This window comes from Leptinotarsa decemlineata, unplaced genomic scaffold (genome assembly GCF_025532065.1).
Source record: "Leptinotarsa decemlineata unplaced genomic scaffold, Ldec_3_MD MMD2_tig00026307_RagTag_RagTag, whole genome shotgun sequence".
Taxonomy (NCBI): Eukaryota; Metazoa; Arthropoda; class Insecta; order Coleoptera; family Chrysomelidae; genus Leptinotarsa; species Leptinotarsa decemlineata.
Genome location: NW_027412681.1, coordinates 7,976,977 through 8,049,065, shown reverse-complemented (window position 1 = coordinate 8,049,065; position 72,089 = coordinate 7,976,977). Strand labels below are relative to the sequence as shown.

Sequence of the window (72,089 nt, the reverse complement as noted above, 5' to 3'; positions counted from 1 at the left end):
ATTCCAATAAATAAGATCATTTCCATTTATAAATATTTACGTAATTTAAACATTTTTTTATATCTTTGTTAGTACCGTTTTATCATGTTACTTTGTTTAATTCTATTGTTGTGATTCCGAATGATCTGCTGAATTGTTTTTTGTTGTTTGCAAGGTAGAACCAGTGGAGATTTTCAACTTCAAGAATAAGAGCCACTCTAATCTACACCACTTACCCAAAATATTGAAATTGAAAAAACTCTCGTCCATCCTGATTGTACTACTCAGCAAGTAGTCTGCAGACCCCTCCATATCCCCATCGGAAATTGACATTTCTCCAGGACTCAGCGAGTAGTAAGAAGAAGGCATTGTGAAACAAGACCACGAAATTAAAAAACACTCTTCACCAACATTCGTATCAAAACTGAAAGCTAACCCTCAGCTTAGCCTGAGGGCTTCAGATAATTAGATAAGACCTAGATCTGAAGAGATACTAGGTACTTTCCAAGCTGTTAACCAAATTGTAATGACAGCGTCTCAAATCGTGTTGAAATGGATCTTGGAGGGGACTTGGATATTTATGTAAGAATCACTTATCAGCGAGATAACGGAGGCAAATTAACGATTTATTGTTGATTCGGGTTTCAATTTTTACCAGTGTTTTTGAAAATTAAAATCACGTTCTTGTTTCTGGTCTTTGAAGTTTTCACAAAAATGTACGGGGGTCAATGAAGTTTAAGAGCGAATCATTATGTCTGCAAAATACAGTGATTGAAATAACACAGATATATTTTTAGAAAGTGATATTAAATGAAAGAGGACTAAGCAATTTCTTGCGTAACAGTTATTTACAAGTTTTGTTTAAAAATTTACCATGGCAACGGTTAAACATTGTTCAATTTTTTTCTCTGTTAGAATAAAATATCTAATGAATAATATTTTGAAAAACTGAAAAACACGGTTCAATAGCAACACAAACTGAAGAATAAAAATAATTCGAAACTAATTCAAGGTTGTGTTCAACATCGATAATAAGTCCTACGACTGGATGTAACTAATGACTATGTCATACATCCAGTTTGAAATCAAAATGAATCTATTTACGAAAAAATCAATTTTGTTGTGAAAAAGCGTGGGATGCTTAAATTATTCATGAAGTATTCATAAAAATGGATATTTAGCACCCCACGATTTTTTATAACGAAATTGATTTTTTTGTAAATAGATTTATTCTGATTTCAGACCTATTGAAAGTCATTAGTTTTGAATAATTTTTTATTTTCTAGTTTGTGTTGCTATTAAAGCGTGTTTTTTCAGTTTTTTAACCCTCAAATGCATATTGTTGCTTTTCGGCGACACACTCTCTATTGTACCATTCAAACTCACGTTAGGGCAAATATCAATTTGCTGCATGATGTATCCGTTCGACAACGTACTACTTTGAAAAGGCTACACACTTTTGTGGGTAGATGGCGGTCAGTCTGCAGACTGACATTTCTCAGTCTGCAGACAAGAGATAGTTAATTAATCGAGACATACTACGTCCCCGGACGAAGCGACTATTGCTTAACATCCGTTATGCAATAGGAAAAGACTTACTGCGCCGAAGGGAAGCAAAGACCATAAAAAAAGAGAAGAAGAAGAAGAGCAACGTGCTAATATCGATTTTTTTATTGACTATAGCACAGATTAAATACAGATGCGAAAGCTTTGACGCCGCCTTTGATATTCGATGGCTCAAAATTCGTAACCTTGAATATGATGTGTATACCACCTCGATATACACGGAGAAAAAGGTTTGGTTGATTTCAACGATTTCCTCTTAATGTACACTGAAAAAACATGCTTTCGCTATTCACAGAAAAATTGATGATATTTGTGTAGTACATTATAATGAAATAAAGAAATTCGCATGTTGACAAAATTGATTACAGAGATAAGTAGATATCATCGATTAAGTTCAATAGTGAAATTTTATAAAAAAAATAGGAATATTTTTAATCATTTTATATATTTTTTTATTAGTCAGTGGACTATGATTGAAGACTGGCAGTAGACAAATCTAAAGAAATGAACTTGAAACGTTCAAGCCAGTCTCGAATATACCTACACAGTAGGTTGAATGAACTGACGCCTATGAGAAAATACTCCCCTGGCTAATACCACGAAGGGCATTGGATTATATCCGACAGACGTCAGTGCAGGAATCTTCACAGTTGGTTAGTACCTCGTCCACTAGATGGACTATAGTTTGGTTCACAGAAGAGTTTCGTTTCAGAAAAAAAATATTTTTACGTCTGAAAGGTATGTATTTTCCAATAGATTACGTAATATTATATACTAGTATACGATTTTTGAAAACTTAGAATTTTTCTTTTGTTGCCGATTGCCGTTCGAGGAATCGATCGTTGTCTTGATTCTGTGTCATTTTCGAAAGTGAGAAGATATTATCGAAAGGAAAAAAAGTAGTCCACTAGATGGACTATAGTTTGGTTCACAGAAGAGTTTCGTTTCAGAAAAAAAATATTTTTACGTCTGAAAGGTATGTATTTTCCAATAGATTACGTAATATTATATATTAGTATACGATTTTTGAAAACTTAGAATTTTTCTTTTGTTGCCGATTGCCGTTCGAGGAATCGATCGTTGTCTTGATTCTGTGTCATTTTCGAAAGTGAGAAGATATTATCGAAAGGAAAAAAAGTAATAGAAATTGATTATCCATATATTATCACCGAATACAACAACCATATGGGAGGCGTGGATCTGTTGGATATCTTCATGGGAAGATATAAAATATGTATAAAGAGCCGTAAATGGTACATCAGGATATTCTACCACCTTTTAGACTTGAGTTGACCTGGCATTGGCCAGTTTCATGATATTGAAAATGATACTGGTTTGCTTATAGACTGATCGAGTTAGGGGTATATTATACTTATCAAGCCTAATCGATCCCAGTACCTCTTTATATTTGAAGAAAAAAGAAAAATTTGAGAGGCAAGAGTTTAAATTGGCCGCGCGTCTGTTGACCAATAAAATTGATCGTGTCCACAGCGGTGTTGCCAAGTGCCAATTATTTTAACAAAAATACGAAGCTATGAAACATTAGAAAGAGTACATTGTCTCATACATTCGAAAGAAATAGCTGACTGGGTGGCAATATGTCTGATTTATGACGAGGAATTTCTTATTTTTGCTGTGTGGAATGAATGCATAACTGATTTATTTTATTAGGGTTCATGAGCCTTCGAGAACCATTTAAAAATAAAGCTCGATAAATTCTATTTAGAACCATGGTTTTCGAGGTCATTTTATTTCATATATGTAGAATTTGTTCATGAATTTGAACCTTAACGGGTTCATATACACTCCCATTATTAAAATTTCTGTGATACCAACATGAAAATGTCTACTGCCGGAGATATTTCAAAAATAACGTTTTTATTACGTTTTGTGTTATTTGGGGATCCCATGTATAATTAATTCTCCCTTCCAATGCATTTCTTCCTAAATTTAGTTGTCGGAAGTGAGTGTGATTTTACTTTGAATCACCAATAAATCAGAAACTGTTTATACGCTCTGTGAATTTTACAATTTGACAATGTTCATTATTTGTATTGTTCCTATTGGTCAATCAAACAAGAAGCGGCACTAGGCCCGTGACGTCACGAGCCTAGGAAATCCGATTTTCAATAATCAATTACGGGAAAACAACGCTATTTAGAGAGCTGAAACAAAGTGTACTATTTTTCAATTTGAAATTACTACTAAATGAACTGTAAACCAAAAATCATGAAACAGCCCATTATTGAAGATGAGAAAATAGCAAGCTACCCAACTGCAAAGGATTCACCAATACTAAGTGTTGTGTAGAACTGTGTCTCAATAAACATGATAATGGTTACAAAAAATTTCACATTTAATTTTTTATCATAATATACACGCAATGCAAGATGTTGCCATTTGGATACAAACTTTTTCTCAAAATGTTGAAAATGGAATATAATTTATTTTCAATCATCGAAATTTTAATTTTTTTTATTCAACAAAAAAATAATGTATTTAAGGGTTAAACTATTTTCAACACTAACTCATTTATCTCTGTTTCTCCGTAATGGTGAGTCCTAGGAAGCTAAAATTTGGTATATAGGTGTTTCTCAGGTCTTAGATGCGCATTGAGAAAGGATTTTCAAATACTCCAACTGGGACTCCTCCCGTAGGGGTAAACGGAGCGCGTTTATGAGTGTACAGATATAATACATTTGTCAGCGTTTTCTCTAATCCTTGAAGCAGTTCTGACGTAGTCGCAGGGGCCAAATCTGGTGAATACGGTGGCAGAAGCATGATTACGGTGTTGTTTTCTGCCAAAAAATTAGGAATAAGCAATGACGACTGATCAGGCGCATTATCGTAATGCGAAAGCCATCACAAGATGAGGGGCTCCCAATGGGATCGCCACTTTCACCCGTCATAGCCAACATATATATGAAGTGGTTTGAAACTCTGGCCATTGAAGAAGCCCACAAGAAATCCCGTGTCTTGTTGAGATACGTTGACGACACCTTGACAATATGGAACCATGGGAATACACATCAACAGCAAAAGACCTTCCGTCATTTTCACAATGGAGAAGGAATTTGTATGCAAAATACTCTTCCAAACTGTAGAAGCACTTTCCCAAAATGAGGTTATTTACTGATTTTCTAAATTTTTTAAGTTGATTAATTGATATACTATGGTTTGGTAGATGATTATATATTTTTTTCACTACTAATCTGAGAAATTGCTATTATTTACTCCATTCCCCTAACGAGAATTAATATTTCTCACCCTTGATAAATAATGATAATAAAAAAACACCTAGGTAAATAATGAGAACAATTCTATAATTTTAAAGATATTCACAGAAACTTTTGTTAACTTAATTATCAACTAGAAGTAGGAAATTGAACATTGGAAATACGCTTGGAAATCATTTGAAATTAAAATTAATTGTACAATTGTGACAAATCAGGCGAGGTACACATCATCTCTAAATCATCGTCACTTGAATTTTCACCCATTTTCAATTAATTATATTGACGTTTTACTTGTATAGATATATCTGTATTTATACAGATAGAGATATCTGTATTTATACAGATAGAGATATCTGTATTTATATCCTGGACCCGGATGTCACGCAGGTAACTATAGCTGCCTACGTGGTCATGTTAGATCTAGCCTAGGAATTCTAGGTCTTCTAACTGGAACCACAAATGTGCGGTTGGATTCTGTTGTTGACTCCGTGCGTATGTGTTGTTTCCTGCTTTCGGCAAACAAGTGTTGCCCATCTTTACACTTGGCTGCACCGCGCTGATGAGGCCAATAGCCAGAAACACGTGTCCGCGGTTTGCCCCTATTTTTTGAGTGTTGTGTCCACGAATTATTTCATTCATATATATACATACATATATATATATTTATATATATATATATATATATATATATATATATATATATATATATATTTTATTTGTGAAGTTAACGGTCTCTAGAATGAATGTTTCAAGTATTATTGATCACGCACGAAAATTTACAAAAAAAATGGATTAACATGTGGCAACCGATATGCCGACATTCTCAACAACTCCTCTTATAGTGAACCAACGATTCTTCATAACAATTTTTTTGCCTTTTTCAACATTTTCATCGATTGTTGAGGTGCTAGGGCGCTCAGTGCGAGCGTCGCCATTCACAATTTCTTGATCTTCTATGAAAAGCTTATATCGCTTTTAAACATTGTTCTAACTCAGAGTACAATCACCGTATGCCACTGTCAACACTTCACAATTATTGTGAAGGATTGACAACGAACTGAACATGCTGAACAGCTTTAACTGTGAACATATGAACAACTAGGCTAACAAGAACTATATTCATTGGCGCGGCTAGCATTTCATTGCCAAGGCAAAGCCAACGGTTTTCAATTAACACTTAGACCTTATATTCTATATCAGCAGTATTCGGTCAGCTCCGGCAGATATGAAAGTTTGATGTTCTAGGCATGTGTTCCATCCTCTCAGAAACGTTAGGATGAATATCTGTATAATTTTTTGATTCCCTTTTTTGATAGGCAAAATTATCGAATACAATAAGTTACTGATAAACCGAACATTGTTATTTGTGAAAAATACTTTTAATTCACGTATAAACATTTCTGCATAACGATTTACGATAATAACAAAGAAGGTAACAATGTTGCACTGAAATCAGCCTTTAGATTGGTGGCTTTTGAGGAGAATAAACAATTTAATGTCATGGAGTAATCTGAAAATAGATCATAAACAAGATGTGCTCATTTGTGGATGCAAACTAATGAATTTCACTATTTTTTTTGAGCTCCTACAATTTATCATGATGGAAACTCATTAGAAATTTTCGAATAACAAGATAATTGCTCGTTGGAAAATTTTATGATTTTTCAGATATAGTCAAGGATTAAGTGGAGTATTTGTAAACACACAAATGCGATAACCCATTTTATACATTTCTTCCAAAACCTGTGTAGATTTTTCAAAGACGGAACTTATCTTGACTATATTGACCTCTTTGATGATTTGTACACAAAATGAATCTTCACAGTGAAAGGAAAATGGGAATATTATCTTAAATTGAAAAGTGGATATTTTTAGAAGAAAGTCGAAAAAGACAAAGAGGATGAGAAAAGTCTTCAAAAAAACTATAGTCGTAAACTAAAGTCGTAAATCAACACATCCTCAAATATTAGGAAGGCTTCAACATCTTGAGCGATCATCAGAAACAGAGATCAACAGGCGACCTTCTATAGTATGTCACCCATATTTGGAATAACGCAATCGAGAAACATGGAGAATCAAGAGCTGTTGCGCTTGATATTTCTAAGGCCTTTATCCGTGTGTGGTATGAGGGTTTGCTGGCCAAACTTCGATGCTATGGCTTGTCAGTCATTTTTGTGTATGGCTCTTCAGCTTCCTGAAAGAACGTTCCCTGCAAGTGGCCGTCGATGGATATCCCTCGAATACTCTCATCATCAACGCTGGTGTTCACCAGAGATCCATATTATCTACAACCCTCTTTTTATTGTATATCAACAATAAACCAAGAATCCAATATATAACTTTGCTGACTACAACACACTCGTCTCGTTATTCCATTTGGATTCCAGGACTTCGGCTACGGAGGCATATCTTCACCGGTAACGGGAGGTTGTGAGGTTGTATATCTTACGCTAATTGCACACACACACCGATTTTGGACGGCCGACTTTGTACCGGTCGTCCAAATTCCAATAGTGAACCACATGTGGGAACGGGACCTGACACACACGCCGACCGGTGATCGTCGCCGGTAAAATACCGGTGAGAAGCCGTCCTCTGCCACTGTATCGCCGGCAGTACCGGGAAGTAGTGGCGTACATGACTAAATACACTCTTGCATACTCACCGGTGTTTTACCGACCATTCCAGTCCCGAATGCTCGCTGAAATTGTAGTTACTACGCATTAACTTCGTTCTGGTAGTGCGTGCTAATTACGACAACAAAGCAACTGATTGTTTGACCGATAAGAATCCGGTGAGTGTGCAAGCACCCGCTATCAATAAAATATCGGCCGATTTTATACTGGCCGTCCAAAATCGGTGTGTGTGCAACTAGCGTAACGGCTTGGCCACGGGAATCGGCGGTGCGAACGATGAAACGGGGAGCGACGCGACCATTCGCGTTACACCGTTTGCAGGCCACGGGCAGTCACGTTCGCCGTCGCGACCAATAGTCCGACAGCGAAATGTCGAAAATGCCGTTGCGCGTGGCTTCATAAGTATATTGCTATGCGTTTGTTTCAGTTGCTACTGCTAGAGGCTTCGCCGTTCGCATCGCGCGAATATTCGCATCGACGAGTGTCCCGTGGCCAGGCTGTTAATGAGGATCATGTGTCGAGGTGTTAAAATAACGGTTTGGAGTAGGGATTAAAACTCTAGTAATATTTATTCCTACACCAAAGGTTCCGAACAGTGTATCACAAGTATATGAAACAAAGTCACAAAATTCTATTGGCTAGACAATTCAATACTTAACAATAGCTGGAACCTTTTTCATCCTTTTGATTCACTTGATTTGTCACAGTGAATTGAACAATTTGCCTTTTCTAAACTTCTATGAAGTTCTTCATTACAATTTTCATTTTTTCAGATTGTTTAGGGTGAAAATAATCAAAGAAATGTTGATACAAAACTCTGATTTCCTTCACAAAAATGACTTACGTTCAATATCTAATGTACCGTTGTTATGTAACATCGTATACGAAAAATTCTTTCAAAAAATGCCATGCAAATCTGATTTTTTCATGTGAATATCATACATATTGTTTATGTCGTTGCTTCAAGCAATTTATGATTTCAAATGATATAAAAAAAGCTACGATAACACCGAATTCGTAGCTGTTTCGAAGAACTTCCATAAGGATGATAAAATTTTTGCAAGCTACTTGTTCTTTTTAATTTTCATTTGTAATGTTTGATAATGATGACAGAAATATGTAATATTCAAAAAACACTTTTTTGTGAGATTTTCATTAAACAGTTTTACAAAAACACAACACATGTTTCGCTATACAATGGCTTCTTCGGGCGTGTCTTTAATAACTATATTCTACATTTTCAATGCTTATTGATATACCTTATTTTACAATTTGAAGTACCTTCATTTCAAGTACCTGAGTTATTTATCTCAGTTGTGATGAATTCAATTACCTAAGCTTATGTCCTTCTACCCACATTTGAAAAAATTTTTAGTAACGGGAAGTTATTCAATTCTAATTGATCATTCAGTAAATTACCGGAATTCTTGAGTGTATTGATTTCCAAAACATTCTAGAAGATGTAATACGTCGTATTCATGATTAAACTCATGTCCTTTTACTAAAAGGTGGTTTGTAAATGTGAAGTTGTTTTTTTTTATTTACGAAACTACTTCTATTATCTTTAATTCTTTGGGACAACGTTCTCCCCGTTTGGCCAATATACGTGGCAAGAGACACAAGTCGGTTTGATCATGAACACGACGTATTACATTTAGAAGAGACAGATTTGAAACTTAATCTTCTAGAATGTTTAGAAATCAATTGATTCAAGAATTCGGGTAATTTACTGAATGATCAATTAGCTCGTACTGAAACCAGTGTGAAGGTGTCCATGTGTTTTCATCCATGTGTTTGGTGGAAGAGAGGCGAGCGCACTATTCCGCCATAGGTCGTTTCACCGCAATTATTCACATGGATAGCCATGGAAATTTTTACATTGATAGACTCATTGCTGGAAACGAACTGATGTGATTGGAAATGATTCACATGATGATGAAAAATCCTTTTTTTTTATGAAATGAACCGCATTTCATTGAAATTGTACAAACAACTGATAATAATAGAAGCAGAAAAATAATTTCAAAAGGAAATTCGTTGCTAGGAATACTTTTTCTGTCAATTAATTAAATACACCCCCGACTACCCTTAATTCAATTTTCATTAGAACAAATCATAATTCCTTGCAGAAACACATTGCTGGGAATTTTTTTCCATGAAACCATCGAATTTGGCATGCTTATTAAACCCAGAAGGGTCGCTGATTTTGTCTCACGAAAATACACCCCCTTCTACCCTTAATTCAATTTTCATTAAAAAAATCATAACTCCTTGCAGAAACACATTACTGGGAATATTTTTCCATGAAACCATCGAATTCAGCAAGCTTGTTTAAATATGTTTTCAAATGTAAAAAACGGGACATAAGCTCATGTAATTTAATTCGTTATAATTCCGGTTGAACACAGGTATTTCAAATTGTGAAATAAGGTATACTGAGCTTTGAAAATGTAGAATATAGTAAAGACACCCCCGAAGAAGCCATTGTATGGCAAAACACGTGTTGTAAAACTGTCTAGTGAAAATCTCACATTAATGTGTTTGTTGAATATCAGTTATGGATTTTCATCAAGGATCAGCCAATTCCTTCATATAAATATCTAATACAGGCACCACTCTTACAGCGCCATAAGGATTTTTCTGTAGTGCTTTTGCTTTGTTCTTAAAAAAATACTGCTGTGAGTATTTTTCATTATTAAATATTAATGTTATTTACACTTCATACAATCGAAGCAGAGTCGATAGTGAAAAACAGCTGCATATAAAATAAAATATTTAGTTTACACTGTCAGATATATGTCAACTAAGAAAAACATCATATATATTGCAAAAAGGAACATTTTCCACTTTTCATTTTTGTCTATTTGGAATTGTACATTGTAGTATACCAATTGTTTGAAATATCTATTTAATATTTTCACAGATCTGTGATTCTTCCGAACAGTTTGCAGTAAGTAGTACTCCAAATGAATCATAATCAGAATGCTGACATCTATCCACCTATTGTTTATTTGGATAAATTTTATTCATGTTAAGGTTAGGTATACAAATTGATGTCCACAAGTATTCTTCTTTTGTTCATTCATAGACTTATAATTCCATAGTGATGAATGTAGAGTGAGAAGTGCGGTATAGAGAGATATTATTTGCATGGGCGATCTGGATGTGGATGTTTACAATCCTAATAATTATTCAAGCAAGTATTTAGAAAATTTTATGAGCGATCACGAGCTATCGCAAATCATAAACTCACCAACAAGAGTGTGTGAGAAAAGTTCGACACTGATAGATTTAATAATGGTGACACAAACAGAACTTATATCCAATTCTGGAGTCATAGTTTGTAATATATCGGACCACGATGCGGTTTTTGCAGATCTTGGTATTTCAAAGCCGGAACCTGTCATGAAATACTGTAGAATCTTTAAAAATGTTGATATGGATAAAGTTTGCTCCGAACTAGAGAAAATGAATTTATATAGAATATACTATACTAAAAATATAGATGAAAAATTGAAAATACTCAATGAATCTATTCCAACAGTAATTGATCGTCGTGCCTCAATGCGGTTAGTAAAATTAACAAAAGCAACTTCTCCATGGTTGAACGATAATCTCAGAAAATTAATGAACCTCAGAGACAAAGCCAAACTGAAATACAAGCAAACTAAATCAGAGGATAATTTTCGTCATTATAAAAACTCCGAAACATTACCATAAGTTTATTTCAACCGTGTTTGTGCCAATAAAGACCAGAAGCAACTATGGAAAGAGCTGAGAAACCTGAATGTTACAAGCAGAAAGCCTTACGTTGCAATCCCAGAAAATTTGAATGACGCCAATCAGATCAACTCCCATTTTGTAAACAGTGTCCCAAATTTCAATAATGACAACAAAGAACTTATTGAATTTTATAATAACAACTTATTCCCGAATCTGGACGGAAATAATTCCGAATTTCACCTTGTATCTGAAGAAGACGTTGTAGATGCAGTAAATTGCTTGAAAACTAATGCAACTGGAGTAGATGGTATTGATATGACAATGATAAATATATGCTTTCCGATAATAAAAAATGCTTTATTACATAAAGTCAATAGCTGTATTCTTGAAAATTTTTTCCCAACTCAATGGAAAATTGCGTATGTTATACCTGTCCCCAAAACAGCTGATATTTTAGACTACAAAGATCTCCGACCCATAAGTATTCTACCCACCATGTCTAAGTTATTGGAACGCATTTTGAACAAACAAATCAGGGAATATATAAGTAACTTTAATCTAATGCCTCTCTTTCAGTCAGGTTTTAGGCCTCTACATAGCTGTACAACAGCTTTGCTTAAAATAACGGATGACATATTGGCAGCAACAGATACAGGAGATATCTCGTTATTGATCTTGCTGGAACTACAGTAAAGCATTCGACTCATTGAATCCAGAAATACTATATCTATGCTCCATTAGATTGGTTTCCCTAAAACAGCGGTTAAGGTGATGCAAGAATACTTCACAAATAGACATCAAATGGTGAAACTCGAAGGCGAACTATCTGAATCGGTGAGATTAATGCGCGGTGTGCCGCAAGGGTCTATACTTGGGCCCTTGCTTTTTAGTTTATATACCTCAAATATACTGATTAAGATCAATCTCTGTGAGTATCATGCTTACGCTGATGATACCCAACTTTATGTATCGTTTAAACCAGAATTGCTGAATGAAGCTGTTGCTGATATCAATACTGAACTTTAAAACATTTATGATTCTTCTGTGAAACACGAACTGCAACTCAATCCTAATAAAACGCAGGTTCTTATGTTTGGTCCCAAGTTATTATGCCAAAGGTATTTACCTCAAGTAAATATTTCTCTGAATGGTATAACTCTGAATATAGTACCGGAGGCAACAAATCTTGGCTTGATGTTGGATAATAATTTCAGGTTCAAAAAGCAAGTTTCATTATATATCCAGAAAGCTTACGCGAACTTAAGATTAATTTACTCTAACCGAGCATACCTAAATACTCAGACAAAAAACATTTTATGCCAGACTCTCATCCTTTTATAGTTCACCTACTGTTCACCTGTATATTATCCCTGTTTGGATAGTCTAGATTTATGCAGGATACAAAATGTCCAAACTTCCTGTTTACGCTACATCTATGGCATCCGTCAGTTCCAGCATATCTCTTATAAACTTTCTCAGTTTACCTTGGTAAATAAAAGACATTATTATTTTTTTTTTCACCGTAGTGTGCGCTGGTCAGGCCCTATCCCCCGAAGCCCCGATACATTCGGGAGGGCGCGCCAGCATAATCAACCAATGACCACTCCCCACACCGTGGGGTAAGTGATCATTGGGTCCGAGAATCATGTGCCCTGAGCAAACGCAGTGAGCCAAGAATGACAGCCTTCTGCATCTGTGCGGCTAAAATTTCTGCCTTAGTGCGGCAAGCCGGTATGATTTTCAGATTCGAGAGTAGAGAAGACATCATTCCACCAAGGACTCCAATAATCAGAACGACCATATTGACAGAGTGATCTGGATAGAGTCTGCGGAGTTCGAAGAGAAAATCTCGATATTTTATCCGTTTTTCCTCCTCTTTTCTGACGATATTCGTCTCGCCAGGAGCTGAAAACTCCACGACAAATATCGTTTTGGTCTGGTGGTCGAGAAGGACTACATCAGGCTTATTAGCTTGTATGAGCCTGATGTAGCCTGATGAGCCTGATGTATAATAATATTATTATTATTATTATTATTATTATTATTATTATTATTATTATTATATCTACTTTCAATAACGCCATTCTCAGAACGGGTGGGGGCTTTGTGCATATGTCTAATATAACAGGTGGTATAATTGCTTGAACTTTGAAGCAATACCGATTCTATGTGGGCAGAATGACGTTTTGAAAGGGTCTTTTCTGTACCTGGCTTTGTATATTGCTTTGTATTCTCCATGAGAATAAATTCCATCTTTTGAGGTGTTGTAGGCATTAATTAAAAAATGAATTATATGAAATCGTATTTTGAATAATTATAAGGTCATCAGGATTTTTTTACAACAGTTTTAGTTCTGCCAGGCAAGATCATAGGATCACCAAAAATCCTAGAATCGTGAAATCGCAAAATCATAAAAAGCTAATCGTTCAAAAAAAGAATTCGTTCAGGCCAGTCTCAACTCCCTACACAGTAGGTTAATGGACTGACACCTATCAGAAGACAACTACTCCCCTGGCTGCACGAAGGGCGTTGGATTATATCAGACAGGTGTCAGTGCAGAATTCTTCAGTGAAGTTATTCTTGCCTATGCTGTTGGCGATATAACTGCCGCAATAGATTTTCAATTATTGGAACACACTTGCAGACCGGTTTCGGGCTGTTTGGCCACTCGTCAGTGCAAGGTAGTGTCTATCATCAACATAAAGTCGATGATTGCCGATAAATGAAAATCGAATTCCTTCAGAGTATCATTCCTCGAACAAGGCTGAAGCGGACAACAAACAACAGGTTTGTCATCGCCCCATCTGCCTGTGAGCGAGGTAACCAACCGCATATCCGAAATTTGCCCAATTCCTCGTATAGGGAAAACATTTTTTAACATATAGCCAGTGGGCATACTTGAAGACTGGCTATAAATCAAATCATCAGAAGGAATAATTTGTTCAGGTCAGTCTCAACTCAGTTGTGTCACCAACAGCATATGCAGGAACTTCAGTGAAGAATTCTGCACTGACACCTGTTGGATATAATCCAACGCCCTTCATGGTTTTAGTCAAGGGAGTACTTGTTTTCTGATAGGTGTCATTCCATTAATCTACAGTGTAGGGAGTTGATACTGGCCTGAACGAATTGTTCCTTTAGATGATTTAATATAGACAGTCTTCAAGTATGCCCACTGACTATATGTGAAAAGTCATAAAGAGCATTCGATCACAAAAACCAATAAAAGTGTAAGAACCACTACTATCATAAAACAGTGTAGCTACAAGTTGTAGCTACACTGAATAATATAAGTCTCAGGTTGCTACTGCTGGAGGCTGCAGGAATCCCGGATCACAAGAATCAGAGAATTCTATTTGGAGAATTGTAAATGAACATTCTTGTGTTTCCTAGGATTTCCATCAGAAGTTGTAAGGTTTACAGCATTAAACCCAAGGGTAAGACCCTGTATTTTCGTAGTACTCCTATTAAGGCCATCATCGAAAATTTCAGAACATTGACATTATACAGTGACTATTTCCAATACTGATTTAGTATTTTTGTTAATTGATTCATTTCAAGTTTGTGGATGCAATACCGTATAAAACTTTCAAGTAAACCATATGTTTTATTTTATTGGTATCTTTAAAGTGTCTCCTATCCCAGTGTAACTGAGTTAGTCTACTGTGAGAAGTGTTGAGAAGGGGTACAGTACTTCTAGAAACTTCTTTAGATGACGTCAGAATAAGAGCTTTTAATTTGGTAACCCTTTCCAGTACTTATAATAGAATTGTGCCTCCACAAATCAAGAACAAGTAATTCCAACTAGAATAACAAACAGAACAGAATTTAGCTTTGTCTTGTACGATTGAAAATGTGTTGAAATCCAAACAACACATTATGTTTCCGTTATTACTGAAAACAAACTAGTGACCATAAAGTCTCTGAGAAATAAAATCAATTGTGTTATATAACCCGATATAGCAAACACAGTTTGTATATCGGGTTATATCGGTTGATAGATCATCTTTTTACATGCCGACGTCCAACAGTGAGTTTTATATATTTTCTTTTCTATAGTGTAGTTGAATACACTATAGAGAAAAATACTTACAGTTTGACGTCGATATGCAAAAAATCAGCTGTCTACTAATTACAAACTGTGTTGGTTTATCTTCCTTTAGAAATTATCTATTCAAATATCAAATACATTTTTGTTCTCGATAACAATGTGAATGATTACAAGTACGTACATTTTCATTATGTTTATCAAAAAGTCATCAATTGATCATCATATTTATTTCTGCTAATTGCAATTGTGACTGAAACCTCTATCTAATTACACAACAAATATTATCTTTGCTGAATGTAGCCTATCATTCCGTTTCAAATGCTCTGCACCAATATTTTTTTAATGAGTCGAATGCTGTTTCTCAACTGGCTCAATATTGTCATACAAACAAAATCCTTAACTCCCGGATTCCATTGAAGCTTTTCTAGGTACCGGTAGCTAAAAACTATTGTCTTCTCGATCCAAGTTTACCGAATGATTGTTGGTGCTACGAAGACTATTTTTACAGCAGAGATAACGGTGTATGAATAAAATATCAAGAAGGACAGTCTGAATGTTTCGTAAAATTTCACGAAGGTGTATGAAATGTTTGCCTAACTAAAAATTATTGAAAATTGTCCATAAATCAAGTCTGTCACGTAATCAGACATAAAAGCGAGTACGGCCCTGACCGCCTGCATGGCAATCATCGGAAATAAACCGAACATGCACAGATACAGAAATTTGTACACAATATCTTATCAGTACAAGAAAAATCAATTCGAAACACATTAAGGTCAGTATGCTCGTCCACACGCAAACAGCCTAACTAAAAATAAACAAAAACAGTTCAAAACGTTACCATTTTGTCTCGTCACTATTACTTTGGCGTTTTGGACGATGACGGAAGTTTCGTTGTTGCTGTTCAGTGTCAAAATCACCTGTTGCTCGTCCATGTTGCTTGGAATTGTTCCAAAGGTCACTCGCGGGATTCCGACACACTTCTTTATTAACTTGTCCGGTTGTTACTGAGGCAGATTGTTGTCGTGTCTTGAGTAACGATGGTCGCTCGAAAGTTTTACAGTGACGAGACAGCGAGTGGGACGAAGACGCGCGAAAAAACTTTGTCGGTGATTGTTTTGCTATCCGCATTGCGTGCGCAATGACTTGCTTTATCAGAACTGCTTTTCAGGGGGAGCGGATCATACATAATTTACTAACTGAAGTGGCTGAAGGCACGCCGAAACGCCTAGCAGAAATTATCGAAATAGAGGGTACAATTCTTACCAGTGGCGTGTGCAAGTTTTTTTTTGCTTGGGTGAATATCGTAATTCAGTAGTGTTTATTTCATTATATTGAGTCATGATGTCAATAATATTTACTCCTGCTAGTTACATGAATCTACAATATAGCGTGATCAAAATTGTTGAATCTGAAATTTTGAAATAAACTATAGAATACAATAACATATCCAAAACGTTTCGTATAAACATAAGAACATATTAAACATTAATTGCAATTTCCCTGGTAAACATAAAGTTGCATATGAATAAAATTAATGATGAAGCAAATGAATAAAATTAATTACGACACAGGACGACGCAGCCCTGCTGGCGAGATCAATAAGCCAAGCGCTTATTGCAGAAACAGGCAGATATATTAGAGTATAGGCCAACCTGTGTCAGTATCCCCTGACAAGAGTCAGGCGACACTGTTCACCCGGAGGCGGGCACACCCGGAAGGAAACGTTCCTTTCAACGGACAAGAGATTCCGTGAACCAACGAAGCTAGATACCTGGGAGTCACCCTAGACAAAATATTAACGTTCAGGTCTCACGTACGGCAGAGAATAGGAATGGCGAGATCTGCCCGACAAAACCTATTACCAATAATAGGTCGAAGAAGCAACATGGTATTGAAAGTGAAGCTGCCGATGATAATGACCGTACTAATACCAATAATCCTGTATGCCTCCACTGTCTGGGGCCAGTGCGCAGCGACATACAGAAGACAGATCCAGTCGTTTCTGAACGCGTGCGTAAGGGCCGCCATACACGCTCCAAGATATGTACCGAATAGATACATATTCTGGGATCTAGACCCGAACATACACTACGCATACGCATATATGAGACAACACGCAGAACACGCGTTTGACAGAATTCGATCGCACGACAATCTGCCGCTACGCGACCCACACAACGTAATAAACAGGGATGACCCCAGATTCCGTGAGAGAGATAAACATAGAAAGCTAACCAAGCAGAACCAACGACCACCTCCGATAGTCGCTGTCAGGCGACAACAAACACTTGAGATCAATTGATCCCAATTTTCTTCTACTGAGGATGCTAACTTTGTTAGCGAAACGCGCGTCGAGTGCAAAATTATCAGTTTGGTGTTAGAGCAATTGATCTCGAAAAAAGTTATTCAACTTTCACACCAAAGGTTCCAATCTCATCGTCAAACACTTCCTTCTCAGGCTCAACAAGGAACACTCGACTACGATCTGTTTTTCAAATCAATAGTATCCGGTTAGTTTTTGGGGACCCCATGTAAAAATTCGGTTAGGAAAGTCAAGATAAAACAATACATTAGATCATAAAGTAAAATCACCTAGAGACTAACTTTCCACCAAAGAAGATCAGATGTCAAATAGATGAAACGCTCTTCAGTAAGTTGAGAACCGCTCCGGAGGAGCGGGGGTGAATGGACGAGATTGGAATTTAAGCACACACTAAACGTCTGGAGAAGATTTCGACTCAAGGCACTCAACCCGGGAAGGGACATAGAGAGGGGGACAGGACGGAACAGGAGATGAAAAAGACGGGACGTGGTCTGTGATTTGCCTCCTTCGCACACTACTGCAGGGCGTAATGCCGCTACATGATCCTCTACCCTCCTGCAAGGTTTCTATTCTTATTTGCCCTCCCGTGTTATATAGCTCCATACTAGTGTTGTCTACGAAAACTTCCCTGTCTGATCATGACATATATAGTCAGACCACTGACAATGGTTCCAGGCTTCTTTTATGTGTTTCTATTGTGTTATAGTTTTATACTTTTGAAGTTGTTCATAATGAGATGTATTTTGTACTTACTGATTAATTAAATAGTATGATATAATTCTTACTAGTTGTTTCTATTTTTCTCCTACCTCCTGCTAAGCATTTTTATTTACATCGTAATATAATTCATTGGACAAATCAAACAACACGGGGTATTGTTGGATAGCACATATCAATTTTTCTTTGAAATTCTCCATGTTTTTATAGCGATAATCCAGACAGACAGCTGAAGGAAAGACGCGTGAATATCATGTGATCTCGTGTTGTATTCAAAGCATTGTTGCCAACTAGTAGAACTATAAAGTCGCTACACATGAATCAAAATTCCGCTACACTGCTTCATATTCCGTTACGCTTGTATATCTGACGCAATCAATTGGCGCCATATCCAAAATTAAATACCACAGGACTTACAGTTTGTAGTTTGTGTACCGGTCAGATACCACCAAACTGAACTGTCACCAACATGGGTAATTAGGATCATGCTAATTTTCAACCGCGCAACTCAATAGATGGTACCTAATTTTCTAAGTTCACAGCAGTTAATTTTTGAAAGCTGTGGCCTCGACCAAATATTTCTTAGCTTGAATAAATGATTTTGAAAAGTAGAAATAAAAATCAATATGTTCACGTACGTATTGTCACACTGAGCTCTTGAACGATCATTCACGACAGGTCTAATCCATCCATTTAAGTTGGAATCAGACAAACAATGTTGAGAAAAAGTTTGTTTTCGAGACTTTTTGTATTTTTTTAACATGTCCCTTTCCCGTCAATTCCATCTGAGATGGCTCTTTCGCTCGAGTCATAATCAGATGAATTATCTTCTATTTCCACCATATAAGTTATAATACTCGAGAGAGTCGAAACTTTTATAGTTTCAAGATATTGGAGTTTATATGGTTTATGATATGAATGAAAATATTCAAAAATATTCTTCTTCTCATTCATCATGTGATGGCCTCACTACTAAGACTATAATGTATTAGCTGTCAGCTGCCGCAGTGCTGTCTGCGGATAGCCTTAGTTGCTGAGGCCATTGAATCGAAAAGAAGAAGGAGAGTGCTGTCCACTGTCTCTTCTTCTTCCATATTTTTTTCAATATTGATTATAGAAAATTTGGCTACTGTATGTTAAAAACTGCTACGCCGCTACCGTCGAGTAAATTCCGCTACAGTAGCGGAACTCCGCTATGGTTGGCAACTCTGCTTCAAAGGGCATAAAAATCCTAGGTCGAACATGCGCCGTGAGGAGGAAAGGATCAGGGATGGGAGGACGGTCTGAGACAGGCACAGGCAAGAAGTTTTCGCTGCTCGAGCGGGGACAGCATGGCATATGCCTGGTCCGTCCAGGCACGTGCTCCTCGGTAGCCTGCCTTACTGCGTGCCCCTCCATTAGGAACTATAGAAAGAGAAACGAAACTTTACGTCATGTTCCCGTCTTGTGCCCTCCCGTCGCAGTGTACACTTTGTTTAATGCTGCGGCAACGGGGTGTAACGAAGACTCACAACAAAATCGTGTTGTTGATTGTTTTTTTATTCACACGTACCAACTCTGGATAGGAAATACCAATATTGACCAAAACTGTTTAGAATCAGAACCACAAATATAATGCTGAAGTTTTGTTAGCATTATACTTCTGCCAGAACTGATTTTTAGGGAACGCAGATTGCCCTACGCTCCTGACTGGCGCACATAAATGTGATTGTAGTGGCTAAAGGCACGCTGAAACGGCGCGCAGGAATGATCGAAATTGAAAGTAGGGTTCATACCGGTGACGTATACAACTTCTGTTCTAGTAGATTCAAAGCCTAAACCAACAGTGTTTACTTTAGTATAAATATATACGCCATATTTATGTACAAAACTACAACTTTTCAAGATAGCTATTTCAACTACACTTTCGTTAAGTGGTGAGGTTATTCTAGTTGCAGCTAAAGTTATTATCTTCGATAAGAAACACATCTAGGACACTCATTTGGAACATGTTTTACAAAAAGCCTTACCATATCTGTTCAACAAATCTGTTTAAAATCTGTTTTTCCGTTAATCAGCTGTCGCCTCCATACGAACGACATCTCTCAGAAGTTGAGAAACTTGTGCGAGCTAAGGGCTAACGAGGTCTTACCTTGTTAGCCCTTAGCTTGCGAAGGATCTGGGGCTCACGCCCCAAACAAATCCACCGGATATATGTGATGATTGTTAGACCAAAGATCATGTATGAAGTGATTGTTTGTAATTGCAAATGAAAATCTTTTAGACCTCTCCACATATTTATAGAGAGGTTAGAGTTATCACATAGCGGCCTACTATGACCTGCCAAAAAAATTGAAGATGATATGACTTTACATGAAATAAAATGAAAATTTCGAGTTCAAATTGAAAGTAGGCATGATTTTGATTCTGTTCATAAACAGTCAGTCTCAACTCTCGTAGAGAAGTCGCAGTTAACGCACAGGCTTCATTCGATCACGGCCTAACAGCCCAGTTTTTCTTCTTCAAAACATCAGTCAAAATAAATTTCAGATTATCATTGTTTACCCTGCCTGTTCAAAAAATAAAGTGAATTTTCGTTTTCCCAAAAAATAATTATTTATTTAACAATTCCTATTTCGTCTACTACAAAACAGTTCCCCTCAGTTATTCAAAGCAATTCTGGCATGCAATTTTTGGTATGTCCTTGAAATCCCTCAGCGATTCGGATTTTATCTTCGCAATCGTCGCAAAACGTCGTTCTTTCATGTGTCTCTTCGAACTTGGGAGCAGGTAAAGCCGCTGGGGGGAAATCTAGTGAAGACCGTGACTGAGCTATCAATATGGTGTTGTTGTTGGCCAAACTCTTACGAAGAAGAAATGCCAAGTAAGCGGGTGCATTATCGTTATGCAAAAGCCATGAATTATTTTTTCATATTACCAGATGTTTTCTTCGTATTGCTTCTCGCAAGTGGCGAGATTTGATTTGGTGGTTTCGCTTGATAAGAGGTTTCCATATGCTACGTATCTCTATGCTAACTTGGCTACCTGCGTTGTTGGACAACATATATGCGGCTTCTTTGAAATTTCTTCTAAACCAGTGTTTCTTCTAGTGGATGATTTCAGCTTGAGCCCACTTGATGTTATGTTGATGAGTCCAAAAATGTTCTACTATTCTTCTCGCTGTGTGTGTTTCTTGTGCTCGGCAATGCGAACTTTCAATGGCCTCATAGTATCACTGAATCGCAGTCCGCCTTTGGTGGCCTGGTTTTCGTGAGGCTGCTACGGATAATGTTTCCGGATCTGAATCAGGTTCTGATGTTGTATTTGGACCCAATTCTTCTTATCCTTTACGATAATCCTCTGATGTAGGGAAGTGCAGGCACTGGTCGTGACGGCTTCTGTTCCTTGCGAGGCTCTTGCTGTCTTTTAGCCGAAGTCTGTCCAGCATCGCTTTGGTGTAGCCATACCGTTGAAGATCTTTTTTTGATGTTTTCTATTTCCTTCTCGAGACCTTCCTACGTATTTCAGAGCCCGAAGGCATGGTCAAATAGAGTCTATTACCTAAGTGAAAGTACTAGAATGAGCCATACATAATCATCTCTCGGAGGAATTAGTTCAGTCATCAACCGAAGATGATTGTGGATACTAGCAATCGAAACGTTGTGAAGTAACTTGGCTTAAAATCTCTTAATTTTTCATTTTCATTTTTTGTTTCATTGTTCTATTTTTTACTTGTATTTTATTCAAATGTTATTTCATTTCAGGGTATTTTGCTTAATATAATTGTTATTTTCAGCTATTGTTTTTCATTTTTTCATTTGTATTGTTTCTTTTAGGAATGCAACGTGGTAATGCTGTTTCGGCCTTTTGATGAGATCATGCATTGCCTTCAGTACATCATCAGTCTCCTATCAAAGTTAATTCGCAAGTGATTGATCCACCTTCTTCTTCTTCAGTGCGGTCAATGGACTTAGGTCATTCTTGCTCCCCAAATATGAGTTGCAGTCCTCGTGGTTCTGGTTTCCTATCATATGAAGAGCCTAATCGATCCCTCTACGAAACCCTTCATCAGTTGGAAGGATCAATTGCAGCTTGAGAAATGGTTCTTATGCAGATTCTGTGAAACATGTTCTTCCTTACGACTCAGTATAGAGTTGTCCTGACAATCTTGAGAAGAAAATTGGATTAGATAATTTAGGAAAGACTTGCTACATGAATAGCATTTTACGAATGTTTCCTACTTATTCACCAAACTCAAACACCTGTTCATGCAGCTGCAGTTTCGTAAAGTTGTATCATCTTTCCCTCAAACCGATTTCCTGGAGTCTTCGAAGTCCACTAGATACTGATTCCCTGCAGTCTGTCTCGTCGTGCGCTTGTAAATCTTTAGTTGGAAAAATCCCCACTTGTTTACTTTGTAGTAAATGTTTAAAAGGTAGCAATGCCTTATGTGAATTTCTGGAACTTCAACTAGCGTTTCCTAATATGACTAATAATCAGTCCGTGCAAAGCTTATTGTTGAATCATCTGAAAATGGAACTTTTGAGAGGTGATGATCGACTGTATTGTCAAACATGTGCCAAACTAACTGACTGTTATAAGAAAACAAATATATTTGAGGCACCAGTCAATCAAATAATAACACTGATGATCTTCAAACATGACTCAACCTCTGACGGAAGCACCAAATTCTTACGAAGGTTCGAAATAGATGAACACTTCAATCTAGCAGACCACCATTATAATCTCCATGCAGTCATTATTCACTGTGGTTCTTGCGTTGAATCTGGTCATTATTACGCATTGGTCAAATATGAAAAGGACTGGTTTAAGTTTGACGAGTCGTGTCACGAAGTGTTCTGGCGATGTTTTGAATTTGTTGGAGCATCTGGAAACACCCTTCATTTTGTTTCATGAAAGAGAGGACATTGGCTGAGCAAGATCTTCAGATGATGTGGTGCTGCAAGATTTTCCGGGTTTTCCTGCAGCTGAAAAATAAATGCGCCACTGGAATCAATGAAGTCGCCCCGGAGCGTCAATTAATTTTTGTTGTTGTTTTATAATTTCATGATTTGTATATTGAAAGGGTTATTTATAGAATAATGAGAATTTTTATTTTCAAATTCATAGTTTTTTCTGGATTATTTTCATGAAAAAATACCATTAAAACACCATTTTATATAATATGAGATAATGGAAGTCCAAACTAATGCTATTACTCGTGCTCTCCTGTACTCGTTTTATTTGTCACCTTCTAACGTACTTATACTTTCTTTGTTTTTCACTACTCATTAGAACTGGCTTCATTGATGACTGAAAGATATTCAATGATGACTGAGAGATCTAAACTGGTAATTACTCTGTAACCTAAAAATTGTCAGGCAAAAATATAAACATTCCGATAAAATTCAAGCGAAATAAACTTTTAGCACAGTTGAATTGAAAAGCTACCTATATTGAGAGTTTTCATGGCTTCATTCACCTTGACCAACAAGCTCAACATGTTTTCTATACCTGGTATGGGGTATCGAGTATGCATTAAAATGAAGAAATGCATAGTTGTTTGGAGTCTCGGCTAACAGCATGGTGTTCTGTGTAGTCTTATTTTCACTTATTACTTTTGAATTCTGTTTGGGATATGTAACAGGTGAGTGGATTTTATTCAAAATTGCACATGGAGTTTTCCATTATGTGATAAAATAATTTACTTCATTATTGTCAAGAAGTGAATGATTATCATTTTGAACGTGTATTGAGATTAACTAGGGTGACATTCGAATACATTATTTTTTGAAATTATAATATTTTCTTGTAGTTTCTCAAAAATGATAGTAAACTGTTGATATCTCAGGAACAGCTGATCTGATTTTCAGAAATTAAAAAGTTTTGAATAGAGAATTAAAATACTTATCAAAAAAAGGTTTCCCGAAACTTCTCTATCTATTCGAAAAAAAGTTGGTAGCGTTCTTTTGGCGGTAGATCTGTTGTCTTTAACATCGAAATGTGATAAAAAAATCGAACAACTTCAGTTTACTTGAGAATGTTTTAATAAACCGAAACAGGTCGTAACAAATGAAAATCTAAGTAGATATTAGACGAAAGCTATTTTCTCTATCCTATATTCAATAAAAAATAATGTTTTTCAATCATTATGTCCGACTTTGACATCTTGTCCCGTTTGGAAGTTCAGAGGGAAGGAGGAACTTTTTATGTTCGCACTGTATATTAGTAGAGGAAAGTGACCAAATATGGAATACCATTTTGTTTTTATGCATAATTTACACAAATGTTATAAATAAAAGTACATGTGATGCACCGTTTGGAACCTTTGGTGTGGTAATGAATATTACTGGATTTTTTTCCAACAGCAAACCGTTATTTCACCACCTTGACATGTGTTTCGATCATCAAATGATCATCTTCAAGAGGAAGATCAAAATAAAAGAGTGTTTGTATTATTTGTTAACAGTAATTTATTTCCCCTCAAGTTTGTAACAATTTTAGGTTATATTGATGAGTTCGAGGTAACAAAAATTTTCAAAAACTAAATAACGGTCATTTTGTATGTGTAGTCTAATGTTGTGTTGTCATGTATTCCTTTTGTTTTCTGTTGTTCCGTTGGAGTGGTCCCGGTCCGTTGTGTTGCGGTGGTCAGTAAATATGGGTGCAGGTTGTTTGGGTGAGGTGGATGTAGTCCGATTTCAGCTCCTTCCAGGACGTAGCTGTCCGCTATCTGATTCCCAGTGGGTACTCCTCTAGGATATCTTGGATCTGCTTCGACGGATCTTTCATTACTCCCAGGATGTGTTGATGACATCGGCGTTATTGCTGCTCATCGTTCTTGTCGCATATCGTCCTTGATGTTCCTGAAATCGTAGGTTGATTGGTATAGTATTTACTAGGTTGTATAAGGTTTGAGATGAATAGCGGTAAGTGAGGTTGTGGATGTTGCGTAGGCTTCTTCTCTCGGTTGTTAGGATACGGTGGGATAGTCTCGGGGGAAGCGTACACTATATCATGGCTTCGTATTCTAGGACTGGTCTGATGGAGTTTTTATAAGTGTGTGGGAGGGTTTTACTGTCTCATCTCCCGAACTTCTCTCAATGCTTTTAGTAAGTTAGCTCTTTTCCGGACTCTGTCCAGAGTTTCTCTCAGGTCGACTTCCCAGTTGAGGGGCCTCGTGAAGGTGAACCCCCAAGTAGGATACCGACTCTTCGAGTATGAGGTTTCTTCCTACGAGTCTGAGGTTCAAGTTATCAGGATTTAATTTAGGGCGGGCAGTGGTGTGAGGATGTCTGAATGGTATGGTTTGGGTTTTGCTGGGAAATCACTATCAAAAATTAACCCTAACGTATAAGATATTGTTTGAAAACTTTGGTGTAAAGATAGGAACACAAATTATTTACAAAAATCACGAATCCAGGTATCAAACAATGGCTCGGCGTAATCAGTATGTGCCCAGAGCCCACACATGAGGCACTTGATCCATGTTTTCCTATGAGTATCATTTGAAAACAGCATACCACAGAAAATAAACTACGAATCTTCAGAGTCTGGAGCTGTATATCCTGATAAGGCATCAGGTTCACTGTCTGCATCAAACAGCATTATCTCCCCATCATCTAAATCTGACATAGGCTCAGTCTTCTCATTTGATTACTTTCCTTCAGATTTCTTCTCATCCTGGTTTTTATTCTTGTTTTTGTTTCCTTTTCTTCTTTTTTTGCTTTTGTCTGTAAGGTTGATCTTGTACGGTGACGACGCGAAGAATGCTACAACAGATCTTCCCCTCCTTTCTCTATTAGGTTTCCTTTTTTTGTTTGGCACTGGACTGATGTCATCCTAAATTACTGCGAGAAAATCCGGATGTTGAGGGTACAGGTATCTTGTCTGGGTGTGACAGCTTCAGTTAAAGGCGAAGAGTTATCAGGTGTTCTCAAATTGGACATTGCTGGTCCTTCACGTTAGTTACCTGATGTCATTGATTGTGCAACCATCTTTAACTGAATTTTGTTGCGCAGCAAGATAGTCGACCGTGGTGAACATATTTTTATTCAATGGACATAAGCCATTTACACGAAATCCATTTGCTGATACCTTGCCAGTTTGCACTTTCAAATAAGCTCTGTCAAATAGCTCAACAATATTAAGGGCTCAATGGTCGATTATTGTCTCTAATCCACATGCGTATTTCTTCACTGCAATAGGTTTTTAGTGATCCCATAAACGTTTTATCTAATGGCTGGAGTTTGTGAGTAGTTGAGGAGGTGAAGACACAATTTGGACGTTATTTTCTCTAGCAAGCTCTATCATGTCGATAGTACGAGTGTGAGAAAAATTACCATCTAAGATCAGTAATACTTCCGATTCCGGAATGGGGTTTGTATGTTTGATGAAATGTTTGAACCAGTCAGTGAATATGTTCATTTGTATCCATTCTGACGGATGTGCAACACCAATAGCACCTGGGGGACTGCCTCTCATCAGCTGATCACTCATATTCTTGCGTGGGAATATACTATAGGGAGGCACAAAATGACCAGTGGCGTTCATGGAAACAACAATCATAATCAATGAACCCCTTTCCGCTGAAGTAAGTGAATCTATATGACTTTTTCCTTTATACTCAATTACTTGGGATATCTTGTTCTGTACTACGGTAAGCCCAGATTCATCCACGTTGTATATACGACTTGGACCATAGTTTTCTTGAGTATAGACGTCTTCCATGAGATCAAAGAATGAGTCTACTTTTTCTCTATTATAACCAAAAGCTCTAGTAAAAGATGTACCAGTTGGTCTTTTAACTGATAGCTTGTCCTTATGGCGTTTTGAAAATAATTAACGCTGCCAGCTGCCAGCCTCACCAAATGGATTTTTCAACTGATTACGCCTTGCTAACATGTACGCCATTCCTCGAACATCATTTCTCGTCAAGCCATGAAATTTGCTCTCCAGCGTCAAATTGTAGTTTACCAAAAGATTTTCAAGTGTTGTCTCTAAGACAGTTTTTCTTCCGAATGTAGTAGCTGCGCATTCTTCCGGAGAAAAATCGTTTCTCTGACATAAACGAAACAAGGTACACCTTGGTACATCAAGGTGCTTTGCAGGTCTCAAATAGTCCATTTTTTTTCTCTCTTAATAATTTTATAGCTTCCGCTATATGTTCTGAATTCAATTTTTTCCGCTTTATTCACGAAAAAAATATAATTCACAAAATTATCAAGTCAGCTGATACTGTTGAGTACCAATTATGAAATAGTTAATATTTGAATACTGACTGAACCACTATGCATGCTAGTGCATTGGCTTGGGATGTGGGGGTTTAGCAAACCGGCCATCGGATGCCTGCTTCCACGTAGCCACGCTGGATACGGGAATGACAGAATCACTTATGGGACTTTTATGGACAGAGTAAACTTAAAAATTCTTTCTGACGCTGAGTCTATAGAGGATCAGGAGCGAGTCTACAGAGGAGATGGATGTCAAGTTTACGACTCCAACTGACCTCCCTGTAAATTTAGTTCAGAAGCGAGAGCTTCTCTCCAGCTCCTGATTCAATAACTGAATCTAAAAAAAAAGTTTGGTGGTGCAGTCAGAAAACGAGTGAGTCTTCTCCTCAAGAGCGGGGTACCTTATAAAACAGCCTTACACCAAATTCTTGAGCGGCGTACGCAGAATATGTCTCAGGAGGAGGAACAAACCCTACATGAGCAAGTTAGCAAACGTTTGCGCTCAAGTAATGATTCACCAAAAGCAGAGGTGAGAAAGCCCTGCACGGTTGAATCTGAGGCATCATGTGAAGCCGACGTGCAAAAACCATCATAGAGGAAGGTTGTCGCGGGTATCAAGATGGTAATCTTGCACCTTGACTATCCGACTACCTCATTAACGATGAAACAGTAGAGCATATACTTTGTGCCTGCTCCGCTGGGACCGAATCAGGTTTTTAGAGTTCGGCAGTGCCGTACTCTTACAATTTGACTTGAAAGACCACTCACCATACAAACTAATCGGCTTCGTTGAGGAGCTGGGTTTATTTGGTCGAGTGTGAATGGGTGTGAGCCACAATAAACCCTTGTGGGTTGCAGTGGAGGGTCGATTAGACCCACTCACTTTGGACCTAACCTAACCTCTAAAAGCTACAAAAACAGTACTGTGTGCACTTTTTGTACAAAAATACGTATTTTTTACATCCTTTTGAAAGTTCTGCGGAAGCGGTAAAACAAAACATTGTCACAACGATGCTCGCTCGACTGACGTGTGTGAGTTTGCATTTGAGAGAAAGGGGGGTATTCTATATTAGGGATACTATTCCATATTAGGTCACTTTCCTCTAAAGATAAAATCTTGCAACTGAATAGATGGCTATCATCAATCAAAACCCATAAACTGCAGAAATTTCAAATTGATGTCTTCTTCTCTTGGAAAGATTATTGACGCAGATAGACAGACAAACATACAAACGGACGGACGATCGGACACTCGGATAGACTGACTGACCACGACGTGCATTTCTAAAAAAGCACCAGGGGTCTATTTCGTCAAATAAAAACTTAAACAATTTAAAATTAATCAAGACGCTCGAAGGGGTGAAATTATATTTTTTCATAAAAACATGTGCCTCTTGATATATCCAGGCATTTTTCAGATAAAGACTATGCTTCTATGCCGCCAGTTTTTCATCAGGATAATTACGACAAGTGCATGCTTTTGGATGAAGAAGCTTTGTATTGTTCATTCACCTATAAAATGACAGCTCGAAATGATAATAACAGTGACATATGGAAGATCATCCAGGTAATTATTGTCGAATGTATTTAATCAGAAAGAACTGTCTAACTTTTCACAATATTTACAAAGACAGTAGAAGATTAATTCTGATACGATCGGTATGATGAGCAAATAGATACTTTTACCTTATACCCTCCGACATTTCGGAGGTTTTCGATACATACATAGTAGAAACAAATTTTTCAAACGTACAATTTTTCATAAAGAGAAAAGTAGAAATTGTCAAAATTTCCATTATGTTCCAAATAACTGATTCAGATGACAAAATCATTGAAATACAGTGGTTTGTGGCTTATTCGCATACACTTGCGACTTAAGAAAACCACACAAGAAAAAGTCTAAGGGGGTTAAATCGCACGATCTCGGTGGCCAGTTCTCATCACCTCCACGTGAGATGATCATTTCCCTAAATAGATCGTGCAGAATATTCAATGTGGCACGTAGCGCCGTCCTGTTAAAACCACATATCAATGGGGTCCATACCATCCAATTTCGGTCAAAACAAATTGGTAAATATCGACCTACAGTGCTCGCCATTGACAGTAATGGCCTGGCTAACGTCGTTCTCAAAGAAATATTGACCGATGACGCTGTCAGCCCAAAATCTACACCAAACGGTGACTTTTTCGTCAGATCTTGCGTTTCTTCGACTCCATTGGTTTTAGCGCGAGCTGACCGTTTGGTGGGAGTTGGTCATGTTCCGCTTGATTAGAGGTTTCCATATGTTACGTATCCCTACGCTAGCTTTGTTAAATGCATTGTTGGACAACATATATGCGGCTTCTTTGAAATTTCTTCTAAACCAGTGTTTCTCCTTGTGGATGATTTCAGCTTGAGCCCACTTGATGTTATGTTGATGAGTCCAAACATGCTCTGCTATTCCAGATTTGCTATTCTCGCTGTGTGTTTTTCTTATGCTCGGCAATGCGAACTTTCAATGGCCTCTTAGTTTCACCGATGTATGTTTCTCTGCACTCGCAGGGTATCTGGTAAATGCAATACTTGTAATCGCAGTCCGCGTTTGGTGGTCTGGTTTTCGTGAAACTGCTACGGATAGTGTTCCCAGATCTGAAACAGGTTCTGATGCTATACTTGGATCCAATCCTTCTTATCCTTTCCGACAATCCTCTGATGTAGGGAAGTACCTGAACTGGTTGTGGCGGCTTCTCTTCCTTGTGGAGCTCTTGCTGTTTTCTAGCTAAAGCTTGTTGCACCATCACTTTGGAGTAACCATTCCGTTGAAGGTCTCGAAAAGGAACTAAGCATCATCAAAAATCAATATAAATCAATAAAATATTCACCATGTTGCAGACTTTATTGGTCATGCTGTGTACTGATTTAACAAAAGGAAATTTGGAAACTAACAATTCACTTCATTTACAGGAAGTCAGTTCCAACAAGTATAACTACAGGCATGACCATCTTCGACACTGGATTTGTATTCCGTGGACTTGTCCAGAAATCGAATCAAAATTTAGTGATCAAACCACAATGCAGCAAAGCATTAGACAATGTTACGATGAAAAATATGGGAAATATGGAATAATGGGAGAAGTGGAAAACCTAAAATGTGAAAATAACATTCCAAAATATCATGTGGACTCACTTGACGTAGCTGTAGCGTAAGTAGATTCAAAATTCAAATACTAATGAAAATAATTTTGAGGTATTTGAATGTCTTGAAAACTAAAAGTTTTTCAACTAGTTCCCATTCTGAATTTAGTTTTGGATCAGAGTTGGGCTAACTTTTGCTATACATAGTGAGGGAATCTGGTTCAAATTTGTACGCTAGGTAACTTTTGAAGAAATTTGAAAACTCAAAATTTACACATGAAAAAAAAACTTTCTATAATATCCGAAGATCCCGAAAATTTAACCAAAAAGAACCAAAAAAGAACTTGATAAAAATAATATTGATATGTTTATTTTCTCATACACTGATATAAATTACATGGAGTGCTATCGAAAATAAACAAAATAATCACAGAAGCCATGCTGTTAGGGTTCCTTTAATTTCTAACACATAGACATATATAGCTTGTTCCTGATGAGACTTATGAATTAAAAGTGTGTAAATACTTTTACTTTACGTTTCATTAAAAAACAATGAGTGATCAATCAATTTATGAATAAACCTAATAATAACAGAAACAGGAGTTACAGACAGAATACATACTTATTTTCATCTACTTGAATTCAATTACTGCATATTACTATCATGGCTTTCATATCCAACCCAAAAAGCTATTTAGATTTGTTGATTATTGGTTGATCAACCTTATTGCCTGTGTTAGTCTTTGTACTTCACTTCGGTGATATCGGTTTCGATCAATTCATTCTTCGTGTGACTTTTCAAGACTCTAGTATAGTTCCTGCTTCAATGAAAAACTCCACTCCACGTGAATGTTCAAATTTCACAGAAAACGTATATTCAATTAACAATTTTTAATTTTTTATGTTGGTACCCTCGTCTCGTACGTATGTTCACAGTTTCAGCTGTTTAGCATGTTTATTTTGTTGGTGGGAGACATAAAAGTTAGAAGTGATTTGCGTGTTCAGCGATTTTTTTCTAACGAAAAAAATGTATCAAAGAAGGTGCATCGAATTTTGCGAGCATACACTATAAAAACACACTTTTGTCTCTTTTCCACGATAGTTTTATACTTGTTGACTAGTTTCGGTCATTACACCATTTTCAAAACTAACTAAATAACATTCAAATCTGAGTATTTATACCTACATTGCCTATATATCTATCATAAATAACACAGGTCTGCGATGAAAAATTTGTAGGATATTCAACTAGTGATTTCAACAGTATTTTGTGTGCAGATTACGGAAAAAATAGTGAAAAAATTCTATCACCTATAGATAAGTCACAAATTTCACCTGAAATTTTCTTATTAAATGGGTTTTTAGGTTCGGTATAGGTTCGATGTTTCTGTGTTATATAGCCTATATAAGCGGTAAATTGAGTCTGAATTATGTCTAGACTTAAAGAAAGACATATGTTAGCCTCCGGTACTCCATTTTCATGGTACCGATTTGGAGAAAGGGAATTTGTCGCTTTTTTTACACAAGAGGGTGACCTAATTTTCTGCAACAATGTACCCGGCGTCATGGAAATGTTCAACATAACGTATGATCCAGAGAAATAGAGTGTTGATTTCAGTGTTGATTTCAGTGTTGAACCTCTCATCACTGAAATCGTTGAAACGAATCCTAATGAATTCGATATGGATATTATATTCCAACAAAATGGAGCATCACCCCATTACTCCAGACAAGTAAGAAATTATTTGGATACTACTTTTCCCGGTCTTTGGATTGGCCGTCGAGGTCCTACAGAATGGCCAGCCCGCTCGTCAGATTTGACACCTTTGGACTTTTTTTTATGGGGCTATTTGAAGCAAAAGGTGTACTAAACTGAACCTGCTTCAATATTTGAAATATGGCAGAGAATAATAAATATTTGTAGAGATATTGTAGAGGTATTGTGTTACTGTGTTCGAAAATGTTCGGCGTGAAACATCAGATATCATGTTCATATGTCAAGAAGTTTAAGGCAACCATTTCGAGCGTCTTCTGAACTAATCTCAAGCTTATTACCTCGTATTAGGTAGTTAAATGTTGATGTATTCAGGCAATTAATGGATGTTCCGCCAGTAGTAGTAGGTGTAGTAGGTGACCTTCATAATCTAGGGTTGTGAAGTATTCGTCAAGACCTTCAAAACGATGTGTCACAAGACTTTCTACTTAGTTTTTCTTCTCACATGGCGCCCAGTCGCCATCTGGAAAGTTTCATCTGTCAATTTTACTTCGAAATAAAGTATTCATGCAATAATTTCATTATCCCAAATTTCAATTTTTTTGAGTTGACCCGTTCAAAAAATAAAACGGGGGGACATTAAATAAATGTACTGTATATGGCGGGGCATTCACAACATTCTTGTCGATATATACCAGACTAGACTGATCTAAATAATAGTCCTTTCCTAAACCTATAACCCAATTCCCAAAACTTACATTTTATCAAAAAAAGTTATGTTTATCGATTGACTGCTATTAATTGAAGTTTTCCTAAGTAAAGACGATGTAGATATCAAATTGTTTATGATATAGGCAATGTAGGTATAAATACTCAGATTTGAATGTAATCTAGTAAGTTTTGAAAATGGTGGAAAGACCGATACTAGTCAACGAATATAGAACTATTGTGGAAAATAGGCAAAAGTGTGTTTTTATAGTGTATCCTCAGTGAACATCATTTTCCACAAAATAAACAAGTCGTCAATCAAAGAGATAAAATCAAATTTTGTGCTGTGAAAAACTGAATTGGGTGCCAAAAAAACACTTGAGATCTTGACAGTGGCATACGGTGATTGTACTCTGAGTCAAGCTTTTCACAGAAGGTTGTGAAGATTTTGGCTTTCTACTACTCCATCTTGATACAAAAAAAAGGATGAGGGAATCTTCCAAAGGAAGGAAGTAATCTATTTGAAAATAAGTAACTCTATACATGGATGTGTAGATCATGCAATGTATGAACATTGAATTACACGAAAGAAAAAATTCTTTCGAAACAAATACTTCTATATGAACACTGAATTATACAGAAGATACTTTTCTCTACTCAGTTTGTATTTCGAACATTCGTTGTGGAATAAAAATCAGATATCATTCACATGAGTTCTACTTCAAATGAATTGTAACAAATTGCACTTACATGGAACACTGTTATCCTCGCTGGTATACATCGATATTTCGCCTTAAGACACTTGCCCTAAGGCTCTTCAGTACCAAATTGGATAACATTATAGAAAATACACACAATTCATTCATGAATTACGATTTTCAATATCACGGAATAAGCTTGATCTGCTTATGTCATCGATGACATCGTAATGATATTCATTCACCTATTTGATTCAATCCCAGCCAAGATGAATCTTATTTGAATTGAAGGGGTTATATTTTTAGGAGTGATTAATTTTTGGGAAAGAAAGTTTTTGGCTTTCTACTACTCTATCTTGATACAAAAAAAAGGATGAGGGAATCTTCCAAAGAAAGGAAGGAAGTAATCAATTTGAAAATGAATAACTCTATCCATGTATAGAGTTACTTATTTACTTCCTTCCTTTCTTTGGAAGATTCCCTCATCCTTTTTTTTTGTATCCAGATAGAGTAGTAGAAAGCCAAAAACTTTCTTTCCCAACAATTAATCACTCCTAAAAATATAACCCTTTCAATTGAAAGTCGTGAAGATGTTAATGACGACGGTCGCCCTGGATGTCCCAGCACATCAACAACAGATGAAGGAGCTGCTGAGGATATCGGCAAATTGGTAGGCTCATGCCATGTATTTTTTTTTGTAAATTTCAGGCAGGAAGCATATGGTAGCGAAGTTTGAAAATTGCTGAATTTTCACCAAAAAATCCGTCGCATAAGCATTGCTCAGGAATTGTTGAATGACGTCAACGGCGCTCCAGTATTGCTTTGAAGGATAATAACTGGTGACGAATCATCGGTATACGGTTATGACATCGAAACCATTGCCCATTGGGTCCAATCGACCCAGGAGAGCCAAGACCAAACAAAACGCGCGAAGTTCAATCAAATGTCAAGATGATTTTGCTCACTGTTTTCTTCGATTACCGTGGAGTAGTGCATCAGGAGTTCTTGCAACATGGGCGTACGGTCAATAAAAAGTATTATCTTGGAAATGTTCCGCTTGTGAGAAGCAATAAGAATAAGGAGTTCAATGTATCCGTTTAAAAATTCCGTTAGAGGACAAAATGCAGTAACATCAGTTACAAATACAAGTGGAAACAAGAACATAGGAAGTTGTATCTCCCATTTATCAAAACGTCTGGTATTCTGATGAAATTGCATGGCATGAGCCAACCAACATGCCGATATCTTCAGAAACTTCTCTAATAGTGATTCGACGATTCTCCATGAAAATTTCTTAATTTTCTCAACATTTTCGTCGGTTATTGATGTGCTTGGTTTTCCAGAGAGAGCGTCGTCAGTCACATCTTCACGACCTTCTGTGAAAAACTTGTACTACTTGTAAATACACACATCGGAAAAGTCTAGGGATATTTTTATAACATACTAAATATCATAAAAATAAATGCATGAGGTCGTTTAATTTCGATTAAATTGGTACACTCGACCACCCTGTAGATTTCTATGGGTTGAACAAAGCCTGCAAAAACGGTAATTGATCTTTTATCAAGTTTTTTACAAACTGTAGGTTTTCGGCTAAAATGAATAATCTGAAAGTGTCGAGTTTGTACATTCTATGCAGTTCTTGCTCAGCAATCAAACTGGAAATATTGCGCTTTAACATGGAACGCCATCACTTACCATTGGCTGAGATGAATAGAGCTGTAGGGCTTCTTCAAGGTGGCATGCGACAAAATGATGTAGCTCTTCGTTTGGGGGTCTCCCAAAGTGTTATCAGTCGATTGTGGCGGCGTTTCCGTGAAACTGGCAGTCCAGCCGAACAACATCCAGGGCGAGGACGCGCTACAACTGCAGTTCAAGACCGATTTTTGGTCTTAACCGCAAGAAGACAACCGACAATCACAGCACCTGAGTTGGTTAACGTGTTGCAGCAGACGCACCAGGTAACCATTGGTCGTGATACTGTCAGAAATCGACTGCATGAAGCAGATCTCCACAACAGAAGGCCACTTAGATGTCCACCTTTGTCGAGAGGCAATCGCGGTAGAAGATTAGAGTGGTGTCGAGAACATCAAAACTGGGATGCAAATGATTGGGCCACAGTTTTGTTTACAGACGAATCCTGATTTGGATTTCATCCAGATTCTCGTCGAGTAAGACTGTGGAGACGACCTGGAAATAATGAACATTTGAGACACGTCCAGGAAGTCCACACATACAGAGGTGGTACAGTAATGCTATGGGGCGGAATCATGATTGGCGGCAGAACCGATCTCGTTTTTTCAAATCGCTCCCTCACAGCTCGACAGTACCTCGACACCATTCTTCTACCTATCGTCCGTCCGTGTGCTGGTGCTGTTGGTGAAAACTTCCACCTAATGCACGATAATGCTTGTCCACATGTCGCGCGTCTAGTGACTGACTGGCTCACCAACGAAGGAGTTGATGTATTGCCATGGCCAGCACAATCACCGGACCTGAATCCCATCGAGCATGTGTGGGACATGCTTCAACGAAGAATTACTCCGCATATGGGGAACATTCACACAACGTTTCAATTGAGAGAGCTTAATCGCTGAATGGGCAAATGTACCTCAACAAGACATTGACAATCTCATTTTGTCGATGCACGATAGATGTAGGGCCGTAATAAACCAGCGTGGAGGCCATACTTTGTACTGATTCCAATTTTTTTTGTATTATGATTTTTTTTCGGGGTGCCAAAGAAGAGCCATATTTTTTTAGTTTAACTTATAGGCGCACTCAGTATTTTTGACCATTCAATAAATTTTGTTGTAAGTTACATTCGTTTAATAATCACCCGTCAACTTTTTTTTTTCCCTAAAGCGATCTAAAAAAAAATTATTGCCATTTTCAAAAATATCCCTAGACTTTTCCGATGTGTGTATTTTCTGACTCAGAGTATGCCACTGTCAACGTTCCAACTGTTTTTTGACCACACAATTCAATTTTTTACACATTCTTTGATTCACATTCATTTTTTGGATACAAATGTATAACTAGATTTGATTTATTCAAGTAATTTTTGTGATTTTTGATGTTTCAATATAGTTTCAAACAGAACAAATGATACTGGAACTATTTCAGGTTTCAAAAACGTTTCCAATACCGATAATAAAAAAACATTTCAAAGAAAAATGATATGGTACAATATAATTTCACCACTGAATCCTTTCTCAATTGAGGAGATACATGATTTTTCAATTTACAGCATGATATTCGTATGCTACGTAGTTCTCATTGCATTCGCCACATTCTATGAAGGAACGGCTCGATATAAAACAGAGGAAGAGTACAAGAAATTGACTTGTGCCGGTTGGAGACGAATAGCTTCTGCCTTTTCCATACCTAGAAACTGGTACAGACTCATCACCGTCAAGAGTACAACAGATATTGAAAAACTACGACCAATACAGGGTGTTAGATTCTACAATACCATTCTGGTTATTTTGAGTCATACTGTTATGACCTTTTTGATTGGGCCAGTTGCTAACACCAAATATGCGGAAACGGTGAGTTCTACAACGTTAGCGAATTATTTTTAATCTAGCTAAGACTGTGGGGATCCCAGATAACGCAATTAGAGTTGATTGTATTTGTATGCACAGTTTGTCAAGAATGGGAAGAAGGGTGAAATTTTTGCGGCCTCTGCGTAACGAAGAGCTAGATAGTATTCGGAGGAACAAAGATGCACATATTTGCGATTAAAGTTGTCTCTGCTTAGTGTAGATTTACAGTTTCCTGAATAAACTGTGAAACCAATGTACAAAGTCACCACTATCACTCCATCTCATTATTGAATTCAAAATAATTTTGGTCGAAACAGGAAATGAGTGCTTTGAAGATAATTTGTTTAATTATGGGGTTGGTATTCTTTTGAGTTAGAAAATTATGAATAATGGTTATGGCATTGATTGAAAAAATGTTTGGAATAGATGAATAAAACTTGCTTTGAATTACAAGGTTGCTTTTATTCTACTTTTGAATATGTACATTTTCTATACTTAAATTAAATGCAAATTCGGCAAAAAAAATTCTAAGAACGTAACAATTACAAACAAAACAATACAAAGCAATACATTATAAAAAGTAAATAACGCAAAATTTAAACTAAAAAATATTTTATTTTAATCTTCGGAGGATGAATCTTCGCTAAGGTCTGAACGGCTGCAATCTGGTTCAGTGTCACTATCTTTTTGCGAGTTGATTGCCCTGTCGTCTATCATGAAATCTAATGTTTGTTTCTTTTCCATGAAAAACTGTCCAAAACTTTGAGCATGCTCACATCGTTTTTCCACTCAGTTTCAGAAAACTTACTAAAAATTCATCGCATAATCTTTCTACGGTTTCAAAGCTAAATTCTACATTTCTTTGTGCAACATATTGCTTTAAAGTTGCCCATACTAACTCTATAGGGTTTAAGTCTGGGTGGTATGAAGGAAGCCTTAGAAAGGTATGTCCGTGGGAGCTCATAATTTCATCAATTTCATACATTTTATATCGCGGTTTATGAATTTTAATTAGAATATAAAAATCAATTTTTAACATATCTTCTGTGAAAGGTATATTTCGTTGCCTCACCCTTTCCATCATTTCGATCTTTCTATTACATAACGTAGGAGACTTATTCACCAGCACATTGTGATAGGGAGCATTGTCTATCACTAAGACACTCTTTGGTAGTAAATTAGGAATAAGCATCTCCTGTAGACATGTTATATAATTCGTGAAGTTCATTCCGTTATGATAATCACCTGACTTCATATCTGATCTAAATTTCAAATAAGCATTTTTCACATAACTATTTTCACAGTCCACATTCACTTAGGTTTTGCCCTTTTAATACTGGTTTAAGTTAACCTTCACTTAGTGTTGTCATTCCAGGTTTTCATGTGGGTATGCGAGGAATGAATATAGGTTTCGTCCATGAAAATTATGGGTCGCCTTTCTTCTCGAAAATTTTTGATACTTAGCAAAAAAGTTGTTTTAACTGAACGATATCTGGCTTTTCCATTAATAATTTCGAATATTTTTAGTTTTCCACCAACCAAATCCCATGTCATGCATAATTTTTCTCAAGCTATCGTAGGAACCAGCATAGTTATTTTTGAATTTAACTTAATGATGTATGCGCCGAAGAGTTGGACCTTTTTATCGACAGTATAATAATTATTGATGAATCTTCGAATCAATCCTTTATCAAAACCATCTAAGTCAGTTTTAGCTGTGACTTTCTTTCTTTTTATATTTGGTGTCAAAAATGCAGCGGCTTCTCCATTCTCAATCGATTTCATTTCCTTTGAAATTTTTCGTATACTGCTTAAACTCACGCCAGTTGCCATAGCAGCTCTTTCTTGAACTTTTTTAAAGTCCTTTATAGGTTTTTTTTCTGCCGCTTCTCGTTGCATGAAAAAAATGACATTCGCTATAATTTTCCTCGTTTGATTTGTTAGCACTTTACAATTTAGGTTTGATTTAAACTCCATCTTGGTCAAGTTACAATACTCAAATTGTACCCTTTGAGCTTTATTTCTGCTCGGACTGTACACTCGGTTAACCCGTGATGCTCACTTCACAACAGACTAATTCTACTGACTGGGCTATGTGCGTTTCCACTCCTGTCTTCTGCGCGCACAGCTAAGGCGGTCTCAAATTAAGATTTTGAAACTTTTTTCTATTCTTGACAAACTGTACAGGGCTTTACAGATTCAAGTCTATGTGTGGAGTCTCGTGAATGGTAAAAGATACAGAGTGGGTTGAATTATGGTGAAATTTGCCCATTTTCGGGTAATGTTTACTGAAACCGACTCTATCTGGAAAGCCAGAAAATTTCGAGATTGAAGTTGGGTAGGGATGTATTTGAACTGAGCCCAGCCGAGCTTCGACTTGACTTCGATTTCCTTTGTGTTTCACCATACACGAAGCTATGAAGGCACATCGTGGCCGAAATGTCGTTGACCAAGTGGTCTGGGGACATTTTCAACCTTTGTTAATAAATATAATTTTTTTTTACCAATTGCTCAAAAGCATTTCAGGTGACCATAATTATTGATTTATTTTGACACGTCGTTCACCAGTTGTGGTTCTGGGTATAGTTGAATGAGGTTTTGGAGAAGCAGGAATGCTTCATCTCCCACTATCACGTACGGTGAAACTGATGTGAGATTATTTGTGAGGCAATCTGGAGGCGGGAAATTCAGCATCCCTTTTTTTTGAAGCATTACCCAGTTTGTATCCCACTAAAATTCCCGCATCATCCTCATTCCCTTTTGTCCCAACATCTATGAAAAAAAACTTATAGTCTGCATCATCGATTATTATTAAACTAACGAAACTTCCTGGAATATCAGAAAAACTGTATTCATGCGATATTATTCGAATATAACCACAACCGTGCAATAAAATATGGACCGTGTTTGAAACTGCAAAGTAGAGCATCCCTAGTCTAATTGAAGTTACTGGGGCAAATTTTTAACAGATTCACAATATTTCTGCTTATAGAGAAGACATGGCATATATCTCCGGAACGAAAAAAAAAATAAAATCGGGTTCTCGTTATACACCAATGGTACTCTGTTTGTCATCTTAATTTGGGTCGAGATTGGATTCGAAACCCCTGACTCTTTTATCCTGTATGGTTTTTGGATCTGTATTTTTAATGTGGGGCGCGACCGAGGTTTCTCTCGCCGTCTGGGTATCCCTCTTGATGAGATGATTTCCTGGTGATGTCTGGCCTCGAGATTTGTTGTAATCTCATCCCGTATTGAGAGGCCTTTGAGGCGTTTTTAGTTTGTCTTGGTTGGAGGGGTGTTTACCGTCAGCATAGTTTGCAGGACGGAGTATGCAGGACGGTTGCAGGTTGTATATGAGACTCCGTTTGTGACTGTACTTGGTCCTGTCGGCCTTCTCGGTTGGACTGGCAGGTCTCTGGGTTTGTTGTTGCCCTTTTTGTTTTTGGATGTTCCGGGCATCCTTGGAAGTTGACTGGGTGTTCCCCTTTACAATTAAAGCATTTTGCCGGGGCTTGCTTTGACTTTTTCCACTCACCTGTCATATGGCGGCCGGCATATCTAAGGCACGCAGGTATTGCCTTGCAATTTATATGCGAATTACCGAACTTTTGACAGCGGTAGCACTGTCCCACTGCTGTTCGGGGTCGTTGTGGTTCACTTTTCACTTGAACGTTTAATATTTCCCTAACTTCGTAAATGTGGCTCTGCTTTGTTGAAACTAGAACCAGTACGAGTGGGAGTGGATTTTTGTTCTGCTTCTTTAGCCTGGCTATCGAAATGATGTCGAAGCCCTTGGCTTTTAGGTCATCTTTCATTAATACGATCTCGAGGTATTCGGGGACGCCTCGAAACACTTTTCTTAATGGTTTTGCTTCTTGCATGGTATAAGTGTGGTGCAGGATTTTTTCTCTGTCAAGTATCCTGACTATTTTACGAAAGTCGTCCGGACTGGCAGGCTGGACTTCAACGCCACCATTGGTGTTTACTGCTTTCGTCAAGTGTATTTTCTCTTTAGCAGCTATATCGTTAAATTTCGACCACTCATCTTGCTGCCTGATAGAGATCGGTGGTGGTTTTTTGTTTTCGGGCCTGTTGCTTGAGTTGTATTTGGCATCGCGGCCTCCTTGTCATGTGCCTCAGTTTCCATACCTTCTGGATTATGGTTTTCCTCTGGTTTTGGGGCTTCATTGAATTCTTGGATATCTACATTTTCAGGGTATTTGTCCTGAGTTTTTTGGGTTTTCTCGACGGTATTTCTGTCTTCTTGGTTTTGGGTACATCACTTTGTGATTTAGTCTTATAATTTGTTTTGGGTTTTTTGGGAGACTCTATCTCCTCAGGCCGTTTTTTATTTGAAATCGCCTCTTATTCAAGGCTCTCTTCAGTTGAGTAGCCTGAGTTGTCGTCCATTTGATCATCCATATCAGGGCAGGCTCTTCTCTGTTCTATTTCCTGTCTCTTTTTCCGCATCATAATATACGTGGAAACGAGTTCCTTGAGAGAAACATCGTGAAGGTCTAGCAATTTGGAAATCAATGCTAGTACCATTTCTATTTTTTCAGTACTGGCATTGAGTACAGATCAAAAATCTCGTCCATCTTAGCATGTTACGACTTCGACTGCTCGAGTGCAACTGATCCCAATGGTACTCGAAACTAGATACATTTGCCACGATTCAACAGGGTCCAAGAGACTATTGTAGGGATTTATTCTCAAATCTCAAAATTCTAACAGTCATTTCATTATATATACTTAACTATGTATCTTATGTGAAGTCACACGATGAAAACTTCACAAGCAGAAAAGATTTGAGTCGAGCTACAGGATATAATCTTCGCGAAAATCCGATGATCTCGATTCCAATTCATTCACAGTATATTTTTATTATATCCAGTTCAATCTGTATGTGTAAACAATTCGCTTTTTCTTCTCTTTTATTGTCATTTTATCATGAGAACCTTTGTAATGCGTATTTCTATGATGCATCTGACGCATTCTTATGCTTATTTGCATGAACCTGGAGAAATAAAGAAATACTACTACTACTAACATACTCTCTATTCCTTACCGTTCAGGAGATCCATATATGCATGATTCTAGCCCAATCACACCGCTGATGCAACTACGTAAATAGTTAGTAACAACGATATAAAAAGTAAATTTACTTGCCAAATAAATTCTCTGAAAATATTCGATTATGGAGTTTCATTGAATACTGTTTTAAAACCACTATTATTTGAGATTTTGAAATAAAGCACATTCTTGGTTCACGACATATTTATCTGGCCGCACATAAGTAGTTAAGACAAAATCAATCTCAAGTTTGGGTAATATGCAATGTAGTGTTCCGCAAGGATCAGTCTTGGGTCCAATTTTGTTTTTTCCTTTATGTTAATGACCTCACGACGCTTGAAATTACAGGAAATGTCACCCTGGTCACCGATGATACCACCATACTATGGCATAACAATATAAGCAAGCTGATCTTCATCATATCATTAATTCAGATATAATAGAGGTCAAAGAGCGGTGCGACTCGAACGTTTCATCCTTCGACATATTGAAGTGTCCTTCAAATGTGCAGTTGCTGATATTTCTTTGAACCACCAGATTATTGAAAATTGTTTTTTTTCTAAATTTCTAGGAGTATACATCGACTACTGTCTCAAAATCAATGAACCTGTCAAAAAAATCGTCCTCTGGTTGTTATGCTGTGAAAATTGCTGCAATGGAACTAGGATACCCAACCGCAAAAACAGTATACTACTCCTTAATAGAGTCACATTTGCGATACGGAATACCATTCTGGAGAGTGTGCAGTGATAATGTTCTTCAAAGTGTTTTTGTTTCACAAAAAAGAGCCATGAGATACCTCTGTAAACACAAATTTCGCGATTCGTGCAGATTTTACTTCAAGTAATACAATTTCGTCTCCGAAAAAATCAACAACCTAGGTCTACGTGGCCCAGTGAACGACTGGATAACGTCCTTTCTTAAAGATCGGAAGATCATCGTGAGAATCGGTGAAACCAAATCGAAGGAATACGATTTAGATCTGGGAACACCGCAGGGAAGTGTCATGGGTCCCTTGATCTTCCTTACCTATGTCAATGACTTGCCTCATAACATAAAGGACGGTAGAGTTTTCATGTATGCTGATGACACCTCTATTGTGGTGTCTGACACTGATCGCCAAAGACTACAGCAAAAAACTGACTCAGTTTTGAAAGATTTTTCGGATTACTGTATGCAGAATACACTAATAATGAATCAAAGTAAGACAGTAATAATTGAGTTTCACACAAAACATGGAATACCTTCTAATTTCACCTTCGAAGTCAATAATAATATTGTTGAAACCTCCACTTCATCTAAATTCTTAGGAACGCTCATAGATTGTAACCTAACATGGGAAGATCAAATACAAATAGTATGTAAAAAAATCAACAGAAGCTTTTATATTTTGGCAACACTAAGAAATATTTGGAACACAGATTCATTATTACAGGTTTACTATGCATTTGTGTATTCCACAATTTCCTACAATATTATAGTATGGGGTCAGGCATCAAACATAACAAGAATTTTTGTTGCTCAGAAAAGAATTATAAGGCTTATCTTTGACATTAGTAGTCGCCAATCATGCAGACAGGTTTTCAAAACTAAACGGATCCTCACGGTTACATCAATTTATTTAATGAAACTATTATCATATATTTTCAATAACAAACATTCATTTCCCATTAATAGTGATTCACATTCTTACAACACTAGAAATAAAAATCTCCCATCAATGCAGCCTGCCGTTTTTTTAACTGTCTTCCGAACGAAATAAAATACGCGGGATCCCCGGCGGTTTTTAAGTATAGACTTAGGGAACTCCTTATCAGAGAATGTTTCTATACTGTTGAGGAATTTGAATTATACTTTTCAATTTTGAGATGATATCGAAGTGTATTTTACATAGTCTATGTTAGTCATCATTGTGCTTGTTTCGTCCTGTTTGTCAATTAAAACTTAATGACACTGTTTTTGACTTATCCTATCTATTGTTAACAATAGTTGAAAGGATTAATAAATATTTTATTTTATTTTATTTTATTTTTAACATACTCACGGTAGTGTCTATATTTATACTTGAAACAGTGTGTCTCATAAATAAACACATACAAAATTCCATTACAGGGAATAGATACCCCACCCGTCAAAGTCACCATCTCAAATTACCATTACCATCTTCCACTCTCGTTTCTGCTGATAGTGATATGTTGATATTCTCGTTACATGATATTCTTTGTGAAATCACAATGATGCGATTATTTTCACAGCTCATGGGGAAAGTTGCTACTCTTTTTCTATCCAGTGGACCTCTGTGTGTGTCTACATTTTTCTTTATGTCTTCTTTTCTCCTGATCTATGGGATATTTTCACAATTCGAAAACAAGAAAGTTAAACTGAAAGATTTGCTAGGAATCTTCATCAACAGATATATAAGGTAAGATTTCTTGATTGTACTTAAAATTTTGGTTAAAACGTGTCAAAATTGCATTCTTCTGACCGACATCTCTGTACCATCGTGAATATCAGCAAATTTTAACTTCAAAATACATATTTAATACATCTTCAAAATCTTGAAGTTATAAGAACTGAATCAAAACACAATAACTTTGATAATTTATATTCAAAATACAGGGTGGCCCATTAGTGTGAAAAAGTACATTATCTCGCCTATAATGAGGAGTATGATAAACTGTTTCAGATAAAAGTTATATGGTTTACTTTGTTGCTCATTTCGAAAATATTTTTAAAAGGACCCCTTTGTGAATTTTTTTCACCGTTGAATTGAGCAAAATGTTCTACATAAGGAAGTGTTTCCTTTTTTTCGAAAATTTTGCGGCGTTGTGAATAAATGAAAATCTTTGGAAAAACATACCACCTCAAATGCCATCATAAAAAATGTATAGATGGAGTTTAAGCAGAATTATTTGAGACATGCAATACCATGAGTGGATTCAAATATTTGTATGGAATGAAAGTTACATTTCTCAAACAAGAGAGCCATTAACTTGACAAACTTCGAATATCAAAAACTTGATTTTTCAAATGAGACACAGTTTTTTTTGAACTATTCTATCCTTGCAAATTTGGATCAGATAAAATAGTCTCTAAAACATTTTGCTTAGTTCAATGGTGAAAAAATTCACAAGGGGTCCATTTAAATAAAATGATGATTTGAATTCAAAAGAACTCTCTGCATATTCCGAAATATTTTTAAAATAAGGAAAAGAGTAAACCATATATTCCGTGTTAGGAATCATAAGTTAAAAGGTAAAACCCCGTTAATCCTCAGCTCGCACAAGTTTCGACTTCTGGGGGTTGTCGTTCGTAGGAATGCGACAGCTAGTTAACGGAAAAACAGATTTGAACAGATTATAGGTGAGATACTGTCCTTCCCGGCCACCCTGTATATTCTGTGAATGAAAATTCGATACGTTTCATTGATGTGGTTATTTCTTGAGGGCACTCTATATTTCGTAATGAATATGAGTAAGGTACGATAAGATTGACGTAGTTGATGAAAAAATATTTAAGATTCGAAACACGGTTTCAGAAAACATTTCAAATTTTCTGGTGATAATTCGAGTGAAATTGAAATATTTTGATTCCAGATTGACACCAAGTGTAGTTGTAGTCATAGCTTTCTACGCAACATGGTGGCGTCATTTTGGAAGTGGACCACATTGGAACGATTTAATAGGAAAAGAATTTCTCCGATGCAGGAATAATTGGTGGATAAACTTGTTTTACTTGAATAATTTCATAGAGAGGGAAAATATGGTAAGAGAATTCAGATCAACGATTGCTTCTGATTTTAAGCTGTATTCACTGCCTCATAGAAAAGATGTAGACGATATAAATATACAAGGAATTCTTGAAAAAAATATCATGGAAATTCATTTGAAAAATTACTGATTTTCACTATAAGTTTGCAAAACATAAGTTCACATACACTAAAAACATTTATTACCTACCCTTCTATCAGATAATTAGTTCTAGGCTAGTAAATATCAGATACTACTACGTTCAGTAGTAGAAAAAGGTCGATGAATTGATGATTGTTACATTAGTCCTGTCATTTAAGGTTTTATCTGCGAAAACATTCCTACTGAGCTGAATTTTGGTATATACCGTGTTAGGATTCACACGTTAAAAGATAAGACCTCATTCGTCCTTAGCTCGCACAAGTTTCTCAAGTTGGTCAAACCACCAACACTGACATAAAAACTTGGCAAGTTGACTTGGGTGTCACACCAATAGGTGGTTCCACTTATGTTTCGCTGTAGTGGTGGCAATACGATTCTCCCCAAATTAATTACTGAGAAAACTAATACAGAGTAAATTAATAAAATCACATTGAGTTAGTCGATCTGCGATGAACTTCAAATATTATTTATAAAAACCTAACGTTAACCCTTTGCCGCATGAATTTTCATTTCACAGCGAAAAAATTGTATGTGATGAGAAATTCAACCCTATTTGATGGAAAAATATTTTAAAAAATCAATCCCTGTTGATTTTCATGATTTTTGAAAAAATTTGGTTTGTGCCATATATGGAACATCAGATGATATTGACTTGGCAATACATTATTAATTTGAGACTAAGAGGTATAGTTTATTCATAAAAAATTATTCAGTATGAAAGCGTAAATAACAATTTCGATCCTTATTAAGGAATAATGGAATTTGGCATTTGGTGCACATCACAAAATTTTTTCCTGAGCAACCAGGGTATTTACATCTTGATCTACATGTTTCTTGCCAGTATGGGAAATGACCTATACTATCTGTTGTGATATCTTCTTGAGGAATTTCTTCTGTTGGCCCTTTTGTTCTTTTATATTCATACATTTGCTGGAGGTTCACGCTCGGAGGCCTTCCTACTCTATTAACCCTGCTTGGTTTTCCTGCTAAACAAAGCGCGTCTGCAATTGCCAGTTTGGTATCCAGAAGCGGCATATCAAACTTTTTTGCTCTTCTAGCAAGTAGCCAGCTATTCACGGCAACCAAGTTTATGAAATGAAAAAAAATGCGCAATTAGTATTTTTTTGAACTTATTTTCATACGATAGAAACCCAACATCGCATCCAGAAGGTCCACTCCACCCATATACTTATTATAAATGAGGACACTCTTTGGACAAGGTATCATCTTATGTGCATTCTCTTGCTTGAAAAATCTCCGCTTTTCTCCTACTGTTGACTTCCTGCATACGTTGACAAAGTGGTGACTACTTTGTTATCAAACACATCACTAATGACCTCACCATCTATAGTAGCTATTTTTTCAACTAAATGACCTCTTCCTTTTTTTTCCATTTCCTTCTCGGAAGGCATTGCAACTCCTGGGACTCGATTCAATCTCACCGTCCCTAAAGGTAGTATACCTTCAGTAGTCAAATAAGTCAAGAGTGGAACACTGGAGAACCAATTGTCAAAAAACAATTTGAAATTCTGATGTCTTGGTATAGATTCAGATAGCTTCACAATAACATTACTACTAACACTAAGAGTTGGAGCTCCTAGAGGTACAGTATTGCTTTGTGCTCCTGCAAACAGATCGAAATCATAACTAAAGCCAGATATACCACTGAGGACAACATTTTTGAAACCCCATTTATGTGGTTTCTTCGGATTATATTGTTTGAGTTGTGTTCGAGCTTTTGTTGGAATAATCTGTTCATCTACAGCAAGATACTCTTCTTTCGGAACTTGCAGTAATCTTTCTCTTATTTGGATAGGAAATGGCCTAATCTTGAACAATTTATCGTATCCAGTTTGACTGTTTCCAGTCAATTCATCATTGCCAGTAATGCCAGTAATGCCAGTAATGCCTTGTGGCCGGCAGCTGAATAAGGGACATGTACATGGTAATACCGATAAATTGCTCTATTTCGAACTCTTTTATATTAGCAGGTTTATTTGGACGGCACTGTACAGAATAAAGGTTAATCTGTTCACAGATATTCTTTATAAGGCTATCTGGGAAAAGAAACTTGAAGAATTGGATAGGAGTTTCTAACTCTGATATAGAAAAAGGCAAATCCTGGGAACCAGTATATTTTATCTCTTCTTCAGATTTTTCGAGATTTCCTTCTACCCAATTGGATACTTCTTTTCTCTTTTTCTTTTTTTCAAGTCGTTTTTGTATTGTTGATAAGGGTATATTATCATTTGAAGAATCAAATTCATCAAATTCTCGATTCATGATACTGGCAACATCATCGTCTAAGGGAGTTTCTCCAAAATAACTATCCACAGGTAATTCAACACCTGAAAGGGGTTCATCATCCTCATCAGATAAATCGGAATCTTCACTATCGATTCAAGGAATTTTTACGGCAGTCATCTTGCCATAACATACTTTGGGATCCATGAAAACATGATCATATTGTCAGGATGATCCAACATTCCATGATGTGCCATATAAGGTACATACTTGTTTCCAGAATTGTTCATTAGTTCTGAGAAACTTTTCACTACTGAACTTACCTAGAGATGTTTTCAATATCACTGTTGAACACTCTATAATTTTTTCTCGGTAGAAAAATACTTTCAAACAAGAGTAAATGGACAGCAAAGATCACCTCAAGCGTGACAAATGAAATTTCTAACAAGAATAAACTTGAAGACTCTTTCCAATGCTCTCTTTGATAAAATAGTCCGGCCGTGATGTGTATGAGATAGATTGGTTCGTGCAGTTCGTGTCATGTATGAAATGACGACAGAATTCGTTCTCAAGTATTATAAATCAAATAATATTCGCTTTGTACCATATTTGGTACATGATGCGGTAAAGGGTTAAATCAATGTGAGTAATCTGAGATGGTTTTGAAAAAATCTGTAATGCAATTGAATTTCTAATTTTGAGAACATAGTTGGAATAATTTGAGAATGAATACATTCGCGAAATCAAAAAGTTTAAGAAATTACAAACAATCGTGTTAACATTGAAATGTCTACTTGACACTGTTAGGCAGTGTGCACTCAATGCCTCAGTGAATGGAATGCAGAAATTCATAACTTCTTCATCTAAAGTGCCGAAGTGAAAAGGTTTTTATTTATTCATTCATTTCATCATGTTATGTTCAGAATACATTTATGACAAGTCCAATGGTATATAGTATAGTTTTAAGTAAAATACAAAATGATAGATCAGACTCTGCTAAGTAGATGTTTGCGTGAGAAGATATTGTATATATAAAATATGTAAAGATAAAAAGATAATATATAGATAAAATTGTGATAACTTGACTTCTCCAATAAACTATTTGAATAATTTCCTTATTTATCAGGTACAAATAAAACCAAACACGTTCCATTTAATAATGACAATCTATTTTATTTCAAACCCTTGAGAACATAAAAACCTGAAAATAAATCATATGAAGATTTAGTGAAATTAGTGGTAAATCATCTCCAACCAACACCGTCAGAAATCGCAGAACGGTATAAATTCCGTCAAAGGAATATATATGTATAAAGATGAAAGCCAAAAAATGGTAACAATGTATTATATGGAATGTCTAGTAGAAACTGCATGAGGTGAATCTGGAAGAATATCGAACGCTCGTCGGAGAGTAAAGATAAATCAATTTATTTTTGGTAAGGAACTACATACATATCAATCAGAAATTGCATACCCTGAGTACTCTTCTACCGAATAAAAATTGGAATTCACTAAGAATTGTCCTTTTAAAAGGGATGAGATCGAGATTTTCTCCATTCACGTGGTAGCTTATTGTACACATGCAAGTTCAGGAAATTGCGTTGTGAGATTGCAATCTTATATCTAGGAGGTCTCATATGGTCTGCTCCCCTGGTTGAATAATTGTGGAAATCGTTATTTCTGTCACTTTCAATTTTTCTTGTCTGTATTTCGAGGAGACTTTGATAGATATAGGTAGAAGGAAGACATAGAATCCTGAACTTCTTGAAGAGTTCTCGGCATGAGGCAATATACGGGGTATCAGCCATCAAACGTATAGCACGTTTTTGAAGAAAACTCTAACAAAGTGAGGTGCGTTTCCCTATAGAATAATTCCGTAATTCAAATGAGAGTGGAAAAAAGCGTGATATGAAAATAGGTAGAAGAATTTGAAGAATTTTTGAGACGTCTCAACAGAAAAAGCTGAGTGGATAGTTTTTTTGATAATACATCAATATGAGTTTGCCAACTCAAGTCATCATCAAGGGTCAGACCGAGCGGCTTGACAGATTCAGATCCACATAACTTTTAGTTTGAGGAGCAGATCATTTTTTGAGATTTGCTCTTGTTGAGGTTTAGATTGCTTGCTCTGAACCAGAGTTCCGCTTTATGGTCAAAATTAGTGGAGATTTCGTTTAATACAGATACGTTGTTGTGGGATTGAATGGAAAAAGTGTCATCAGCGTACGCATACAGAAACCTGGGGATATAGCGTGGAAAATATCATTCATCTATGTAATAAAGAGGAGGGGACCTAATATGGAGCCCTGTGTCAACTGATCACACCAGGGACTCTATGCATTTTGCTCAGAACTAAGGATTCTGTCACCAGGAAACATTATTTTCATCATGAAGAAAAGAGAATTGAAACTTTCTATATTTTTAACCACTTTTATTTGTAACTACCGTTACTGCAGTTTCGTCTTATAAAGATATTTTTAAACTTGTACTTTAATGTATAAGTTTGAAAGTGTCCTTATAGATAGGACGAAACTGCAGTAACGGTAGTTACAAATAAAAGTTGTAAAAACATAGAGAGTTTCAATTCTCTTTTCTTCATTATCATTTTCTTTCACATAGTGGCTACATCAATCAATTTATCATTTTCATCAAAAACATCATTGAATATGATACTTATTTTGATTTTTATTCATTTCAGTGTTTGGTTCAAACTTGGTATCTGGCTTTAGATACTCAATATTTCGTATTCCTATTAGTTCTTGTGTGGATTCTGAAAAAATACGAAAAGTTGGTTTGGCCGATTCTTTGTTCATTCTTCACAATACTGATAGCTGCTACATTTTTGGATAACTATAATGAAGGCCATGAAGCTCTAATCTTACCACTTCCAGAGTAAGTTGAGGTGACTCTTTTAATTTTACACCCTAGTTCAACCCAAAATACCGAGCGTCGCAGACATTTTCAACTTAATTACACGAAAAAAAAAAAGAAATAAAAAATGCTGGGAACTTCAGAGATAACTACAGATTGAGTATCAGAGGCTCAGACATACGTTATATGAAATTATTAACAGACTTGAAATTCTAAAGATGTATAAATGTTACAAGCACGACGTGAAAGTTGAAATTATAATATCATTGGTTAACAAATATGTTAACATAAACCGAATAGTCAACTCTATGAGGTTTTTGAAACTATAATGGGATACCAATAATGTGAATACTACGACCACGCTCTTAAACCGACAAAATATAGTTTTTCCAAATTTTAGTAAATATTTTCTTGGGCAGCTTGGCTGTCCATGTTCATCTTTCACTGCCTGAACCACTGTGCATGCTGTTGTGTGGTGTTGCTGTAGGGGTTGAGCAAACTGGTCATCGGATGCCTGCTTCCACCTAGCCCTGCTGGATACGGGAATGATAGAATCACTTATGGTTCTGTTCTTCCCTAACTGAATGACATCCCAACGATGGCCTAATCCTAAGGTGTGTGTATCCGTACCGAGAGGATGAATGACACTGAGCCTATCAGCTGTCTCTACGGAACCTTCGAAATAACGGGCGCCCTCTCGTCGTAGCATCGCCTTGTCACGGTAAAGCGGGGCTTTGCCATGATTGACCTTCTTTCTCTAGCTACTCGTCGGACTTTTCTGGACAGAGTAAACTTGAAAAGTCCTTCTGACGCTGAGTTTACAGAGGAGATGGATTCTAACTGACCTCCCTATAAATTCAGATCAGGAACGAGAGCTTCTCAACTCTCCAACTCCTGATCTAATAAATGAACCTAAAATAAAGGTTTGGTGCACCACCAAAGCCAGAAAACGATTGAGTCGTCTCCTCAAGAGCGGGGTACCTTATGAAACCGCCTTGCATGAAATTCTTGAGCGGCATACGCAGAATCTGTCTCAGGTGGAGGAATGAACCCTCCATGATCAGGTTAGCAGACGTTTGGGCTCAAGTGATGATTAACCAAAACCAAAGGCAAAAAATCTCTGCAGGACCAGCTGACGTGCAAAAACCCTTAAATGGAAAGGTTGTCGCGGGTAACAAGGTGGTATAAAGGTGGGAATCTTACACCTTGACTATCCGACTACCTCATTAACGATGAAACAGCAGAGCATATATCTTGTGCTTGCCCCGCTGAGGACCGAATCAGGTTTGTAGAGTCCGGCAGAGCCGTACTCTTACCATCTTACCTGAAAGACCACTCACCATACAAACTAATCGACTTCGTTGAGAAGCTGGGTTTATTTGGTCGAGTGTGAATAGGTGTAAGCCACAATAAACCCTTGTGGGTTGCGGTGGAGGGTCGAATATACCCACTCACTTTGGGCCTAACCTAACCTAACCTACAGGGTCAAAAGTGCTTTGATTCAAATAGTGTTTATTTTAAATGAATTGAATGAGTATTCACTTAGATATTACAGTAGACATATGAAAACAGACAAAACTTTTGAAACAACCATTACCAATATTTACCGGCTTATACAGATACGAATATATGTCTTGACCATATATTAAAATTAGAACCATTAATCCATAGTTCTAACCCACTACTTCGAATAGCCTTCTACAAGTTAGTGTGACATAAAATTATTTGATTTTCTAAGCACTTTCATTTTGTTATCAAGTGAAGATCTTTCGATAATTTTTTTTTCGCACAATACAAATCGGGATACACACTTTAAGAGCCCTTGTTTTCATTCTTGTCATTCGTTAGAAACCATTTACTTGTATTTTAAAGCGAACTTACCGTTCAATGATCAAGTTTGACTTTAGAGAACATATTTTGTATGGAATTGGACGATACTTGATGAAAAACTAAAACGTATCAACACTTTATTGTGAGATTTTCACTAAACAGATTACAAAATCGCGAGACATGTTTCGGAATAAAATAGCTTCTTCAGGCGTCTTCTAACGTGGATTCGTTTTTCTTTCAACTCAAATACGGTTGTTTGAAATGAATATAAAACATTCATCAGGACGGGAAAGAATATCGTGTGATAATGAGGAATTTTCATTTTAGAAAACTCTACGGAATGAAGTTGGTTTTGGGAAATACCCAGTGGTATGATCAAATGATGAGTTGGAAGGGAAATTTGGTAGGATGTATAATTGGATTGGCGTATGGATACTCATTCTACAAAAACAAGAACAAATCAGTCTTCGAGATAAATGTGAGTATTTCCATTTGTAATATTCGAAATGAACATATTTTGGACCCATTTTGAAAGGAAAAACTGAACAATTGTCCTAAATGTCTCAACTTTTGAACTACAAAGTTTTTTCATTTTAACTTCGGCATATTCCTAGCTATTTATCCACTTATTTTCATCAAAAGATATTTTTATTAAGAAATACAGTTTTTTAATCTTGCCAATGGCGTTTTAGTGGGATTTGTATTGAATCATTTTGAATCATTTTGCTTCGTTTTCGTTTTTGATCATTCAGTTCCGAGTGAATCTGGCAGTTTTGTCTGGGAGATCACATGTACTATGCATGATAATGTTTTGGAGAACTCCGTTTAAAAAAATCTGTTTTTTTCCGTTAACCAGCTGTCACACCCCTACGAACGACAACCCTCAGAAGTAGAAACTTGTGCGAGCTAACGATTAACGAGGTCTTACCTTTTAACGCATGATTTCTAATACGTTGCTACAGTTGAATTGAAATTTGCGACAGTTTTTGCATATTGTTCGTTGCAACAGTTGATTTCCATTACTCACGAAGCAATATTCATTCATATTTCTGCTCAGCAGTATTAAAACTCCTTTCTCTCGTTTCATATACAGGGTGAATAGTACTCATTTCTCTGCCATGCCCGAAAATAAATAAAATGTTTTTTTTTCAGATAGCTAATCAGATCATCTATCATATTATCACATATGTATTAGCATTGGGAGTCATAATAGTACCAGGTGTTCTCATTTTCAACAGTGAAATGGATCACAGTATATTCTGGGCCTCTTTGCACGTTGCATTTGGAAGGCCAATTTTTTCATTTGCCATTGGATTCGCAATATATGGAGCCATTTTCGGACTTGGATGTGAGTATTGCTTTCAGTGGAGAAACGCTCAATATGATGGACTGATTATATTTTACACACTTCCATAACATGGGTACAAAGGGAAACGTTTTGCAGAAAACACAAACCTTTTCATTTGATACCTATGTTATGGGGTGATGACAAACTTGTTGTTTGCCGTTCGAGGAATGACATTCTGAATGAATTCGATTTTCAATTATCGGAAATCATCGGCTTCATGTTGATGATAGACACTATCTTGCACTGTCGAGTGGCCAAATGGCTCGAAACTGGTCTGCAAGTGTGTTCCAATAATTGAAAAGCGATTGGGGCTGTGGTATCGCCAACAGCATATGCAGAAATAGCTTCAGTGAAGAATCCTGCACTGACACCTGTAGGATATAATCCAACGCCAGAAGAGTAGTTGTTTTCAAAGAATAGAATTAACCAGTTCGTTTCGTCTTTAACAAATGCGTTATAATAACCAGATTCAACGCCAGAACCACAGTGAATAATGACTGCATGAATATTATAATAGTGGTCTGCTAGATTGAAGTGTTCGTCTATTTCGACGCCGCGTTTGTCAAAGGCGTGTTAGCCAAGTACCTAGGAACAAATGGGATCGTTCACATGCAAACGCGCGTTTTGAACCAACGTCCCCAAAACGCGACACTTGTAGTTTTCACTTCGACCGTTACGTTTGCAGCGCGCTTTTAGTTACTAGACTGGGCATTGGATCGTACACATGTGAGGGTCGAGCGTGCACTTTTGCTCAGTTCACGTGGTGTCATCTTTGTTGTGTTGTGATCTGTGTGTTGTATATAATGGAGGCGGAAGCGTTTGACACATCTTAGATAGGAGATTAACATTTCAGTCTGATGTACGGCAGAGAATTAGAATGGCTAGACACGCCAGACAACGACTGGCACCTATCATAGGACGCAGAAGAAACATGGGGTTGAAAGTGAAGTTGCTAATAATCAAAACCGTCCTCATGCCCATAATACTGTATGTCTGCACTGCCTTGGGCCAGTGCGCACAGACATACAGGAAGCAGATACAGTCGTTTATGAACGCGAGCGTAAGGGCCGCCCTAAACGCGCCGTACTATATCCCATATAGAAACATATACAGAGACTTAGACCTGGACACGCAATATGTGAGAGAACACTCAGAAAGCGTGTTTGATAGAATCAGATCGCACAACAACCCAGCGCTACGCGATCTACACGATGCATTGAGCAGGTTCCGAGAAAGGGACAAACATCCAAGGCAGAACCAAAGACCGCCCCCACGAGTCGCCGTCAGGCGGCTCCGGTAAGCATACTAATCAAATTTTCTTTCAGCAAGTTCACCGCAGAACAACTCGACCGCGATCCAATTATCCTTAGATTCACTGAGGAACGCCCGACGTTAATAGCAATAGCCGCCGGTTAGTTTTTGGGGGCCCCCATGCAAAAATTTAGTTAGGAATAGTCAGACAAAACACTTTTTACTGATCGCGAAAGAATAGCACCTAATTGCTGACTTTCGACCAAAAGAGGTCAGATGTCAATCTTGCTGAAGTGCCCATCAGTAAGTTGAGGACTGCTCGGAGAGCGGGGGTGGATGGAGTGGGGTAGCAGGTTCTCCTCGCTAAATAGCTGGGGGGGGAAGCTTCTACTTCAGGGCACTCAACCCGGGAGGGGGCATGGGAGGTTTGACACAGAATTGTTGATTGGTGAAGTCGAAAAAAGAAGATGCATCTGGGACATGGAGTGTCCAGATTATAAAAATAGAGTATTGAAAAAGTCATCTTGGCAGGAGATTGTGGTTACATTTGCAGAAGAAAACAGTACAAAGGAACAAAGGACAGTTTTGGGTGAGGAACTTGCTCTGTGCCATCAACACTTTCAAATGATGCTTGATAATGAGCCTCTTCTTCCCTGGAGCCATCTTTACGTCTGACGTAATTGTGTAGAAGGCAGCACGCCAATATAATCGACTCAGCAAAATCTATGTTAACATTCAGGGCTCTGTGAAATACTCGCCACTTGTTTTCCATGATTCCAAACGTGCATTCTATGTAGCGGCGAGCCCTTGAAAGTCTATAGTTGAAGATTTTTGTCACATGGGGGAGCTGCTTTCCTACGTAAGGACCCATGATGTTTTTAGCAAAAGCATCGTCACCAACGAATACGTAAGGTAAACTAGTGTTATCTAAGGCTGTTATTGGTTTGGGTGCTGGGACGTTGAATGTTTCTTCAGATACGTGTTTGTAAAACAACAATTCTTTAAAAATTGTGAAGTCATTACTTTTGCCATAAGACCCTACGTTTACATATAGAAAACAATAGTTTGCATCACACACACCTAGAAGAATAGTTGAAAAATTGTTTGTAGTTGTGGTAAAGAGATCCAGTACCAGAAGGTTGCACAATCCTGATGTGCTTTCCGTCCACTGCTCTCAAGCAGTTAGGGAAGTTTGCATATTTAAGGAATTCATTGCTGATTTCTTTCCATCTTTCTTCTGAGATAGGAGGCATACATATAGGTTTGAGAACTCTCCACAGAGCTGAGTATAATTGTCGCACTATATTTGAGATTGTTGATTTTCACAACTTGTAGGTGTAATGGAGGTCAGCAAAGGATGTACCTGTTGCCAAATACCTGGAAAAGTATTTGTGCAGAGAGAAAGTGTGGATTCCTGTAGTCACACACCTGAATGATAAAAATAGCCTATATGTGTGTTTACATTTTTTTATTGTTTTAGGAAATACGTTGCAGAAAAAATGAAAACATGTTCGAGATAACTATGCAAGAGAATTAAAGAAACAAAAAACGTTGAAATCTGGTTCTGTGACAAGTAAGTCAAATCCATACATATTCTTTCAACTTCTTCAGTTTCTGCAACCTACTGCAACAAACAAAACTGTCACTGATAACCTGGAAAACAGCAATCAATTAGACGAAGAAACGGAATCGCAGGATCAACACTTACTTTCAGATGAACCCAGAACGAGTGCTGCTGATAGGAAGGTTAATAGTAACAAAAAGTTCAAGATGAACCCTATCAACAAGCAATTCATAGATTTTTTGAATAAAAGACCTACAGAAGTTCCAAAGGGAGATGATGACAAACTATTTTGCTTGCCTTTGTATACGGAGCTGCAAAAAGTACCTGGACATGGACGGCTCCGTACAAAAATACAGTTATTAGAAGTACTTCGGAAAGCCCAAGAATTCTACAACCCTTCAAGCAATCATCATCTAGCACCAAAGAGTTATTACTCATACCAAGCCCACGCAGTGGCCGTGCACCACCCCAGACCTTCAATCAATTTGATTACGGGTCCAATCTGCAAAGAAACCAACCTCCTCTAATACAAGACAGTTCCTCCGAGCACATCGGTTACAGCAGCCAATCAGCAGCTGCAGCAGCAGTGAACACACCTTATTGCCAATCTGTGCTAACAGGAGCAGCCCTTTCGCCAACAGTCAGTAGCATTTCGCAAGCTGACACAGATTTTTCAGATATTAACAACTGATTATTTTCTTTTTGACACATTATGAATTATTGTAATGAATAAATTACCTCAATGTTACAGCGAGTTGCGAGTTTTTCTTCTGGTGGTGCATCCCTCACTAAATATCCACAAGGTAATAAGTCATCTTCGACTAAAGATAACAGTTAATCAAACGAAGTTACATTCATACGGAAGTAATTAAAAAACTTGTTGGGGTGTTCCTTCAATTTTGGGTATAGCGTCACAAATGAACCCATGGTTAATCTATCATCTATTACAGGATGCACCCACCATCTTCTTTGTCTTCTTCGCCTTGCCCTGTATCTACGGTATAACAACCAAAGACCTGTTACCTCTTCTAACTCCATAGTGGTACTGGTAGTAGACTGGTTCAACTAACGCCGCGTCTAGCGCTGTCATGTGTACCGGATTCACATTTGCTAACGCGCGCTCAACGCTCTCATTTGTACAAACCCTAAGAGTTTGGTGCTTCCGTCAGGAATTGAGTCATGTTTGAAGATCATCAGTTTAATTATCAGATTGACTGATGCCTTAGCTTGTTGTCAGTTAGTTTGGCGCATGTTTGGCAATACCGTTGATCATCACCCGTTAAATGTTTCACTTTCTGATGATTAAACACGGATTTGCACGGACTGATTATCAATCATATTAGGTAACGCTTGTTGAAGTTCAAGAAAGTCATATACGTTTTTGCTACCTCGTGAACATTTACTACAAAGTAAATAAGTGAGGATTTTTCCAGCAAAAGATCTACAAATACAAGAGACGAGATAGACTGTACGGAATCATTCAATCCAGAGCGGTGAGGAGTATCGATTCTGCTATTTTTCTGTTCACAAAGAGTATTCAACAAGAACTCCAAGATTTCGGAACAATCCTCTTGTTGTCCTAACGAGTATATATATTATATGTATAGATTTTTGATTAACGACTGGATGTAGTATGTGGAAAGTAGTCCCTACTTCCCCTACCTATGTTTTCCTTCTCTATATTTGAAAATGCCGCCATTCCAACAGCGTGGTTAACTTATTAAGCCGTTTTACGACTCCAGCGTATATGTGTTAGAAACTGAATTCCGTATTACGACTCTAGCAGATCTGTCTGAAATACTGAACCGATTTTTAAATTGCAGGGGTTACGAAGAGCGTAATGGAATGGCCGCCATCTTATATTCTAGGAAGATTATCCTACAGTACATACTTGGTTCACGCAACAATAATACTTTCGAGGGTGGCTAGTTCAAGATTTCCGACATACGTCAGTGATCTACATATGGTAATTATCATTTATTTGTTTTGCTTGCTTCCTCATTTCGGCTGAGCTCAAATTTTTTTGGTGCACATGTACGGTATTGATCGGTATTGAACAATACATATTAGCAAAAAAACGTTTATAAAATGTGATAGAACTGATCGATATTTACTTATGATGCACTGTTTGGAACCTTTGGTGTATAATGAATATTACTGGAGTTTTTTCCCAACACCAAATCGTAATTTTTAACATCTCGACACGTGTTTCGATCACCAAGTGATCATCTTTAAAGGAAGATTAAAACTAGAAACTAATGCGAGCTAGCTATATACGTAAATCATCCAAACATATATTTTACATTATATGTTTATATAAAACAATTTTCAGCTATTCTAAAACAAGTCATACACTACAGAGCCTTTTGTGAAGTCCAAAAGACAAAATCGAGAATTCGGAAAAGTCTGGAATTTACGAAATTGAAAGTAAGGATTGCGATGCAAAATATTATGGACAGACAGAAAGATCTATTGAAGTAAGATATAAGGAACACACAGCACACTTAAAATATGGAAGACCTGAAAAATCAGCAGTCGCCTATCATATTTAGCAACAAAACAATTCCATTGACTTCATAGAGTTCATTAAGATTAGTTAGACAAGTTAACAACAGCAGGCAACTAGATGCCTGTTGTTGTTAACTTGTCAGATGCCACAATAATATTGTGAATAACGATAACGGACCTATACCAAAGAGCATACTATATAGCTTGTTGAAATAAAATAATGTTGTTGGGTTTACTGATTACTACATAAGGACACATTGCAAAAATAAAATTGGATAGGCAGTATTGTGAAATTAATTTTTATATAGCTGAAAATTGTTTTATAGAAACATATATTGTAAAATAATAGATAAGGCAAAATTGTAAAATTAATTTAGGTTGGTATACCTGTATGGATGGTACGCCTGGAGGGTTTACCTGTATGAGAAACCTATATAGCATAAATAGGGCTAGCTCGCATTAGTTTCTAGTTTTAATCTTCCTCTTTGAAGATGATCACTTGGTGATGGAAACACGTGTCGAGGTGTTAAAAATAACGATTTGGTGTTGGGAAAAAACTCCAGTAATATTGACCGATATTTGATGGAAATCCATTGAAACGTGTTTTCATAAAAACATTTCAATGTGAGATTTCCATTTGAAACGTGAAAATCTCACTTCAAAGTGTTTTTTCATTCCGTATACAGAATGGACTCAAACATGACTTTGGAACAGTGTTGCCAACAAAATACGGATGTTTTCCCGCGAGATCGCTATCGAAAAGCACAAAATGGAAAATGGACGGAACATGAATCATAAACCGAAAAAAGCTCCCTGTATCAACATCTTTACAAAATGTAGAAACATCCATTACAGGTGGAATAATATAGGGTCTTTCAACAAGGACTTCTGAACATTGACAATTGATAGCGGCCATCTTGTTGAAGCTTCATCTATCAAATTAGTTGTCATTTATTCAGACTGTTTTGCCAAAGCACTATGGACGGATAGAGTGTTGCAACAACACGTGCAAATGTTGAAATTTTTTTGTCAAAATGGGTGTTCTTCGCTCTTCGCCCATTTTACGGTTGTCATAATCGTCCTACCGAGAGGACTATTCATGGATGTGGTGGATAAATTCGAGTTTACTAGTTTAATGATCGAGCGATCAATAATCGTACGTCGACGAAATGCAAGATCCACCGAAAACATCGCCGCAGTCTGTGAGAGTGTGTAGGAGAATCCGAGGCAGTCGATTTCGCGTTGCTCACAAGAACTTGGCCTCTCGCAGATCACAACTTGGCGGATTTAGCGTCGTGATTTGGGCCTACATCCGCAAAAAATTCAATTTATCCAGAAACTGTAGATAAACAACTGTAGATAAACAACCATAGATAACGACGTGTTCTGACTGAATGGGCTCTGGAGCAGTTGGCAACTGATCCTAATTTTCATCGAAAATAAATTTTCAGCGATGATGCCCGTTTCTGGATAAATGGGCACTTAAACAAAAAAAACTGTCGAATTTGAGACGATTCCAAACCACATGAGACCTAAGAGCGTCCAATGCATACCGAAAAAGTCACTGTTTGGTGTAGATTTTGCTCTGAAGACGTCATTGTTCATATTTGTTCAAGACCGAAGTTGACCAGGACATTACGACAAAAAATATAGGTCGATGATTACCAACTTTTTCTGGTCAGAAATGGATGATCTGGACACCAACAACATGTGTTCTCAACAAGATGGCGCTACGTGCCACACAGCTCATGCCACATTGGATGTGAACTGGCCACCGAGATTGTGCGATTTGACCCCGTTAGACTTTTCCTTCTGAGGTTTTCTTCAGTCGCAGGTGTATGCCAATAAGCCACATACCAGAGCGGTCCTCAAAGCCAACATAACCCTTGCCATCAGTCAAATTCAGCTTGATTTATGCGCCAGATTCGTGGAAAATCGGACGTTTCGGATGCGCCCCACCTGAAGGAGCCGTGAACGATGTTTTATTTCACACACATATTTGCATCATTAGGTCTTTCAAACGGATAAAATAATTCGATAATATGTCACATACACTTTGTTTCATTTAAATTTAAAGATAGGAAGTGCTTAATGAAATACCCTATACAAATTAATTTTTACAAAGAGAAACCAATTTCCAGGAAAGGTTCAGGATAAATTTTTGGTTAGGAAACGAACACACTGGTCCTTTCTTTTAAGAGGAGCATTTAAATGGTGAAATGTATCTATATTTTTCATCTAATGAGTTTGATGGCTACTTAGATGAATTGTCACTGTCCCTCCCCATAATACAGCAATAGTAGTAACGAAACATTCAGATGCAATATTCCCAACAAAATGATTTGAAAACAATGAACCAATTGCCTGGCCAGCTCGAACCCCGACCTCACTACTTTAGATTTTTTTTTGTCTGGCTGGGGATATCAGAATTTATTTTTTTTCAGTATTTCTCTTCGTATTAATAAAAGGGGATTTTAGTTGATTGTACAAGTAGTCAACATGTTTGAAATCAGAAAGCTCTAGTTTTATGACAGTTGCACCTGTTGACCTTATTAATTGTTGTCAGTCCCAAGGAGTACATATTTCCATAGTTGGTTGCAGCAATAGTAATAACAAAACATTCAGATGCAATATTCCCAACAAAATGATTTGGAAACAATGAACAAATTGCCTGGCCAGCTCGAACCCCGACCTCACTACTTTAGATTTTTTTTGTCTGGGGATATATAAAGGGTGAAGTTTTTTTGACACCTATTACAGATATCGACCATATCGAATGAAAATAAAGCATGCATATAACATTAAACCCACCATGGTGGAAAATTGCCACAGATTTTTTTCATCAATCCACAGAAATTGTAGGAACCGAAAGAGGTTGTCAATTCAAGCATTTAATGTAGTTTGTCGTTTGAAATTCATTTTCTGTATTGGTTATATTTTCCCCAAAATATTCATTACGATAGAAATTGTTTTTCTGTTTGATTGTTGTCACTGATGATGCTAGTTATTTCAAATGGGACGCTATACAAATGAAGGGATAACCCACAGTAATTATTTTTTATTCTCGAGAAATAAAATGACTTATTTATGAAGCGATTTTAAGCAATACAGCACTAATTCTTATCAAATTATGTACCTTTAATACATTGTGCATTCAATATAGATCAATATGACTCTTTATAGCGTGTAGTTCAAATGGGTATTTTCGAAGATATAACAAATTCAAAATGCTGGATACATAGCGGTTACGGTGGTACTGGCGGTGCCATTTTTTTATATTTTCTGAAATAACATTTTTTTTTCGTACAAACCAGAAACATATTTTTTAGTTTCACTTGCCTGACCGTAGAAAGGCAAATGTCTCCGTAAATAGTCTTTGAACATTGTACTGGTATTGTACTAGTCACCTTTTTTCCCAATTAATCTTTTGATATCCATGTATCTTCTGTCTTTGTCAGTTTTCTACGAAAACGTGAAAAGGTAAATTTTTTGAAAAAAATATACAGTATGAATCCATCGATAATCGATACATATGGAGACGGTGGTCGATTGGGTTAGCGTGAGTGGTTTGTTCCACTTAGTCAATGAACCATCAGGTGAAACGTTGGTTCGAGTGGCGAGGCTGAACGATCGATTTTCACTGTCTATAGCCCCATCCGTGCTAGAAATCGCACGGTAAAAGGTGAGACCTCGTTAATCCTCAGCTTACGCAAGTTTAAAGTTGTGAGGGTTGTCGTTTTTAGGAAACGACAGCTGGTCAACGGAAAAATAGAGCAGAAGAGGTGGTTTGGTCAATCTCTTTGGATCGTTCATCGTAATGGGTCTGAGGCACTTTGAGGTAACAAATTGACTTGCTGAAACAAAATCGCATGGTATAAAATTTATATGAAATCCGTGAAAGCGTTGGTTCTTCATTTTCTGCTCATCTCATTCGTCATTTCTCATTGTTGCTTCTCTGTCAAGTTTCATAGAACGATCTATGAGCTGTAACTGATGCATAGAACACACATAACAGAAGTGGTGGTTTTGGTCAATCCGCTTTGACCATTTTCACAAAAAAGTGTTGAGTGTAATAGTGAATCGTGAAAGAATCCAACGTTGGGTAACAGGATCAATTTTTTCTAAAAAAAAAAGTTTCATTTCGTTTCGAATTTAATTAAATTCTTCTTCAGGGCTCGTGTTAATGATCTTTCTGTTTCAAAAACCATGATACATATTTAAAAAAAATGAAACATTGCAACAACCAAATTTCTGAGATAACACCAACACAAAACAACATGAAACATTGTGTTGGTGTTGTCTCGGCAATTTGGTTGTTGCAATGTTTTTTATTTTTTTAAATATGTATCTGATATGTCTGATGGTTTTTAAAACAGTAATATTATCATGAAGAAACTCCTATTCGAGTCCTGAAAAAGAATTTAAGTAAATTGGAAACGTCGGCGAGACGTAGCAGAGACTGAAGCAGAGAGGTGAAAGATTGTATGTCCATAAATGAAAATATTGAATAATGGAGAAAACAACTGCAAATGACAATTCATTTTAACTTTAGAATACTTTTTTCACAATGTGTGACGGTGTTTTTATGGTATATCAATTAAATTGATGGGCCTTTTTGAAAACTTTTATCATTAATTCAATAATATTTACCTGGAATCTACTTTTGAACTTACGACTTTTTACCTCTGTTTGAAAACACAGGTAAATATAAAAACTGACCTCTTATAATGCAAAACTAGTTTTATTTTATATAGAGAATCCTCCTCATCAGAACTAACTTCATCTTTCTTTTTGCAAATCGGAATGAAATTGTTTAGAGACCCATTCCAAACTTTTTATTAAATAATCATGCTTTTTCTTTGTTATTCCTTTTAAATTATTGCGAAGACTAGGTAATTCATCCGGCAATTGTATTGGATTTCGAATAGATCTCATGACGTTTTGTGTTTTAAATTCTTCATCCTCGTAATTTACTTTGTAAAATATAGTGCTAGGAAGATCAGCTTCAACTTGGAAATTAACATCATGTGTTATCAGAATTTATTTTTTTTCAGTATTTCTCTTCTTATTAATAAAAGGGGATTTTAGTTGATTGTACAAGTAGTCTACATGTTTGAAATCAGAAAGCTCTAGTTTTATGACAGTTGCAACTGTTGACCTTAATAATTGTTGCCAGTCCCAAGGTGTACATATTTCCATAGTTGGTTGCGTCCGTAAAGATCTTTCAATTAGCGCGTGAACATGATCAATAACACTTTCAGCCCATTCAAATAATGCAGATGCGATATCATTGCCCCCTCTCCCAGCTTCTGATTCATCCCATATACCATGCAATAGGACAAATTATTTGTTGAATCAAAAATAGTCAAGTTAAGGGTCCACACGGTCAAAATTAACAGATAATAAAAAACATAAGTTGAAATATGAAGATTCGTGAAAAAAAGAGGCGCCTTATAGGTTTCGCTCATATGCGCTGTGGGGTGTCGGAGCGGCCCTGACTGTCGAAGGAGATAAGTTTGTTTACCCTATTCAATTATGGAGATACTACAATTTCAAAACTAAAAATTTATGCAACCAACATAACGTGACTTACGATTTTTTACCACAATAACAAGTTAAAAGAGAGAAGTCTGGAACAGGTATTAACTCAATTTTGTTTAAAAGTGGAGTTACCACTGTTTAACTCTCTGCTACAGAGGTTTTTTTTTAAGAAAAATTGATTCTGTTACCCAACCAACCTTCTTTCAGAAAAATTACACAACACAACAAAAAAATATTTTTTGAATGTTTCCTACACTAAATTAGTCAATTTCTACTAATTTTGGGGTGATAAAAACGAAAATAATAATGAAAAATTTTTATTAGCTCTGGTTTTTGAGATACACAGTACTTAATCTTAAAGAGTAGTTATACTATACGTGAAAAGTGAAAGTACATAAAACAATATTGTTATGTTTCTTTTAGAATATTTTAAGTACAAAATTAATAAAAAAAAACATTATTCTTAGTGTTTTGACAAATAAAAGAAGTTTGTACCACCAAATTTCAATTAAGTCCATCCGATTCATTGTAAGATCGCTGTCGTTTAGCTTGTATTTTATAAAACACTTCTGGAGCATCCCTACACACAGACCAGCAGTAGTCTGCAAGCATTGCTTCATTCCAACGGCCCTGATATCTCTGTTCCATTAAGGCAATGTCTTGATGGAATCTTTCTCCATGTTCGTCACTCACAGCTCCACAGTTTTGTGGAAAGAAATTAAGATGAGAGTGAAGAAAATGAATTTTTAAGGACATGTTGCATCCAAGTTGGTGGTAAGCTTGAAGAAGCTCTTTAACCAATGCTGTGGAGTTATCATCTCTTTTGTTACCTAAAAACCCATGTACAACCCCCTTAAAGGCTTCCCAGGCTCTTTTTTCATTTCCTGTTAAAATCATGTCAAAAGCAGGATCATTTACGATTTCACGGATTTGAGGCCCAATAAAGATGCCTTCCTTGACTTAAGCATCACTCAACCTGGGAAACTTTGCTCTCAAGTACTTAAAAGCTTGTCCTTCCTGGTCCATGGCCTTCACAAAGTTTTTCATTAGTCCCAACTTAATATGTAATGGGGGAAGGAGAACATCCTTAGGATCTACAAGAGGCTCGTAAACTACATTTTTCTCATTAGGGTTTAGGTCTCGTGTAGGCCAGTTCATTTTTTTATAGTGAGATTTTCTATCCCGACTGTCCCACAGACACAAAAAACAACAGTACTTGGTGAACCCTAATTGCATTCCTAGGAGTATAGCAATGACTTTCAGATCACCACAAATGTGCCACTTGTGTTGTTCATATTTGATTGATTGGAGAAGTGTTTTCATATTTATATACGTTTCCTTCATGTGAACTGCATGACCTATAGGAATAGAGGGTAGCTGATTTCCATTATGCAGAAGTACAGCTTTCAAGCTTAGTTTTGAAGAGTCTATAAACAGTCTCCATTCAGATGGAGTGTGATCCAAATTCAAGCAGTCCATCAAACCATTAACATCAGAACAAACTACGAGGTTTTCTTATTTCTCAAAAAAAGGAAGCAAATCATTTTGACGCTGTCTGTACTGAGATATTTTCACATCATGTTTTAGAAGATTCCACTGTTGTAGTCTTGACCCTAACAGCTCAGCCTTTTCCTTAGACAAGCGAAGATCTCTTATAAGGTCACTCAACTCTGCTTGACTAATTCTGTGCGGATCACTAGACCTATCGCTTACCTCAAAATCAGGGTCATAGGATGTAGAAGGATGGGTTGCTCCTTCTAAACAGTCTTCATCACCTTCCTCTAAAATTTCATAGTTTTGGGGTGGAGAAGGGACTGGCAAATTGTCTGAGTGTGGTACAGGCCGAAGAGCAGATGGGAGATTAGGGTATTTAACCGTTCCTCTCTTCTTCATAGATAAACCTTGCTTAATGGGAGGAGTTAAGCAGAAATAACAGTCGTCTGTATGATTGGTAGGCTCACGCCAAACCATAGGTACTGCAAAAGCCATTGCCCGGTTTTTATTTTTCAGCCACTCTCGCAATATGATGGAACAAGAATTACATATATGAGGAGCCCATGATTTATCTTGGTCCCCAACTTTCACACCAAAATAATGTTCATAGGCTGTCTTAACGATAGGTGTCATTTTACGTTTCTGAGCCTTAAATGTTATTTCACCACATATATAGCAAAAGCTATCGACAGAATTCACACACTTTCGAGGCATTTCAGATCAGCACTTAAATTAATTCAAAAATCAACTTCACACGATAATTTCAATAGCAACCACGTGCGTACAATTGACAAACTCACATAGGTTATGTTTACTACTTAAGAACAGCTGATGAGAGGGGTGTTATGTAAACAAACATGTGTACCAACTGTTGGTGATGAAATATTTCATTTGTTGAAAACTCAATATACATACATATACATACATATACATACATATACATATATAATATAATGATACTATATCTTGAAAACAAGAGCTAATATATAATTTTTATGGTCACTTTCGGTTTTAACACGTGGAAATACATTAAAATCATCTAATTTCAACCCCGAAACAAAAACTTTGTTGTGTTGTGTTATTGGATCACTAAACTAGTTATCTGATTATATTTATTTTCAGGTCTATTATTTGTTTGGAGATGTCGCCACAGCTTTTGCTGCAGGATTTATCATGACTCTCTTAGTTGAAATGCCACTATCCGATCTACAAAAACTGATGATACCGATGAAAGAAATTAATGGAGAGAAAAAGAAATAGGAGCAATGGAATGATTAGTCCGAATATATTCAAATGGAGCCTAATAGTATGGGAGCCAAATGAAGTTTTTTGTTAATTTACTCAAGTGTGGCAGATTCGGATATAGAAGATATCTTGCACCCTTTTCAGTATCTCATACAGGGCCTAGCGTTTACGTCAGCCGGTCAAAATTAAAAAGAAATAATTGTCTTGATCAGTCGAGCGCATCGGATTAGGTCATGATTAATTATTCACAAGCTGAAAAGTGAGTATTTCAAAAATCAGACGATTGGAGCGTGAGTCAAAAAAATGAAATATCACAAACTCGAGCCGAGTTGAACTTTCTCCATTTTGGAGAAATTTATTTTACCTGTAATTCACCATCAAGGTTTATATTGTAGTAAATTACTGAATTAACTGTCTTGAACAAATTTATTTCCAACAATATTTCAATTACCACAAACTAATTTATTTATCACACACTTAGCAACTAACGCTTAATTCATTTCCACTATTTGAATTTCTTGTTCAGCCGCTCGATTCACTTTCTGAACTGCCCTCTTGGGTCGGGAAGACGGGCTTTTATCGGTAAAGGTACTCGACTAGAATTTTACCAGCGGTTTCAGACTGCATTCTTTCGCGGTGATGTGTCATGTGTTTGTTCGATGAGTCAGCTGGCGTATCGGTCAGGGGCAGCCGCCCCTGACGTTACAATATCATGCCGTGGTAGCAAAAATTGTCGATGAATTCAAACGCTTGCGATTACAAAATGGCAAAATTTTTGGGAAAGTTTTTGGCCTTCTACTTCTCTATCTTGATACAAAAACCAATTTAAAAAAATTTACCCTATACAAAGATGTGTAGATCATGTGTAGATCAAGAAAAAAGCCGAAACCTTTTTTTCCCAAAAATTAATCTCTCCTAAAAATATAACCCTTGAAGCAAAATTGTGTTTCACAAAATCGCCAAAAGCTGACGTCACATCCGAATTGTCATTCTATTGAATGGGAGTTTTTTCGGGTACACCTAACGTCCCCTTTGAATATTAGATGCGCCCCCATTATGCAATCCCATCTTTTTCCCATTTTTTAAATCCTGTAGATGCTTTTCTTCAACGATGGAGAGATATACATAATACAACCCTTTTTTTATTTCTACCATCTAATCTGCAAAATCCTTGTTACGACGCTTGAGTAAATTCCCATTTGACATCGTGGCCTCCCCTACTTTAAAACACCATAATATCCTGTAACTTTGGTATCTTGAATATTTCTGTTATTAGAGACACATAATATTGTGAATTCACGAATATTGATACGAAATATGCTGTAAAAAATGTCTGCTGTTTTGGAAAATTAAATAAATACATCGTACTTCTCTGACTTTTTACAAAATTTCGAAATAAAATTATTATTTTGAAATGAAATCCCAAAACATCACTTCTAATGTACCTGCACACTAGATTTTGGTGAATGCCTGCCGGAAAACAACTAACTATCTGGCTAATACCACGCTGGACATTGAATTAAATTAGACAAATATTCATTCAAAACACCTCATAGAGGATAGTCTTGCAGATGCATGAATGTGTGCCGGATATAATTCAATGTTCAGCGTACTATTAGCCAGGAAAGAAGTTGAATAACTTTTTTAGAGATCAATTGCCCTAACACCAAACTGATATTTTTGCACTCGACGCGCGTTTCGCCAACAAAGTTAGCATCCTCAGGAGAAGAAAATTGATACCTACTCTAGTCTGGTTAATCCTTATATTGTCTCCATTTATAGCGAATCTATTCAGGGGTAGGTTTGAGACGGAAGCTGGGAAAGAAGTCAGTTACTTCCCTAGGGTCTGGATCAGGTATGTTGATGACATATTCGCTGTAGTGGATACAAGGATATCCAGAATTGAGAATGTCCTTTCAGCACTAAACAACAGGTGTAAAAGTATAGAATTCACATATGAAGTAGAAAAAGAACAAAAGTTGCCGTTTTTAGATGTATTGGTCATAAGGAACGAACAGAACGAAATAGAATTTGACATTTACAAGAAAGACACGGGCAGTTTCAGATACATTCCCAATGACTCGAATCATTGTCGACAACACAAAATGGCGGCACTGCAATTTCTGGTACACAGGTTAATTTTTCCTTTAAAGAAAGATAAGTACGACAATGAAAAGAGAGTGATTCGGTATGTAGCTGAAGCAAACGGTTTTAACCCAAATATAGTTGACAAGATAATTAGAAAATGCAAGTTCAGGGAAGCACTTCGTAAATGTTCGACTTTTCAAAAAGAGGAGAGTAATAACAAGTTTATAGTAATCCCATATGAACCCCAATACACGAGAGAGCTTTAACATATATTCGATAAAGTAAATATAAAAGTTGCATATAAAACTTCTTATAAATTGCAACAGCTTCTTGGTAATCCAAAAGATAGACTAGAAAACACAAAAAGGTCGCGGATTTACGAAATCAGTTGTCAAGATTGCAACAGCAAATACATCGGCCAGAGCCAACAAGCGATTAAAACCCGCTTCAAGGAGCATTGTGCACACATGAAATACGGAAGGATAGAAAAATCCAGTGTCGCCCAACATGTTCTAGACCAGGAACACATAATTGGTGAAAACAATCTAAAACTGATTTAGCATGTGCATGACACCAGGCTACTCGATGCATGTGAGACTCTACAAATAGCAAAATGTAAGAACAGCATGAATGGCGATAAGGAACCCATCCCGTTTAGCCCGCTTTTTAATCTTCTGTTAGGAAGAGAATAATTACTAAGAACTTGCAGGTAGTTAATTACCGAAAAATTCCATATTGGACTTCAGGTATACAACCTCAAGTTACAAATTTTGGTATATAAGGATTAACCAGACTAGACTAGGTATCCATTTTCTTCTCCTGAGGATGCTAACTTTGTTGGCGAAACGCGCGTCGAGTGCAAACATATCAGTTTGGTGTTAGGGCAATTGATCTCGAAAAAAGTTATTCAACTTTCATACCAAAGGTTCCAATCTCATCGTTATACATCGTTATGTTAGGAAAGAAGTTGTTTTTTGGCAGCCATTCATATAGCAAAACCTACTTTGCAGGTACGTTGATTCTTTTAAGATTCGCTGCGTATTTCATCTTGACGGTATCCAGCCCTGCGATGTAAATTAGAGGAGAGTTCAGGAGCTAGCTAGTGCTTTTTGTAGACTAAAGTCAAAGAGGGGTGCTGGGTCAAACAACCTTGAACTTCACAGGAAATGATATCTTATACTACCGAGGATTACTTCACAGTCTCTAGCAGTCTCAAGCATATATCAGATTGTCAATTCAAATGGATACCCGAAGCAGACTTGAGGTTTACATCCAGTAAGTCTTCATGAATCTACGGTGCTTCTATGGATAGCTGGACCCAAAATGCCTTGAGTAAATGAATGCAGAAAGCCAGTATAGCAAGCAGGTATAAGCGCCAAGCAGAAACAAAAAAAGATCCTACTTATCTTGGTTGGTATCACATTCAGGGCACTTGCTCTGACCTTTGACTATGAACCGATTCATGCAAACTGAGGTAGGTAGAAATCTAGTTTAAGGACTACGTTACGTACGTCCCTATGTTAGATTAGTTGGGGGGTGTTCATGCACATTGAAGAAGCTCAACGAAAGCAGGCCGACTTACTAGGTAGGGCGTTGATGAAGTAGAGCAATAATGAGGCAGGAACAAGAAGACCTGAAATAACATGACAATGGGTAGTAATATTGGTGATATTATAATGCTAATGGAACTTAAAAGTTTTCTTACCCCAGGTGGTGAGTGGTCTTGGAGGGTTTAGTTCTTTATAGAGCGCAAAATCCATAATTTAAGAATAGTATGTTATTCTGAAGTTAATAAAAATGAAACCATTGTATTTGTTCCTCTTCACAGCTCGAAAACCCACATAGGTGTGAATTGAAGCAAGTGCTTCTACCAGAACTTAGCCTTGAGA

The 72,089-nt window shown here is 36.9% G+C and overlaps 2 protein-coding genes across 9 annotated transcripts in view; one reads left to right on the top strand and one right to left on the bottom strand.

Annotated features, from left to right (window-relative positions):
* Hnf4 (Hepatocyte nuclear factor 4) overlaps positions 1–16,302 on the bottom strand; it is a 199,007-nt gene extending 182,705 nt beyond the window's left edge. For 3 of the 7 annotated variants that reach the window (XM_074181357.1, XM_074181358.1, XM_074181360.1), the window contains exon 1: positions 216–528. In XM_074181357.1, the coding sequence (XP_074037458.1) occupies positions 216–348 (133 nt within the window). In that variant the 5' untranslated portion in view covers positions 349–528. Of the gene's footprint in view, positions 1–215; positions 529–16,032 lie in introns of those variants that run through there. The other 4 variants (XM_074181362.1, XM_074181361.1, XM_074181359.1 and 1 more) reach the window with 4 other exon arrangements.
* A 7,419-nt stretch (positions 16,303–23,721) lies between these two features.
* On the top strand, positions 23,722–69,483 carry LOC111510827 (nose resistant to fluoxetine protein 6). 2 transcript variants are annotated; one of them, XM_074181355.1, is made up of 11 exons: positions 23,732–23,860; positions 28,865–29,013; positions 30,391–30,629; positions 36,932–37,232; positions 44,561–44,727; positions 45,902–46,070; positions 51,159–51,352; positions 53,489–53,639; positions 54,314–54,509; positions 59,148–59,290; positions 67,990–69,483. In XM_074181355.1, exons 1-11 carry the CDS (start codon positions 23,797–23,799, stop codon positions 68,125–68,127), a joined length of 1,911 nt encoding a protein of 636 aa, XP_074037456.1. In that variant the 5' UTR covers positions 23,732–23,796; the 3' UTR covers positions 68,128–69,483. The 2 variants fall into 2 exon arrangements, with proteins under 2 accessions (XP_074037457.1, XP_074037456.1); XM_074181356.1 differs by lacking the exon at positions 28,865–29,013 and having other exon boundaries at positions 23,722–23,860.
* The last annotated feature ends 2,606 nt before the right edge of the window (positions 69,484–72,089 follow it).

What these genes read in the sequence shown, in the direction of transcription:
- LOC111510827 (XM_074181355.1), top strand. Translation starts at nt 23,797, where the DNA reads ATGGTGTTCTGTGTAGTCTTATTTTCACTTATTACTTTTGAATTCTGT. An exon ending in ACACCAAATATGCGGAAACG is followed by an intron (nt 37,233 to 44,560) that starts GTGAGTTCTACA and finishes TTATTTTCACAG; the next exon opens with CTCATGGGGAAAGTTGCTAC. An exon ending in ACGTCAGTGATCTACATATG is followed by an intron (nt 59,291 to 67,989) that starts GTAATTATCATT and finishes ATTTATTTTCAG; the next exon opens with GTCTATTATTTGTTTGGAGA.